Source organism: Salminus brasiliensis, chromosome 1 (assembly GCF_030463535.1).
Source record: "Salminus brasiliensis chromosome 1, fSalBra1.hap2, whole genome shotgun sequence".
NCBI classification, from domain to species: domain Eukaryota; kingdom Metazoa; phylum Chordata; class Actinopteri; order Characiformes; family Bryconidae; genus Salminus; species Salminus brasiliensis.
In genome coordinates this window covers 32323652-32395740 of record NC_132878.1, presented here as the reverse complement: position 1 = coordinate 32395740, position 72089 = coordinate 32323652, and the positions used below count along the sequence as shown (strand labels likewise).

The 72089-nt window shown below is 37.9% G+C and overlaps 3 protein-coding genes and 2 pseudogenes across 4 annotated transcripts; 3 read left to right on the top strand and 2 right to left on the bottom strand.

Annotated features, from left to right (window-relative positions):
* The first annotated feature begins 10215 nt into the window (after positions 1–10215).
* LOC140554680 (tripartite motif-containing protein 16-like protein) lies at positions 10216–16522 on the top strand (annotated as a pseudogene).
* A 3688-nt stretch (positions 16523–20210) lies between these two features.
* Positions 20211–27461, bottom strand: LOC140575171 (polyunsaturated fatty acid lipoxygenase ALOX15B-like; annotated as a pseudogene).
* Positions 27462–38254: 10793 nt separating this feature from the next.
* On the top strand, positions 38255–41946 carry LOC140567836 (tripartite motif-containing protein 16-like protein). Its single transcript, XM_072692453.1, has 5 exons — positions 38255–38845; positions 39458–39676; positions 40058–40217; positions 41206–41265; positions 41414–41946. The coding sequence occupies exons 1-5, from the start codon at positions 38255–38257 to the stop codon at positions 41944–41946; spliced, it is 1563 nt and encodes a 520-aa protein (XP_072548554.1).
* Positions 41947–44618: 2672 nt separating this feature from the next.
* LOC140554672 (E3 ubiquitin-protein ligase TRIM47-like) lies at positions 44619–53430 on the top strand. 2 transcript variants are annotated; one of them, XM_072677918.1, is made up of 6 exons: positions 44619–45276; positions 46158–46253; positions 46399–46632; positions 47014–47173; positions 48160–48219; positions 49743–51187. In XM_072677918.1, exons 1-6 carry the CDS (start codon positions 44686–44688, stop codon positions 50336–50338), a joined length of 1737 nt encoding a protein of 578 aa, XP_072534019.1. In that variant the 5' UTR covers positions 44619–44685; the 3' UTR covers positions 50339–51187. The 2 variants fall into 2 exon arrangements, with proteins under 2 accessions (XP_072534019.1, XP_072534028.1); XM_072677927.1 differs by lacking the exons at positions 48160–48219; positions 49743–51187 and adding an exon at positions 51393–53430.
* Positions 53431–54179: 749 nt separating this feature from the next.
* On the bottom strand, positions 54180–63503 carry LOC140575163 (polyunsaturated fatty acid lipoxygenase ALOX15B-like). Its single transcript, XM_072695359.1, has 14 exons — positions 63360–63503; positions 62288–62498; positions 62011–62092; positions 58181–58303; positions 58003–58097; positions 57747–57919; positions 57376–57519; positions 57007–57210; positions 56556–56642; positions 56243–56412; positions 55328–55446; positions 55134–55234; positions 54880–55050; positions 54180–54359 (listed from the first exon to the last, which is right to left on the bottom strand). The coding sequence occupies exons 1-14, from the start codon at positions 63501–63503 to the stop codon at positions 54180–54182; spliced, it is 2004 nt and encodes a 667-aa protein (XP_072551460.1).
* Positions 63504–72089: the final 8586 nt, after the last annotated feature.

Sequence of the window (72089 nt, the reverse complement as noted above, 5' to 3'; positions counted from 1 at the left end):
ACAGGGGCACTTTGACACAGATTCTGAGTGACGCTCCCTGTGCCAGAGAGGAACAAGTTAAAGAGAGTGTGACTGACTCTCCTGCTAATTTGCTCCACCAGCATGAGGAGGATAAAAGTCAGTCTGAGATCCAGATTCCTAAAGAACTGGATGTCTTCACCACAACTCTCGTGCCTTGTGTAAGAGTAGGCTCTTCACAGCTTCAGGTGGCCCCCTTTTCCCAGCCCGAGGCAGTACTGAATGTACTGGAGGACACTGTTAGTGTGAAAGCTAAGAACCTAAAGTCATCCAGCAGTGATGCTGTAGAGCTCACAGAGCCAGCTTTCATAGATGAGCATCCTGCTGAAGCAACAGGTGAGCTAACTTATGAACTGTAAACACTGTAAACACACCACAGATGAATAAAACACAACAGATCAAAGCTGGAAGGAAACAACGCTCAGAAACTGACCCATTCCACCACAACTGATGCAGCTAATGAGTGTCAGAAGTCTTTGATTAGCTGGATCAGGTGTGTGAGATTTGGGTTGGAACCTGCTTGGTAGATCTTCAGGAGGCGGGTTGGGGTTCTGGAACAGCGGTTCTCAAAGTGATCCTCAGGGACCAGATCTTTGCATTCTATTAATTGAGAGTTTGGTAATCTGTGTTTTTCATAATAGAAAATCAGTCTGGTGGAAGATAAGTGTATTAAATAATTCACATATTAGTCTTGAGTCAGGACTTAAATTATATTAATATCCAGAATTCATCAGATTCAACAGTGACAGTCACACCTTAAGGCAGAAAACAAAAAAAGTCACAATGTCAAAGTAGTCTGCACAGATACCTTTCTACTGTGTTCTAGATTGTTCTGTACATTTTACTGATTTGTCTTATTCTGTTCTCCAACACACAGGCTCCAAACCCAAGAAGAAGAATCAGGTGGGAGCCTTTTTCAGGCGGACGTGGAAGGTGCTTAAAAAGACCTTCAGCTGTTGCAGCCGCAACAAGAAGATCTACCCTGAGGACTAATTTCCTCCTTATTATCAAAACCCTGGAGGAGAGGCGGGATGCGCGAGAGTAGGAATATAGTAGGTCTATACAATGAGGTGCAGAAGTATTTGGACAGTGACTGAAGTGAAGACTTTTGTCTGTAATTCAAGAGGTTTAACAAAAATACTGCATTACTGTTTAGGAATTACAGCCAACAACAAAGTCGCTCCACAGAAGACAACTAAAGTTTTCTGTAGAGCTATCCGGTGTCGACCAGAGGAGGACTGGTTCCCCTTTTGAGTCTTGGTTCCTCTCAAGGTTTCTTCCTCTCACTCTAAGGGAGTTTTTCCTTGCCACTGTTGCCACTGGCTTGCTCAAAAGAGGCTCCGATCCGGATCTTTGTAAAGCTGCTTTCTAACAACAGTTGTTTGTTAAACCCCTAGAATTGAAGGCGTTGAAATGCTGTCACTGTTTAAATACTAATGAACCTCACTGTGTATGATAACTAGGCCTAGAACAAACCGGAGAAAGTCAAACAGAAACTCTAACTGGCCCAGCTACAAAATCTAGAACTAGAAACACTTAACAAGAAAATCAAACTCAAAATTAATCCAGTCTTAAAAAGGCATTAACACAAAGTCAGTATACAGCATCAAGACACCACACAGAACACTCCGAGAGCTCCATCTTCCTCAGGTGAGGGGTGGAGCTTTGACTGGGCAGGCACATGGCTATTCCACATGTACACATAATGCACATGATCTGAAGCTTTGTTCAGTGCCTGACAGAGCCAGCAGAGGGAGCAATCATCAAAGAACCCCCCAACTCACCCCAAGGTGCCTATTGGGGGACAAGGGCTGCCCCATCCATGTTTTGCTTCAGGGGCCGCGCCTTGAGTTCTGCTATGATGAATCGCTCTGCTGGTCCTGTCAGGCTTTGGGTCATGTGCGTATCGGTTACATGTGGACTGGCCATGTGTCTGCCAAGCCTCTTCAAGGTCCGCTCTTCACCTTAGTGAGATTGTGAGACTCATATGAGCTCCTCAACTCCTGCATGAAGATAGAGCTCTCTGGGTGTTCTGTATGGTGTCCCGTTGTCAAATGAGACACCACACAAGGCAGCTGGGCCAAAAACTATGCGGATCGGAACGAGACATTTTGGAAATAGAATGGCCTTGGAAACGGGATCATGGAGAACACAGGAATGGACATGGGGACAGCGACACAAACAATTAGAGGAACTGGATCAACTCTGGACACAAAAACAGAACTTCTCTAAGACCCTGGAATGAAGCTTTTTCAAGTCCAGAAGTAGAGTTGAGAGCAATTCTGGCCACGCGAACTTATTATCAATATCAGGGAACAGAAACCAGACACCTCCTGGGAGTTGGGAATGGATTGGACCAGACAGACACAATTGGAGCCACCTTGAAGACCGGGAGTGAATTCTAAGACCGGTCAGCATGCGGCAACAAGAGACCCCAAAGAAAGCTCAGAGAGCTCCGTCTTCAGGTAAATCACGGAGCTTGGATGGGGTTGGCAAAGATGTAATGTAAACATAATGCAAATGGCTGGAAGCTTTGTCCAGTAAAAAAAGCCATCTCTGTTTTTCTACTTTTTCATCTATTCTTTACACGATTTCATAATTTGGTCAGAGTAATCCATATTACAGCAACATCCATTCAGTGAGAATAGGAGCATGTTACTGAACAGTATACAGGAAGTTCTACCATGTTCTAAACCACATCCATGTGAAACACAGGTTGAGTGGTGTTGTTGGGTTAGTGTTTATAAAAAGAGGAGATTGGCGAAAGTCTGAGTCCAGTGTTTGTTAGCAACATTAGCTTAGCATCTCCTAACTTTATGTTCATTTGTTGGGCCTTTATATGAGCTGAGCTCCATCTTTCTAGATGTGGAGCTCCTCTTATAACGGAACTGTAACAGAGCTGAATGTGCAGACATTCAGACACAGCTGCAGAGTGTCCACTGCTCTGGTGTCTCTATTTGGTATCATTTGTCTTGTGGTGGAGCTGCTCATGATGTTTTTGTAGAAGAGCAGATGATTAGTAATCACTCCATCTGACATGACATTAGTAATGTCCATAATAACATGTACCCCAGGAGTAATGTCCTATTTAACACTTCTGAGAATCACAGCAGCACATTTAGCTTCTGACCAAATTATGGAATTGTCTGAACCTCCTGCTGAATTTCCATTTTCTTTCTCTCTCAGAAGCCTTATTTAATTTCTACCCCTTTACTTTTACTGTAAATAAACTTCCTTCAAAATATTTTTAGTTTGATTCTGTTTTTTCTTCAAGCTACAGTTCAGAGATCAGATAATCCAGTTAAAAGGGGATTGGTCAGGTTTACAGGTGTTTAATGAATAATATGTAGTAAGTCTACAGACTGTTTTTAGTTGTTTTTGAGATGTGTCAACTGCAATTTCAGTTGATTTAACACTTAAGAAAAGCACACAGCTGAGTCTATAAGGGCCCTCAATTTACACCACTTTCAATTTCTAGCATGTTTAAACGAGTACAGTGGAGTACAAAATAATCACCTCAATTATCAGCATTTTTGATCCGCAGAAATGAGTCAATATTAACTGAAAACAATATAAAAAACTATAAAAGAAACAAATTAATAAATGTGTATTACTCAGAGTGACAAAAGTGCTTCACTGAGATTTGATCATGTTCAGTCATGTTATTGTTGGTCTTACTCTGAAGATCTTAGCTTTCTAGACTGAAAAAGGTTAAATTCTGATTAATGTTTATTAATAACTAATAAATAAAACTATATCAATGTCTAAAACAATCTACAATAAGAGTGTTTGGTGGGCTGCCTTCAGTAATCCCTTCACTCCTCCAGACCAAATGGCCGTCTACATGACATCTATGAAGCCCCGGGAGTAATGACAAGTGCCCCTATACAAAGTATGAGAGCAAGTGTTTCTTCATCTCGGCTATGGACAAGCTGGGGCCTACTGCACACCAGTCCCCACGCCGGACTCTCCCCGCCTCTCGTCATGCCCACCACGGATCACTGAAGACCTGTGAACTAAATGTTGATCATATTTCTTTTTCTCTGTTTGTTCAGAATTACAACTTCACTCATCAAAACAGAAATGTCCCTAAAATGATGAGTAAGGTGTTACATCCATATTAAAGATCATACACAACTACTGACATTATTTATGTGCAGACCACTCAACATCTCAGCATGAACTTCCCAAATACTGTTCACTCTATTCACCTCCTGTCATGAACCACCTCTTACTTCCTCATGTTCTTCAGCTACACAACATCCTCAGACCTCCAACAGAACATACTTTATCTACCGGGATCATTTCTTTACTAGGAGAAGAGAAACTCCATCAGGTGCTGGATGACGAGCAGTGGTCACCTACAGCAGCTCCAACCAATGTTGACTGAGAAAATACCTAAAAAAAATTAAATGATGAAATGATCATGATGTAGATGACTGAGGAGAAGATGCAGCTGCTGATGATGATCACAAAGATGATGCAGAAGATTACGATCATGAAGATGAAGTCCTATCAGTCTGCTGAGAGTCACTTTTGCTCTGAACAGATCCTGATATGGAGGACATGGGTGTTCTTGATACTTATTTCTTGTTGTTATTTACCTCAGCGGCGCTAATCTTAAATTAACCTCAGCAGTGCTAATCTTAAATTAACCTCAGCAGCGCTAATCTTAAATTTACCTCAGCAGTGCTAATATTAAATTAACCTCAGCAGTGCTAATCTTAAATTTACCTCAGCAGTGCTAATATAAAATTTACCACAGCAGTGCTAATGTTAAATTTACCTCAGCAGTGCTAATGTTAAATTTACCTCAGCAGTGCTAATATTAAATTAACCTTAGCAGTGCTAATCTTAAATTTACCTCAGCAGTGCTAATATAAAATTTACCACAGCAGTGCTAATGTTAAATTTACCTCAGCAGTGCTAATGTTAAATTTACCTCAGCAGTGCTAATATTAAATTTACCTCAGCAGTGCTAATGTTAAATTTACCTCAGCAGTGCTAATATTAAATGTACCTCAGCAGTGCTAATATTAAATTTACCTCAGCAGTGCTAATATTAAATTAACCTCAGCAGTGCTAATATTAAATTTTCCACAGCAGTGCTAATATTAAATTTACCTCAGCAGTGCTAATATTAAATGTACCTCAGCAGTGCTAATATTAAATGTACCTCAGCAGTGCTAATGTTAAATTTACCTCAGCAGTGCTAATATTAAATGTACCTCAGCAGTGCTAATATTAAATTAACCTCAGCAGTGCTAATATTAAATTTTCCACAGCAGTGCTAATATTAAATTAACCTCAGCAGTGCTAATATTAAATGTACCTCAGCAGTGCTAATATTAAATTAACCTCAGCAGTGCTAATATTAAATTTTCCACAGCAGTGCTAATATTAAATTTACCTCAGCAGTGCTAATATTAAATTTACCTCAGCAGTGCTAATATTAAATGTACCTCAGCAGTGCTAATATTAAATTAACCTCAGCAGTGCTAATGTTAAATTTACCTCAGCAGTGCTGTTAAATTTACCTCAGCAGTGCTAATGTTAAATTTACCTCAGCAGTGCTAATGTTAAATTAACCTCAGCAGTGCTAATATTAAATTTACCTCAGCAGTGCTAATGTTAAATTAACCTCAGCAGTGCTAATATTAAATTAACCTCAGCAGTGCTAATGTTAAATTTACCTCAGCAGTGCTGTTAAATTTACCTCAGCAGTGCTAATGTTAAATTTACCTCAGCAGTGCTAATGTTAAATTAACCTCAGCAGTGCTAATATTAAATTAACCTCAGCAGTGCTAATGTTAAATGTACCTTAGCAGTGCTAATATTAAATTAACCTCAGCAGTGCTAATCTTAAATTAACCTCAGCAGTGCTAATGTTAAATTAACCTCAGCAGCGCTAATGTTAAATTTACCTCAGCAGTGCTAATATTAAATTTACCTCAGCAGTGCTAATATTAAATTAACCTCAGCAGTGCTAATCTTAAATTTACCTCAGCAGTGCTAATGTTAAATTTACCTCAGCAGTGCTAATATTAAATTTACCTCAGCAGTGCTAATGTTAAATGTACCTCAGCAGTGCTAATATTAAATTAACCTCAGCAGTGCTAATGTTAAATTTACCTCAGCAGTGCTAATATTAAATTTACCTCAGCAGTGCTAATGTTAAATTAACCTCAGCAGTGCTAATATTAAATTTATCTCAGCAGTGCTAATGTTAAATTTACCTCAGCAGTGCTAATATTAAATTTACCTCAGCAGTGCTAATATTAAATTTACCTCAGCAGTGCTAATATTAAATTTACCTCAGCAGTGCTAATGTTAAATTTACCTCAGCAGTGCTAATCTTAAATGTACCTCAGCAGTGCTATTATTAAATTAACCTCAGCAGTGCTAATGTTAAATTTACCTCAGCAGTGCTAATGTTAAATTTACCTCAGCAGTGCTAATATTAAATTTACCTCAGCAGTGCTAATATTAAATTTACCTCAGCAGTGCTAATATTAAATTTACCTCAGCAGTGCTAATATTAAATTTACCTCAGCAGTGCTAATCTTAAATGTACCTCAGCAGTGCTAATGTTAAATTTACCTCAGCAGTGCTAATATTAAATTCATCTCAGCAGTGCTAATATTAAATTTACCTCAGCAGTGCTAATATTAAATTTACCTCAGCAGTGCTAATATTAAATTTACCTCAGCAGTGCTAATCTTAAATGTACCTCAGCAGTGCTAATGTTAAATTTACCTCAGCAGTGCTAATGTTAAATTTACCTCAGCAGTGCTAATATTAAATTTACCTCAGCAGTGCTAATCTTAAATTTACCTCAGCAGTGCTAATATTAAATTCATCTCAGCAGTGCTAATATTAAATTTACCTCAGCAGTGCTAATATTAAATTTACCTCAGCAGTGCTAATCTTAAATGTACCTCAGCAGTGCTAATGTTAAATTTACCTCAGCAGTGCTAATGTTAAATTTACCTCAGCAGTGCTAATCTTAAATGTACCTCAGCAGTGCTAATGTTAAATTTACCTCAGCAGTGCTAATGTTAAATTTACCTCAGCAGTGCTAATGTTAAATTTACCTCAGCAGTGCTAATGTTAAATTTACCTCAGCAGTGCTAATGTTAAATTTACCTCAGCAGTGCTAATATTAAATTTACCTCAGCAGTGCTAATGTTAAATTTACCTCAGCAGTGCTAATGTTAAATGTACCTCAGCAGTGCTAATATTAAATTTACCTCAGCAGTGCTAATGTTAAATTTACCTCAGCAGTGCTAATGTTAAATGTACCTCAGCAGTGCTAATGTTAAATTTACCTCAGCAGTGCTAATGTTAAATTTACCTCAGCAGTGCTAATATTAAATTTACCTCAGCAGTGCTAATATTAAATTTACCTCAGCAGTGCTAATCTTAAATGTACCTCAGCAGTGCTAATGTTAAATTTACCTCAGCAGTGCTAATGTTAAATTTACCTCAGCAGTGCTAATCTTAAATGTACCTCAGCAGTGCTAATGTTAAATTTACCTCAGCAGTGCTAATGTTAAATTTACCTCAGCAGTGCTAATGTTAAATTTACCTCAGCAGTGCTAATGTTAAATTTACCTCAGCAGTGCTAATGTTAAATTTACCTCAGCAGTGCTAATATTAAATTTACCTCAGCAGTGCTAATATTAAATTTACCTCAGCAGTGCTAATATTAAATTTACCTCAGCAGTGCTAATATTAAATTTACCTCAGCAGTGCTAATATTAAATTTACCTCAGCAGTGCTAATATTAAATTTACCTCAGCAGTGCTAATCTTAAATGTACCTCAGCAGTGCTAATGTTAAATTTACCTCAGCAGTGCTAATGTTAAATTTACCTCAGCAGTGCTAATCTTAAATGTACCTCAGCAGTGCTAATGTTAAATTTACCTCAGCAGTGCTAATGTTAAATTTACCTCAGCAGTGCTAATGTTAAATTTACCTCAGCAGTGCTAATGTTAAATTTACCTCAGCAGTGCTAATATTAAATTTACCTCAGCAGTGCTAATGTTAAATTTACCTCAGCAGTGCTAATGTTAAATGTACCTCAGCAGTGCTAATATTAAATTTACCTCAGCAGTGCTAATGTTAAATTTACCTCAGCAGTGCTAATGTTAAATTTACCTCAGCAGTGCTAATGTTAAATTTACCTCAGCAGTGCTAATATTAAATTTACCTCAGCAGTGCTAATATTAAATTTACCTCAGCAGTGCTAATCTTAAATGTACCTCAGCAGTGCTAATGTTAAATTTACCTCAGCAGTGCTAATGTTAAATTTACCTCAGCAGTGCTAATCTTAAATGTACCTCAGCAGTGCTAATGTTAAATTTACCTCAGCAGTGCTAATGTTAAATTTACCTCAGCAGTGCTAATGTTAAATTTACCTCAGCAGTGCTAATGTTAAATTTACCTCAGCAGTGCTAATGTTAAATTTACCTCAGCAGTGCTAATATTAAATTTACCTCAGCAGTGCTAATATTAAATTTACCTCAGCAGTGCTAATATTAAATTTACCTCAGCAGTGCTAATATTAAATTTACCTCAGCAGTGCTAATGTTAAATTTACCTCAGCAGTGCTAATATTAAATTTACCTCAGCAGTGCTAATGTTAAATTTACCTCAGCAGTGCTAATCTTAAATGTACCTCAGCAGTGCTAATGTTAAATTTACCTCAGCAGTGCTAATGTTAAATTTACCTCAGCAGTGCTAATGTTAAATTTACCTCAGCAGTGCTAATATTAAATTTACCTCAGCAGTGCTAATATTAAATTTACCTCAGCAGTGCTAATATTAAATTTACCTCAGCAGTGCTAATCTTAAATGTACCTCAGCAGTGCTAATGTTAAATTTACCTCAGCAGTGCTAATGTTAAATTTACCTCAGCAGTGCTAATGTTAAATTTACCTCAGCAGTGCTAATGTTAAATTTACCTCAGCAGTGCTAATATTAAATTTACCTCAGCAGTGCTAATATTAAATTTACCTCAGCAGTGCTAATATTAAATTTACCTCAGCAGTGCTAATATTAAATTTACCTCAGCAGTGCTAATGTTAAATTTACCTCAGCAGTGCTAATATTAAATGTACCTCAGCAGTGCTAATGTTAAATGTACCTCAGTATCTGAACACACATGCTCTTCAGTCACTGTCCTCAACACTCACAGTGCTCAGTCTCACAGTCAGAGCAGACCCACACCGCTCCACGTCCACACTGCTAATGAACTGCGCATGCCCAAAGCTGCCGCTGACTCCGCCCCCTATGTTCAGAGCGGGATGTAAATATAAATGCTTCTTCAGAGAGACACGAAAATAAACCTCTGCGTTTACCTTACACAGTCTCACTCTCTCACCTCTAAATAAATAAATAAATAAATAAATAAATAAATAATAATAATTTAAGTAACTCTGCCAAAGGGTCTGTTTTAAGGTGACGGTCACTAGCCCGGATAAAGGAGGAGGGTTGAGCGTGGAGCAGCAGGTCCACCCCACTTAAGTCTTTGGATTAAATTTGATATGCTGACATTTAACAACACAGGACAAAACTGATTTATGTAATTTATGTAAAAATGATTTATGTAATGTGGGTCTAGACAAAGCATTAAAGTCATGAAGTTATTTTGAGAAGTGACGGCCAACTTCAAAGACCATGAAAAGAGAATCAGCAGAAGTAGTTCATTTATTCATATTCAGTTCATTTGTAGTTCTAACAGATTTATGGTGTTTTTACTCACTTTTTCCTCTCCCAAAACTTTAATCCTTTATTCTACAACTTCAAATACAGGAAAATTAACAATTATGCAAATTAGGCAAATTCAGCCACTTCTTGCAGCTTTTAGTACAGCCAATAGCCACTTTCTATACTGAGGTACACTGGTAACACTTAGCCCAACGTCCATCGCTCAACACCTGGGCGAAAGGCTATATAAACCCAAGATTCAGTGGCTCACTGCTGGATCTTTTGACTCATTCTGGGCATTGGTGACAGCCAGGATCTCGAGCTACGCAGCGGCCGGGTTTGTTTGACCTTTATGAGTTTTGTCTTCTCTGCACTTGGAGCAGGTGGTCACGTGATTGAGATCGCTCCCAACCCCCCCATCAAACGCAAACCAGGAAGTTGGTCCTGCTCTGTTCAGTGGAAACGAAAGTAATCTCGGAATGCTGCTCTCTCTCTCTCTCTCTCTCTCTCTCTCTCTCTCTCTCTCTCTTTCTCTCTCTCTCTCTCTCTCTCTCTCTCTCTCTCTCTCTCAGTCTGTTAGAGCAGGAAAATGGCAGAGGCCAGCATTTCAGTAGACCAGGACCAGTTCAGCTGTCCAGTCTGTCTGGATCTGCTGAAAGATCCAGTAACGACTCCCTGTGGACACTGCTTCTGTATGGTGTGTATTAATGGCTGCTGGGATCAGGAGGATCACACTGGGCTCTACAGCTGCCCCAGTGCAGAGAGACGTTCACTCCGAGGCCTGTTCTACGCAGAAACAACATGCTGGCTGAAGTGGTGGAGAAACTGAAGAAGACTAATCTCCAGTCTGCTTCTGCTGCTCAGTGTTACGCTGGACCTGGAGATGTGGAGTGTGATTCCTGCACTGGGAGAAAACTCAAAGCCTCAAAGTCCTGTTTGGTGTGTCTGGCTTCTTACTGTGAGACTCATCTACAACCTCACTATCAGTCTCCTGCCTTCAAGAAGCACAAGCTGGTCAAAGCCTACAAACAGCTACAAGAGAAGATCTGCTCTGATCATGATGAAGTGATAAAGGTCTACTGTCGCACTGACCAAACTTGTATCTGCTACTTGTGTATGATGGAGGAACACAAAGGCCATGACACAGTATCAGCTGCAACAGAAAGAATCCAGAAACAGGTAAGAACTTTATTCTGATTGATTTCTTTTAAATTAATGTTTTCATTTTTAAATTGAGTTTAGAGAAATATTGTTTTGGTTTTTAAGATTTTATATGACCTCAACCAGCCAGATTTATTAGTCTATGTATTGCCCTCCTCCTGGTCTTTCTTAAACTTCAGAGCACAGAACCAATAAGCTTCAGTTTTGTTAATACACATTTATCTCCTATCTCACACTTTCTAAAGAGTTGAATTTTTTTCTCCAGAGTGAAGTGAAAGATCTGCAGAAGAAATTACAGCAGAAAATCCAGGAGAAACTAATGAAGCTGCAAATGGTGAAACAAGCTGTGAAAACATTTAAGGTGAGTAGTGAAAAGAGATCTTTCAGTCAGACTCTCATTTAGTCAGACAATGGGAAGATCAGTGTTTGAATAGTTTGTGGTCCTGTGTTTGTGTGTGTGTCTGCGAAGTGCACAAACCTGAACTCCTCCACATGTCTGCATTACACTTAACCTGCAGCACTGTGTGTAGTCAGCGGCACGGGCCCGGCGTCAACCTGTCCTGGAATCCTTCAACCTGCTAAACGTTATTTTTTATCTTATGTTTTTTATCTTACCTAAATGGAAAATGAATGTGTGCAATAGTGTTATTTGTTTGCAGCAACCTGAGCATTTGCTTAAGCCTATAACCTTTAACCTTTAATTTAAGTGGTTTAATTTGGTTATCTTGGTTTATTTTGCATGTAAAATACGTTGTTGTTGGCCTATTTCAGTTTAAAGATGCAATGCATGACATATTATTGCTGTTTTCTACTATTTTGCACTTAGGCTATACGCTTAATATAAAAATGTTTTTTTGTTCACAAAGTATTTTATATTCTTAAACCATGTTAAATTGTTTTAGTGTAGAGGAAAGTCTCCTAGATGTCATTCCTGTATCCTATTTTGCTGTTGTTTCGCCCTGTGCATTATTGTTTCCATGTTTTAATAATTTGAAGTTGCATTCTCAATAAACAGTTTTAATAATATGCCAATGCTCCTTTTGTATTGCACTGTTTATTAACATCATTCTGCACAGACTTGGGTCATTAAAACAACAAGTGTAAGTATAAAAGTCAATTTTAACGGTCTACTTCTTAAAAAATGTTAGGTTTAAATTGGGCTCATAATAACAGTTTATGGGGCGGGCCATGAAGGGCTCGGACAGAACGTGCACGGGCTGGATTTTTTGGGCCCAATCTAAGCTCTAGTGTGTGTATCCTAACAGAGCTCTGCGCAGGCAGCAGTGGAGGACAGTGAGAGGATCTTTAATGAGCTGATCCGCTACTTTAAGAAAAAGCGCTCTAAGGTAACAGAGCTGATCAGAGCTCAGGAGAAGACTCAACTGAGTGAAGCTGAGGAACTCCTGGAGCAGCTGGAGCAGGAGATCACTGATCTAAAGGGGAGACACACTGAGCTGGAGCAGCTTTCACACAAAGAGGATCACATCCAGTTCCTCCAGGTAACACTCATCTGTCTGATCTACAGATAGACCTGCTCCTCAGAAACACTGTGATTATATATATATATATATATATATATATATTGTTTGTCTTTTTTTGTCTATATGTGTCTAAGATATCTTAAAAGCTTTTGTACATTTGAATTTAATTAAATAATAATAAATAAATAATAAAGTTGTTAGCACTTAACAGACCAGTAATTACAGTAGTTATAGTTATCTATCAGTTAAAGTAAATTCATAGGTGTTACTACACAATAAGTATTTATTTAATTATTGAAGTAATTTGATTAAATAGAAGGGTTAAATGATAATTAATATGTAAAATAATTGCAATTAAATCCTCAGTTATTGGTAATTACATTTGAAATACATATATCTAAATGTTGTTTGCACTGTGTCTATTTTAAACACGTGCAGGCCTACGAACAGGCAAGTACACTCTAAAAATGAATGGTTCTACAAAAGGTTATTCAAGCAGTGCCATAGTAGAACCATATTTTTCTCACACATCTCTATGACAAACATGGTTCTTTATGGGACCAAGTCTAAGGCATCATTCGCAGAACCATTTGTAGCATGTACCGTGAGAGTGTACTGTTACTTAGAAACAGATATCCAGTACATAAGTATTAATTTATTAAAGGATACAATCATAATAACTAACTAATAAAACAATGGTAACTGAATCATAAAATGGTGGTAATTAAATCATATTTTTTCAAAAAGTATGTGTTGTACTTTTCTGTACAAACAGACTACCCTTACTTAGAAACAGATATCCAGTAAATACACTGATTTTACAGGCGTTACTTGTTAACTTTTGTTACTCTATTACGAAGGCAATCTAAGGGTTCCTTCTTCAACAGAACGTCTTTAAAGACAAGTTGTCAAAGGGGTTTAGAGCTTTACTACCTTTCAGTTTCACTGTCATGTGACCTGTTACTGTGTCTGTAAGTCATCATGCACCTGACCATTGAAGAAAGGTTAGAAGAGGTAAAAACAGAGCAGATACAGATAAACTAGTAATTTACAGCTGAAATTCCACAACGCTACAATGACTGACTTATTCTCTAGTGCTACTTATTACATATGCAGACTGTTTTTTTAACAACTGGAAAGTAAATAATTTATTTAACTACAATATGTTACCATACCATTTGATTTCTGACTGAAAAAAATACAAAAAAGTTCTTAAAAAGTACATCTATTGTTTAGTAACACAGTAATTGCCATTTATAGATGACTACAGTTTGTTACTGTTGCATTACCTAGTGCTAGCTCTTGCTACATTTCATTTAAAGCTAGTGAGGCACATAGTTTATGTTGACTAAAAGACTGTCTAAATGCTACCAGGGACTGCACAGCAAATACATTTCTTACAGCTCAATGCTAATAAAACAAAAAAAAACATTTTCATTTTTGCTTCTGAAAATGTGTCCCCTATGATTATAGTCTTCTTTCCTCTGCTGCCTACTCCAGCTTATGTAATTTGGGTGTTCTTCACTCATATTCCTGATCATGCTCTCTTAGGTTCAGTCAAATAAGCGAAGTTTACTGTTTGCTTCACATTAACGCTTAAAATGTTTTTTTCTTTTTGTGAAGTGTGTATTATTGTTGTATTACTACTTACTATCTTACTTATCTTGTTCCCTCTGTAGAGTTTCCTGTCAGCATGTGTCTCTCCTGGATGTGAGGACTTAGCCAGTGTCACTGTCCACCAACATCTCTCATTTGATAGAGTGAGGAAATCTCTCTCTGGTCTGAAAGAACAGCTGGATGAATTCTGCAAGAAGGAATTCAGTCAAATCCCTACACAGGGTAAAGTGTTTTCCAACACAGTTTTATAAAATAGAACACTTTTATTCACTTTTAACATGTAAAATACCACAAGAAACACCAGAACAGTCCAGGGTTTATCTCCAGCTCAGATCCCAACTCAACTGCAGCAGGTTTTAATGTTATTAATGACAGTGTTAATAAATTGCAGGTGTGTTGGAAGCTGGGAGCCATGAGACACATTCACAGAAGTGCCACAGACATGTAGACTTTCTACATGACTATATCTGCTAAAGTGCTTTTTATTCATTCATACTGTTTGATCAATTATTTTCTATGTCTTCACAGTTTCAGCAGTTCAGATGATTTTACCTTTAGAGCCAAAGACCAGAGAAGACTTTCTGCACTGTATGTGGAAATAAACACCTCACTAATCTTTAAACACCTTTTCCCTTAATACTCATTTGGCATTTACCAATTTAAGAACTTGGCAAAAAGAAAATGGCAAGGTCGATTTCTAGGAGGTACAATCTGTCGGTTTTAAAAAAGTATTTTTTTTTTCTGTTGTGTTTCAGATGTCTGTGAGCTGACTCTGGATCCCAACACTGTAAATCAGTTCCTCGACCTCTCTGAGAAGAACAGAGTGGTTACACACAAAGGGACATTCCAGCAGTACTCTGATCATCCAGAGAGATTTGACTACTGGTGCCAGGTGTTAAGTAAAGAGAGTGTAAGAGGACGCTGTTACTGGGAGGTTGAGCGGAGGGGGTTTGTGTCTATATCAGTCTCATATAAAGGGATCGACAGGAAAGAAGGTGATGAGTGCAGGTTTGGAAGCAATGATCATTCCTGGAGTCTGGATAGTTCTCCCTCGTTGTCTTTGTGGCACAACAACACTGAGACTAAGCTCTCAGCTCCTCTATCCTCCAGAATAGGAGTGTATGTGGATCACAGTGCAGGAACTCTGTCCTTCTACAGCGTCTCTGATACAATGACTCTCCTACACACCATCCACACCACCTTCACTCAGCCTCTCTATGCTGGATTCTGGGTTCAGTGTTATGGATCAGCTGTGAGGTTGTGTGATCCACAATAAGGAATTATGGAAGTAGTTGCAGGTAATATTTTGATTATTTATTGTTGCTTTATACTTAACTGATCATAAAAAGGAGTAACAAGATTAAGATCTAGGATTTTCAGTCATTTAACCGTTATTAAACTTGAAGCACATGGAGGGTGACTGCATGATCATTTCCTGTGCAACTGCGAATATACAGCAAATAGGGATTGACGAAATTGTAGCAGTGGAAGAAAATAAAATAATATAATAAAAGAATGGAAAAATGTAAAGCAATAAAAACAATAGCTAAAACATATCTAAACATAAAAGCTGATAATATAAAAAAGCATGTAAAATGTACATCTATGCATCCCAAAATCAAAAGAAAGGTTAATTTAAACCAAATAAAACAGATACAGGCTGACTGATTGTGGTTGAGGCCTAGGGTTAGGTGATGATCCAATCACTGGAACAAGTTTGATAAATTGTGATATGCGATGGCACATGACCAGTAAGCACTTTATAGATAAAGAAACCAACACAAGGCCAGAGATAACCAGCAAACTTTTCCATACAACGTACAGGGATGGGTATCAAGTAATCAAGGAGTTGCAAGTAATGAAGCTATGTAAGAAAGCAAAGTGGTATACAGTCTAAAAGGTTCAGAGTATGTGCAGACACATATCTGTGTATCATATCACCATAATTCAGAATAGTAATACACACAATTCAGAATGTTCTAGTAGTTTGGGACATTGGATAAAAAAAGTACATTGGATAAATGGAGTATATACAAAATACTTCTTAATAAAGTAACACAAATAAAAACAGTAATAAATGAACAGCAACAATCAGAAATGAAATACTGAGTAGTTCAAGTAGTATTTGATTATATGTGCATGTATATAATCACATCAGAAGAGAACTGCATGCAACGTTTTAAATTAAGCAGAAATCTTTGACAAGCCTGTTATGCTGTAGGGGGTAAAGATCTGTTTATGGGGGTTAGTGTTAGTATTTGTTTATAGGAAGGAAATAAGGGAGGTGTTGTATTTTTTTGACTGGTGGATGGTTTGTTGCTGGTGGTCATTTTTGTTTGTTACAAAGCCTGGTAAGCTGGCATTTGTCTCTGTCTCGTATTTGGAGATGGAGGTTGAGGGAAACATCAACACTTAGGTGTTGGCGCAGCTATGAACACTTTCACAGTGTTCATTGCAACTTATGTTTTAATACATTGTGTTTTTTATTTATTTATTTTATTTGTAGCTAATAAACACGTTTCATGAACCAAAAACTTGTTTTTCTGAAAAGTATTAATTAGGTATTCATCTTCAAAAAAAGGGATGTTACAGAGAAGCAAACACATTCTTAGCTTTCTGGTGCTATGCTAGCCACTAGAGGACACTGTGACACCTTACTAGAGTTAAAAGGTACTAGAGTTGTGAGTAAGAAATAGCAAGAAGTGTAAAAAGGTTGATGTGTTGAGGACACTAGCTTATTCACTATCCACTACATGCAAAAATCTAGATCACTCAACAGAGCATTGTCTATTTTAGGGAACAGAATTCGACAAGGTACTGAACGATTTTGGACACCTTGTTATGTGTGCGAGCTTATTGTCTGAACATTGGTGAGAATCTGTGCATGAATCTTCAAGCCAGACAATGCAATGGATTATGGATATTTCATGCCCATTTTCAGAAATTATTGTTAGTAAAATAAAGTCTGCTTTAACCAGCTAGCTAAATAACTCATAAGCTAACAACCAAATTGCTACAGGTCTCACTGGAGAAGACAAAAACAAAAATACACATTAGCTATCAAGTAAACCAGAGATGTGGTTCTTAAAAGGACAATTCATGTTTCATGAGTTAGGTGTTTGTACCATTGCTCTAAAGTATTTTTAATGACATTCAAACATTGGTTCAATCTGACTATATAAATTCAAAAACTGCTGAATCAAGTAGGTTAGATTTGCTAGCTAACAAAGAAGTTATTTACATCATGAACCTCTGTAGTAAATGTTTATTTATCACAAACATTACATGAATTGCTACTCTTCCATTAAATTTCAAACTTACGTTTGGTTGTTTTTTTCCCTTCCATTTCTGTGTAATCTTGAGAAACTGAATCAGTAAGTTAAATAGCTTAACAGCTAAAAACTATTCAAAAGACTATTCTTTTCCACTGTTTGAGGTATTATTTATTATCTATTACGAAAATTACCTGAATAAAGGTAATCTAAAACAACAAGTCAAGTCAAGTCAGATTTATTTGTATAGCGCTTTTTACAACTGTTGTCGTCACAAAGCAGCTTTACATAATTAGTAATTAATAAAAAACAGAGACAGAGAAGAAATAAGAAATAACGTAAGACATGAAGGATCAAAGACCTCCAGTGAGCAGCCAACGGCAACAGTGGCAAGGAACAACTCCCTCAGAGCTGGAGGAAGAAACCTTGGAAGGAACCAAGACTCACAAGGGGGACCCATCCTCCTCTGATCAGACCTATTTATACATTATTGATAAAAATTACCAAACCAAATACAACAGATAGTTAATAGTGGTGAATAGTGATTAATAGTGGCAGATAGGTATGAGTTTAAACTAAACATATAAGTTTTTAGCTTAGATTTAAAGATTGAGACTGTGTCTGAGTCCGGAACATTATCTGGAAGGTTATTCCACGAGTTGGGGGGCTTTATAAGGAAAGGCTCTTCCCCCTGCTGAGGTTTTCTGAATTTTGGGAACGAGTAAGAGGCCAGCACCCTGAGATCTAAGTAGTCTTGATGGTTCGTAATATACAATAAGATCCCGCAGGTACTCAGGAGCGAGGCCATGTAGGGCTTAATATGTTAATAGAAGAATTTTGTATTCGATACAGAATTTAACTGGGAGCCAATTAAGTGCTGATAGAACTGGACTGATATGGTCAAACTTTCTAGTTTTAGTAAGGACCCTGGCTGCAGCATTTTGCACTAGCTGAAGTTTATTAAGGTTCCTGTTGGAACAACCTGACAAAAGTGCATTACACTAATCTAGCCTTGAGGTAATAAAAGCATGTACTAGCTTTTCTGCATCCTGTAGAGATAAAGAGTTTCTTAGTTTGGAGATGTTCCTAAGCTGCATAAAGGCTGGTCTACTAATATTGGCTATATGCTGCCAAGATTTTTAGCTGCTAAACCAGGAATGATGGAAGCATCAGCCAAGTCTAACATTAAGTCGAATAGATTATTTCTAATGTCTTTTGAACCTAAAAAAAGAACCTCGGTTTTGTCATTGTTAAGGAGCAGGAAGTTATGTGACATCCAGAGTTTTATATCCTTTACACAGTCCTCCATTTTCTGTAATCTAAATTTATCGTCAGGTTTGGCTGATATATAGAGCTGTCTGTCATCTGCATAAAAATGGAAATCAATGCCATGTCTGCATTAAGTGTTATTGAAGCATATGCAAAAGTTTATGTACTAGAGTGACAAGAATCAAGAGAGAAACAGACAGCTTTTCAGAACACAGAACAGATCAAATTTATAGGAAAGTATAACAGATACATATAAAAATTTGCAGCATTGACTGTGAGCAGGCAGCATGTACCGCCAGCCGCCAGCAGGGGGCCCAGCCAGCAAAGTAGGAAAGCTGGTGGGGTTGGAGGAAAGAACTCCAAGCCCCAGAATTCCCAGCGATAATCAACGCTAACCAGACCCACCTGTGTGGCACAGTATAAATACACCTAGCCAAACACACTTCCCCCTCGCACCTTTGTAGAGGGGTGAACGGTAACAGTGGGTTTATGTTGTGAAGAGAAAAGTGAAAGGTGAAGAGTGAAAAGAGAAGTTTAAGCTGTGATCAGAAAAGAGAAAAGTGAACAGCTGTGAACAGAAAAGAGAAAAGTGAAAAGAGAAGTTCAAGTTGTCTTTAGTTTGAGTTAACATCACTCCTGGTTTTCCTTTGTTTGTTTTCCCGCCTTTTTGTGTTGCTTAAGATCAGTGCTTATACTACTACCCCTCACTGCCGTGGTGGCACAGTGGAAATACACTGGGCTCCCATTACCAGGGTTGGGAGTTCAAGTCCAACAATCACAAAGCACACACCACAAAAGGAGTTGTCTCATTTGATCATAATAAAACAAACTTTAACTGCGCTTGAGTCCAAACCCCACACCACACCGTAACATTGACAGCTGGAAAGGTAAGTGAATAAACTAGGATTTGACAGATTTAAGACATTCAGTCCAGAGTCCAAAATTGCTTTTGCCAGATTTATTCAAAAGAACAGTCAGACAAAACTTTTTTGATGCAAAGTGAAGGACAAATGACAAAAAGGAAAACATAGAGTAATCAGAAATCATTAACTGTAACAATATAACTAAAAATACAAAAAAGCCATTTTATCAGAGGTTCCGAGTCTGACCTTAAAAGAACAATGGGTTTTGTGATATCTGTCAACATGATGCATGCATGAAAGTTTAACTGTGTCAAACCAGCCTTTCAAGATCTGTCATGTGACTTATTGTTTACTTTTTAGACAGCTGAAGAAAACGCTGCATTAGGGCAGACTTTGATCTCTGCTGCATACATTGTGGAGTATAAAAATAAAAGGTGCTACAAATGGTTATTTTAACATTTAAAATAGTTGATTAGACATTTAAAATGTTCTTCCAACACATCTATGTATGTTTAACATGGATATTTATGAAAACAAGAAGTGGTTATTCTATGAAATCACTCAAAGAATCCACCTTTTTTTTAAGAACAGAAAACAGAAATATGTACTTTCTGTGTGAAACATACAATAGTACACAAACTAAAACATATTCTGATTCTGCAGAATTGTTACTATGAATGAACAAATGAAAGAAACAGCCCATCACCCTTCAAAAAGATTTTTCAGATTATATTCTCTCTCTTTCTCTTGTTATTTCAGCCTCTTTAGGCCTTGCACATTCTAGAAAACAAATGCACAACCCTGTCAAGACAATCCCTCTAAATGGCAATACTCTTATCCATGTTTTTTGGATTCAAGTATGTGTATGGAAGATCAAGCTTCTTGTTCCTGGTTTCAATTTTCTTCTCAAGAATGCGTAGAGCCTTTTGAAACTGTGCCATCAGTTGCTGGGGTGTCTCCTCACTGAATAACACCTCGGGGTAATATCCAAGTGGATACTGAAGAGTACAGCAGAGCTTTTATTTCACTGGGTGCTGATTGATATGTGTTCATTTTACATTAAAAATTAGTACATTTTGATGCCTTAATCCATGTTTTAACTAAAATCTGTCACTTAAATCACTGGTGTTGACAACCCAGCACATGGATTAAGTCATTCTTTAAAGCCGTGGTTCTTCATGTACACTATAAAAAGTGATACTATTAAATAACCATGTTTACATTCCCAAAGATTTTTTAAATACAGATTTATAATTTTGAAGGTATACCATCTCAGGACTCTTCCTAGAACCTTTACCTGTAGGCTCTATATATCTATGGCAGTATTTTGTATAGGGAACTAAACTGGCTATTCTGTTGCATTATGTAAAGAACCTATTTTGACACCTGTTACTATAAGAGTGTAAGCAAGAATACATTTAAAAGCTTTATAACTAATTGGTTCATCAAACTTTTTCATTTTTATATTTTTTCATTAATTCATTCAGAGTATTGTGGTGGACTACATGTGTATGGACTCACCCGATCAGAGGACTCTTGACTCAGCAAATATACAGCTGCCATTATGTTAAGTGTGGTTTTGACATCAGGTAAGGTCGCAAGAATTGTTTCATTTGTAGTCTCTCCTTTATGGCTTGGGCCACCCCCAGCGAAGAGCGCTTGGAAAGTTGGGCATCCAACCCCCAAAATCAAACTGACAAGGCAGAGACAGTAACAGATCAGTCATACTTGTTATGAACACATTAAAAGTTCATTTACGAAAAAAAACAAAAACAAAACCTGGCCATTGTTGACTGCAGCATGTTGGGCAGACACTGTGAAGATCACCATGGTGACAAACTTAGACAGCTCATCAACGGTGCCAAAAGATTTTGGAAATCCTGTCAGTGAGGTGAATGGAAAGGTTTTAAATGGGATTTGAAACTCAGAGTACAAAAAACAACAAAAAAACAAAAAACTAAACAAAAAAAAACAAAACATACCAGCCTCATTGTTTTCCAGGAAGCCATTTTCTAATATCTCGATGAGCCATGCCTGCAGCTCCTTGTCATTCTGAACAGCTTCATCAGTGTAGTAAAATGACACGATTCCATGCACAAAACTAGTTGAAATAGAATTTTGAACAAAAAGCTATAAAATATTTAACTTTTGATTTTTGAAAAAATAATACAATAGACCTTAAAAGGCATAAGCTAGTAATCGAATGTGTGTGTGGTGACTAGACACATAAACATAAAGGTCCTAGAGCTATGCAATGACATATATGAGCTTTATTAGTTTTTGTTGGATGCGCTGTATTCTTGAGCATGCTAGCTGATTCTTTTTTTCATTTTCAGAAATTATAAGACTAAAGTGTAATATTCTTATTGATGGGAATTCTTGTGAGAGATGGTGACACAGAGATGGTAAATGTTTGGCTTTGTTAGATCACTTTCATTACTTGTCAGGTACCTGCAGCAACATTAGGAAGGTGTCAATTTGTTAATAGTAAAAATTATATTAAACAGTAGAATTGGTGGCCCCTTAGAGTCCTGTAAAAACATTTTAAAATGCTTTGGTGCCACAATTGGTTTTTTTTTTTTTGTGATGCTACAGAACCACCTTTGATTCCCTAAATAATAATATCTAAAAGATTTGTGAATGTGAAGAACCTTTTATTTAAGCTCTAAAATGTTTACTACACTACAAAACACTACAAACTTTGCCTGTGACTGTCAGAAAAAAACTTTTATGGAAAGGAATCATCAATAAGTCCACTATCAGAATATTTTGCATTACAAACCTGCTCTCCAAAAAAACAATGAAGATCTAAATATTTTTTTAGCTAGCGTACTTGAAAATGATTTCCCACAGAGCCAGACCATCGTCTCTGTAGTAGTAATTGGGAATCTTCTCCACACCCCTCTCCTTGATGTTGTCTGGCAGACAGAGGGAGCTGTACGTCAGAGAAGATGCTGCTCTTTTCAGGAATTTGGTCATAGATTCATTGCCTATGGCAGTAAACTACATGGCAGAGAAAAGCAAGTCATCACTTACAGAAGCAATAGACTTTTTGGCACCATGTAATGTCATTGATAGTACATCTATCAAATATCAAAAAAGTTAAGTTGTGCACCTGAGAGAAAACGCCATCCAGTGAAATCAGCTGAACTCTAGCCATGATGTTGATTTGGAGATTGTAGCGAGTATGGGGTACAAAGAGCTTAAAAATAGAGTGATAAAGTGATTTACTTTTCTGAATTCTTTGTATCATGTTTATAGAACCACATGTCACTGCCAACCTAAGAGATTTCTTTAATTTGTGTTATGTCAGATAGCAACACTGATGTTAAAAGCCTCCATGTGCAAAAACAGAGCACTCACCTGTGTTGACTGTCACTGCCAAGATAGCAATGAACATCTTACTGTTACATTTTGTTGTTTTCAGGCAGTGATGCACCTGTATTTTCCATTGTCAAGATAGCAGTACGCCAGAAATGTACCTGAACACACCTCATTTCAAGACCATTGCCACAGTAGATATATTTGCAATCACCTAATAAAAAAGCACCTTAAAAAGAGGATGACATGAAGGCAGGTTGCGCATCATTGCCACAGTGAAGACTTCCCCCAGCAGGTGAGTTTGCATCAGATGAAAGTTCAGCTCATGTTCGTTAAACTCTGCATTTCTTACAAACATCTTTGCCAACAACCAATCAGTCTGAGAGTCGGTGGGCAGAAAGATGGGATTCCATTCTCCAGGATCCTGGTTCAACTAAAAACATGGATCAGAAATAATTTCTCAGGTCTAATTAAACACTACAAATACATAGAAAATACTGTACCATTAAATGAATAAACAAAAAAAAATTATTGAATGTTTATTGCCATTACCTGGATGGCAATTGGTATCAGTTTGCCCTGAGGAGTGCTGAAAAGCAGGCAGAGTGGAGCAGCCAGATACTGCTTTTTCTTGTGGATCTCATTTCCCTGAAGGCCGCTCAATCTCTTGTAGTCACACAGGAAGATATTTCCTTTCTGATTAAAATAAATAAAAAAGATCATCATATTGTTTATTCTCTCATTTTTGGTTTAAATAACAACAAAAACAACAACAACAATAATAATAAGAAGAAGAATATAATACTATTACAAACTATTTAAAGCAATAGTCTGAAAATGTTGATAATTTAGAGACCTCTTTGGTGAGAATATGTAATGACAGGGAGCACAGTAGATGAATCTGATCCTTGCAAGTTTACCTTCATTCAGTCAGTGTAGAAGTTCAGAGTAGAGTACTAAGAGAACTCAGTCAATAATTGTCATTCTTATAACATAATAATTATATCTAGGTTTTAAACATACTGTACATACTGTCACTGTCTTCAGACAAAAAAAAACATGTATATCCACAATAGTGACTTTTTAGTTGAAGGTAAAGCAGTTCTAAATTTTAATGCAGGTTAATGTAAACAGATTGCCATGTGAAACTGTATTTTGTTGTTTTGAGCATATTGTTTTGTTCCTTTATGATTAAATACTGTTACAATGTAGAAAGTGATTAAGTCCAACAAAACAGATAAAACACTGGCAATAAGAGTACTGCTGGTTAGCATGTGTTCAGTAGCTATATATAGCATCTATTCTAATTAGGTGGTCGTATAGGTTGTGTTCAGCGAGGCAAGCAATAGAAATTGTGTGAGAGTAGTTAATAGCTGTGTTCTTTCTAACAAATGGTTCTGTACCCTCTTTTAGAGTGCATACGACATAAGCACATCCTGTAAAAAAAAACCCCAAAACTACCAGACCACACAGAATAAATATATACGACCTTGCTGGGATGTTCACACTAGCACACTAATACATTTGTTAGAATATTTTGTCCCCTCACTCAGGAATACTACTGCTTTCATAAAAAAAAATCTCAAAGATTGCCACTTTAATTAGGCTGTTACTTACATACTTGTACATGAATTTAAATGTAATATTTAAAAAGGTAAAAAAACATTATGAGAACTTTTTGTCAAACGCTGTCCTACTCTTAATAATATTAAAATAACAACCTCAATTTCCTTTTCTAATGTGCTCGTCTTTGGTAAAGAACATTTGACCATGTCATTTGTGACAGGGAAATTCTCAGGTATCTCTGAGCAGCGCTTGATCATCATGGGGTTCAGGCCATTCAGAAACTGGTACCCAAAGAAGTCATCCTTCTTCCAGTTCTTATGCACATATTCTGCATGGACAGACATGGACAGATACATTAAATAAAGCAAGAAAATAGCTATTAACACAGATTCGTTGGTCATGTTAGAAGAGGAAAATACCATAAGTCTCTGTCTTATGTGAGAGGGGTATACAGATGTCTTCAATGCTATTCCATGTGTCATTGATAGGGCTTTCAAGTTTCAGCTTCATGAAACTGAGACACAACAGATTATGATTCATGAAATTATTAGAATGTCAATTTGGCAGTGTAATTCTATATTATTCAAATACAAAGAACTTACGCTGCTCCCAAGGTGAACAGAAATTCTTTCTCTTTGGTGAAAGAGAATCTGACCTCAAGGGGCAACTCAGTGGGGCTCTCAGCAAGCACAGTGTGAGGTACTCCTGGGGCATATATACTCCACCTATAAGATAGATTAGTGCTCAGGACTGAATTCATGGAATTGCATCACGCTGTTGTATTGTCATATTTTGAGCAAAGACTATTCATAATTACTCAAAGTGAAAGTGCATAAGTGAAGTGTACTCTGTTCAGCTTCAGTCCTGGAAGGCACACCTTTTACAGATACCAGCACAGTTTGGTGATTACCCTGCTCAAAAACACCAAATTCAACTCTCAACAGTTAATTATCATGGTTAGTTGGTGCGTTAGGTCAAAGAGTTCAACAAATTGTGCTGGACATCAGCCCACCAGAACCTGTCTTCTCCTGAGAGAGAGGACGCAGAAAGGACAACACCATTATCTGGCAAAATAAAAATACTTACAATTTGTGTTACAAGCTATGTCAAGCTAGGCTATGTCATCCTATGCAGCTGTAGGCTGTCTTAGTGACAACAGAAACAGCAAGTAAAGCAGAGCTCATAATTTCCTTTAAATACTTGTACGTAATTTGTACATAAGTATTTTTAAGATGTACTACTCACTGTAAAAAAAACATGGAAAAGGGGTTGATTTTACATGCTTTTGAGGTTCATATTGACATCAGATATTGTCTTTGTTTATTTACCCTATTTTTAATAGGCTAATAATCTATTTTTAATATATTCAACAATTCAAAATAGTTTAATCTTTTATTTATTTAATCTTTTATCATTAAATTGTTTAAACAGCTCATTAGTGTTTTTTTCTTATAGTGAAATAATAATTAAATAATAAGATTGAAATCCAGACGTAACATATATGTCACTAACAATTTATTGACTTTTTATTATTATTATTTTGTTACTATTATTTATATTATTATAAAAATGTTATTATTTCCTTCTAGAAATGGGGTCAGAACTGAATAAATGTAATAAAACATTTTAATTAAGCGTTTAAATGGTTAAATGTGTTGAAAACTACACTTAAAATGAGCTGGGTTTGTCTTAAGCACTAATCAAGAACACTGCCATTTTGTAAATGAGGTCACACATACATACGTTCACAAACTGTCACTGAGCTGTAATGTCAACATGTGCAATTTTACTGTAAGTAAGATAAATAGTGTGTCAAGATGTTTGCTTACTTGAAATCTTGAAGCCGTCTCTTCAAATTCTCCTGCCTATGTGCAAGGAGTACAGGAGCTGTATCTTATCTAATTTGTGTGGCAACAAGTTGAACTTGAACAAAAGAATATTTTTCATGAATTTTTTTAGATTTTTGTTTTGCATATTTGATGTCACCTTTAAATATATATATATATATATATATATATATATATATATATATATATATATATATATATATATATATATATATATCAGCAAAAATATTCTGTTACTTCATGTGTCGGTAATGAATTAATGCATTTTTGATTTCTCAGATGATATAAGCAGTTCTACAGACCTACAGCATCCCGGAGAAACAGTTTCTTATTGCAGCTCATCCAGCAATGACATGGGAAAAGCACACTGACTCCTTGAAGCATTGTTACAATAATTTTGGAGCAGAACCATTCATCATCAATTAATTCCATACCCCACAACGGTGGCTTAGCTTCCAATTCAACCAGTAAGAGATCACCTATATCTGATTTGCAGTGCACTGTGAAGGTTTGCTCCTGATGGGACAAAACAGTTTATTTAGCAGTTTAGATCTTAAATACAACTAAACCATTTGTAGATGCCACTATATAAATACAAAAATTGGGACACTTGCTGATTTATTGTTTCCTCTGAAATAAAGGGTATTAAAAAGAGTGTATCCTTCTTGTGTTAAAGTAGCTGGGTATTACATTTTGGAGCATTGCTGCGAGAATATCATTGCATTCAGTCACAAGAGGTTGTGAGTGTTAGTGAGGTCAGGATGTTTAATGATCACCACCCCACCTCCACAATTCATCCCAGCTCAATGCCAGCCAGGTTTTTAAACTCCTCTAGCCCTGCTCACCTGGCATTGGGCATGGTGTCAATAGGTTCATGTTTACCTGCTCCAGAGAATATTCTCTACAGGGACAAGCTGTGTGTGTGCATTTGCAGAACAGTATAAGCAATTAATTAAAGTAGCTGAATGCATTCAGTAGAAGAATTGCAGGAGGTTCTACACTTGGAGATAAAGTGTTAGTGCCTAACGGTGAAGATAAATAAAATAATAGCATAAGATAGTTTTAAGTTTTTCAGATTTTTGTCACACCACAGGACACATTAACATTGCAGTTCTGTCAAAAGGTAAACATGCCAATATTTATAAACTGTAACACTGGAAGCAAAGAGGAACTGAAAACTGAATAACTTACCGATCCAGCCCAAAATCCTGTCAGAGTTTTAAGCTGATGGTGTCCACTGTTACTGATTGTGCCAATTAAATTGATGTAGATTCTGTTAGAGGTGCCAGAACCAAAAACCTCACCAGTGAAGACCTGAATTGTGTATTTGCTCATGTTTATCCTGGATTTAAAAATAAATCAAGGACAATGTGTGTTATATGGCATGTGTAGTCATATTTGTTTAGAACTAAACGCACTACCTAAAACAATAATTGTAACACTGCATTTGAATGGTCCTATAAATGATCAGTAAACTCTTAGCTGGGTACCAGTAACTTAACAAAATATATTTAAAGTAACAGAAGTGCAGCAGCTAAACAAATGTAAGTATCACAAAGATGTACTGGTGATACATTACTTTAATTAAGTAGATGTGTTGCCATGTTACTTAAAAGACTAAATATGGCACTCCCATTAAGCAGATACTAATCCTAACCCTGACGTTAACCAAAACCTAATTCAGTCAAAGTCCAGTTGCAGATTGGTGTCAGCAGCATGTCTTTTACAGTTTGTTAAGGATGTGTATTGTTATGTATTACACTATTTACACAGAACTTTCTCAGGTTAACAGATAGAAACTTAGACACGCTGAATTAAGAAAAACAACTGAATTAAGCAGATTGTAAACTTATTTACACAGTTCATTAAAGTCTCTTGATAATCTAATGAATGAGTTCAAATGCTTCACTACTGCAGCATAATTGATATGTTTTTGACATTTTGAATGGCTATCCAAATCATACCTGTAATGGCTAATGAGTAATGATTAAAGGATGGATTTATATTTTTCATACCATTGCAGTTCCAATGTACAGTGCAAAATGCAAATAAAATAAATACCTCAAAAACTGGATTAAACTAACCCACTAATCAAATTACTCACCTGATGTAGGGCAGAAAATGTTCAGATTAGATTTTAAACGTGCAGCTGTTCCTTGTTTTGTAGATTTGAATCAAGTGTGCAGTAAACTCACCATGTGACACAGCCTTTATAGCTTTGACCTTTTATGTAGTCACAGACACACGATACCAAGATCCTATCAAGACAGGGGTATCTGTGTTATGGAATTTCTTTGGAATTGTAACTGAAAAGGTGGCTTTGATGTGAGGGTAAATGTACTATTTAAAATGTTTTTTTTTTTTGAGAATTTATTCCCTGGACAGGGTGGAACACACTACCATTTACTCACACTCACAACCTGGGGCAAATTTGGCATGAATAGATAGATTTGTGTACCCGGAGGAAATCTGCGAGCACAAGGGGGGGAACACACTAAACTCCTCAGACAGAGACTAAAAATCAAACCCACAAACTACAGTTTGAGCTGTAGGGAACACTTTCATTTTATTTGTTATTAGTTAGATTTCATTTAAAACTCTTATGCAACATATTTGAACAATCTTTTCAGATCTCTTCTCATTGTTCTTCATTTTATATTATTGCATTTATTTTTATTGTCAGTGCTTTTGAGCTGATACAAATGCCCTTTTTCTTCCTCTTCTTTCTTTTCTTCATCTTCTTTTGCTTTACTATGTGTAGGCAGTACTGTCCATAATGCTAACCTTTCTGCTTGCTGTAATAAATCACAACCTTTCTATATATAAGAAAAGTACCTTTTGTATTAATCATGGATAGTTCTCGGTTCTGCACAATTTTGCACCATTCTGCACAAGTAAAAAAAAAGGCACTGCACACCACCATGAAAATATCATCCCAACCGTAAAGTATGGTGGAGTGAACCTCATGATTTGGGCCTGCTTGGCTGCATCAGGGCCAGTTTACAATCACTGAGGAGAAGATGAATTATTAAATGTATCAAATAATTTACCATATGACTTTACCATATGAATAAACAATCTTTGATCGTAGACCTCTTTTTGGCAAGGCATGGCTCACATACACATATCCTTTTTGCGTAAAGCCTCCAGGTTTTTATGGTTGTTCTCAATGAAGACATGAAAACGCATGAAAGCCAAGGTGCTGGAATAGTACTGTTTGTATGTGTATTAGCTAATTAATGTTACAGAATGATAAGATATGAAGAGATGAAACTATAATGTAACTCTATGTGTTTGTGTGTGTGTGTGTGGTCAGCCATTCAGGATGGATATTTGTTTTTGTTTTGTTTTTTTATTGAAAACAGAGGCAGGTTCAGGTGAGAGAGTAAGGCTGACATGATCTTGATCATATGCTCAGAATCTGGTAATAATTGTAATGAAATTGACAACTGATTATTAGAATTGGTGTGTCTGATCTAAATTATTAAAATGACTCTGTCATGACACACTCACACCTAGTCTCATGCACTGAATTTATCTCATTCTCATCTGATCAACCCAAGCTCAATATTCAATGAGAAACATATGTTAAATTGATATGGATCTATTTATTTTTGTCTTAGATTAAATACTCATTGTTTGTTTGTTGCATTTGATAATTTGTCAGCAGCTAAACGAGTGAGGATTGAGAATAGAGAGAGAGGGGGAGAGAAAGAGCAGGATAGAGAGCAAGAATTAGGAGAGTAAGCTGAAAGTTAACGTTATTCAGGAATACATAGTTTACATGCCAGGCAGCGCTTGTTTTCTACTGCACGGACTGCAGTAGAGTGCACAATGATTTGACCTCCTCAAATGTGGATTCTCATCAAGATTTTATGATATACTGATGTGGTGGTGGTGTGTTAGTGTGTGTTGCATCGGTATGAGTAGATCGGAGCTGCTGATGTTTTTAAACACCTCTGTGTCACTACTGGACTGAAAACAGTGGTCCAACCAAAACTATCCAGCCAACAGTGTCCCATGCTGTGCTGAGAATGATCCACCACCCAAATAATAGCTGCTCTGTGGTGGTCCTGTTGTGGTCCTGACCATTGAAGATCAGGTAAAAGGAGGATAATAAAGTATACAGAGTAACAGATGAACTACAGTCTGCAATTGTAGAATATATATATATTGTGGTGGGTATGATCCTATATGGTCGCTTGCTTGCATTAACTGATCTATTGAGAGCCAAGGCTGGGACTAGAACCTGGATTGTTTAAATGTAAATATATTTAATTTAGATTTTTAATAATACCTATTAAATGTGTATTGAAATATATTTGGGTATTTAAAAATAATTCAAGAAATTGTATATTTCTGGTCATATCCTTCTAGAACTATCTGAAACAATAAGGGTAACACCTTGTAGGTAGCACCTACACCTAATGTATCAAACATACATTAACTACTTTACATTGAGTTACCAACTCATCTGGTATGTTTGAAGCCTACATAAATCCTGCATAAAATATTAAGGCAAATAATTTAAACACTACACATGCAACAGTCTTCAGACTACCCCTTGAAAACCCCTTGATAACATTTCAACAGTATTCACCAAGTTGGATAAAAATGCCAAAAAAAAAAGCTGAAAACCTGCAATTTGAGCTTAAGTTGTCCATGTCCAAATATGTTTGGGCCTGACTGTAATTTTCATTGAGAAGCTTGAAACATTCACATCTGTCTGTTTGTTTTCATCTGTTGTTCTGTCTGTTCATGTTTTCATGTTTTCATGTTTTCATGGCCTCCAATTCACATGATTCAAATGTGTCAGGTAAATAAAAAAAGGTTTTTACATTCACATAATTCTGGCCAAATTCTGGCCATGAATACATTAATGGTCATGTATGTCCTCCCAATAGTTTATAAAGGAGGCTTAAATGTGTTGTTGTGAATTTTGTGTTCCATGGAATGTGAGTGTTTCAAGAGATTTGTTCATGTTGTAACAAAATATAAACATGGTTTTGGATCAGTTGTTCAGTACGCCCACAGATACACAGGTATGAGGTGACTGTTTCAGCAGTGTTTGGGAAAAAGACTGTGAAATTCCTCTGAAAACAAGAATTATGCAATATGCCCACAGATACACTTGTCTCGCCCGCGCCGCCGCGCCCGCCCCAGAGCCGGTCCCGGGCCGCGGCTCACAGGAAATAATGAACTATTTGTTAATGTACCATGTCATGTTTATTCATGGAAGGACATTTATGTTGAAATGGACTTTCGGGTTGACGCCCCTCGTCGCCATTTTGGTTTCGGGGTTTGTTTGTCAGGTGACTATTCTTTGTTTGGTTAATGTGTTACACCTGTGGGCTGGTGTATTTAAGTAGGGCTAGTGCCAGCTGCTGGTTGCTGAGGATTACCCTTAGTGCACCACATGCACCCAGGTTATTCAGTTAACGGTAGAGACTCAGTATTCACCGGTCTGGTCTGTAGAGTGCTTCCTTGTACAAGAGGACTCTCTTTCTACCTAGCTAGCTTAGCAGGGGAAGCTAACTAGCTAGGCATCTCTCATCTCAGGGTCCATTAGGGAGCTACTGCAGGTCTGCGGTGATCTCTCGCCAGGCTTCTTCGGTTCTGCAAGCTGGGGTCCTGGAGCTCCAGGAGTGAGCGACTCTCCAGCTTGCTTCAGCAGTTAGCTCTCCTCACTGTCGGACCGGAACAGTCGTCTAGGTTTGGTGGCTGACTCCTCACGCTCTCAAGTCTAGTAAGTTCAATGCGCCTGACTAGCGCTACTCTGTATGTCCTAGTTCATAGCTTTCCCAGGCTCGGCTTGGAGGTTTATGTTTCTGAGTAATGGTATTGGCTCAGCCCTGGCAGCTAGCACTGCCCTAGTGCCTCACCAGCCCCAGGTGTGTTCCTTTTGTTTGCCCAGTATTGTTTGTCACAGTTTTGTTTAGTTCTTCCTTATCCCTTGTAATTGGTGCTGCCTTTCTGTTTTGTCTACGGTTTATTGTTATCAATAAACTCCTTGCTTCGGTCCATCCCCTGTGAGTGTTCTCCCATCATTGTCAGACCGAGTGGATCATGACAACACTATGTACACTGAGCCTGAGCCGTATCATTCAAAGGTTCTTTATAAAAACAGCCCAGTCCTTTAGATGTAAAGAACCACCCTAGTCAAAAAGAAAATTACACTGAACTGTATTTTAAACAAATTGAGATTTGTCCAAGTATGTTATACTAGTATACTGTATATACTGTTAAACACTATACTAGTATTTTTTTATACTAGTATTTAAATACATACATATGGAGTAAACTCGCCAGCCAGTAGGTCACGCCAGCCAGAAATTGTGCCCAATTCACTACACCTGGGCAGTAGGCTATATAGGCACACAGATCCAGTTTCCCCACTGCTGGATCTTTTGTCTCTGGTCGAGTGTGTGTGCTAGTCAGTGTCTCAAACTGAAGGCTGAGTGGGTGTCACTCTCCTTTGTGTGTGTTTCTCCCAAGTTTGTTTCTCTCTGTGTGAACCCCAAGTTTCCCCTGAAGTTCCCTGTGTCTGTGTATGTGTGTGCGCATGTAAGCACACATACACTCGGTTAGCAGAGGAAAGCAGGAGTGTCTGCCTTCGCTGTAACTCAGTTCTCTTGTTTCTTTTGGGAGATCCTTTTTGCCCTTAGTTTCAGTTTTTCCTTGAGTTTAAAGAGGCAGCCAGAGTTCTCCTCTGGCGTCCTTTGTTTGTTTCCCGCCTTTCTTGCGTTAGACGCGACATCCTCTTTGTTTATTAAATCCACCCCTTTTATGTTTTATTTGTTGGCCACTTTCATGTTAGTTATCCCACATGTTAGAGCGTTAGTCTTGCGACACGACGGCCTGGGTTCGAGTCCTGGGTGAATTTTTCTCATTTCTGTTTTGCCTGCTCTAAGATTAAGGACTCGTTGGTCCTGTGATTGTGGTAGCTCACTCAGTAGCTGGGTTCAAACCCCGCTGTAGGTTTTACCCAAATAAATTAAATCACTGTATATAAAACTGGACATATCTTCACAAACCTTTTCAACAGATCATTGGAGCTGTGTGAAGTTCCTTCCTGCTTCAAATGCTCCACCATCATCCCAGTCCCCAATAAATCCTCCATCTCAGGACTGAGTGACTACAGGCCTGTCTCTCTAATATCTGTGGTCATGAAGTCTTTTGAATGTCTGGTGCTGTCCCACCTAAAGGACGTCACAGGACACCTGCTGGACCCCCTACAGTTTGTATATTAAGCAAACAGGTCAGTGGATGATGCGGTCAACATGGGTCTGCATTACGTCCTGCAACATCTCGACTGCCCAGGGACATATGCAAGAATTCTGTTTCTTGACTTCAGCTCGGCGTTCAACACCATTGTCCCACCACTGTCCTTCAAACTCTCCCAGCTCTTGACAGGCTTCTTGACAGGCAGGAAGCAGCAGATGCAGTTGGGGAAAGTCATGTCCTGCACACAGACTATCAACATTGGTGCTGAACGGATAGTACTCTGGTGCAGTCAGAACAACCTGGAGCTGAACATGCTCAAGACTGTAGAAATGAGGGTGGACTTTAGGGAACACCCCCCAGTCCTTCTGCTCTTCACTATCCTTCATCCTCATCGAATTCATCCTGTGTACATCCATCTCTGTCTGGTTTGGAGCAGCCACAAAGCAGGACAGGAACAGACTGCAGCAAACACTGAGGACAGCTGAGAGAGTCATTGGTGATTCTCTGCCCTCCATTCAGGACTTGTACTGCTCAAGAACCAGAAAATGGGCAGAGAAAATCCTTAGACTCCTAGCACCCTGGTCACAACCTCTTTCAGCTGCTCCCGTCTGGCAGACGTTACATAACTATGTCCATGAAGACTGTCAGACACAAGAACAGTTTTTACCCTCAGGCCATCACCTTCATCAACAGTTGATCACCATCAGCTACAGGCCATAGATACTACTGATGAACTACTGAGAATTTCCCCACTGTGGGACTAATAAAGGAATATCTTATCTTACACAAGATAAACTCTTATCACTCTTATCCTACAGTCACTGCATCACTGCACCATTACTCATTTTATGTTTACACTGCTGCATTTCCACAATATTTAATCTGTATAGTGTTGCTTACTGCTATTCTGTGAATAACACTGTAAAGCACACTGTATATAAATGTCCTCGTAAAGTCTGTGTATATTGTGTATACTATTGTTCTGTATATTGTGTATTGTCTGTAATTTATGTGTATCTGTGGCCAATAAATCTGATTCTGATTACAACTTGCAGATCAGGCCTGGAGTCTGACATGTTTGGCCTCTCTCTCTCTTTCTGGTACAACAACATGGAGACCTATCTCTCAGCTCCTCCATCCTCCCGAATAGGAGTGTACGGGGATCACAGTGCAGGAACTCTGTCCTTCTACAGCGTCTCTGATACAACGCTCTCCTACACATGGTCCACAACACCTTTACTCAGCCTCTCTATGCTGGATTCTGGGTTCAGTATTCTGGACTGTGACGTTGAGTGATCCATAATAATGAGAAAGTAGTTCAGCTGATACACATCAGAATAGAATGGTCTTAGTTTAAATAAGGGATGTATGAAGTTCTTTTGATGGATTGTTTTTTTTTTTTTGCTGGTGGTCTTTCTGTTTGTTATTTTGTTGGGCTGTGATTGAGTTCTTTTACTTCCTTAGACAATAAAACCTGACAGGCTGGTGTTTGTTTCTGTCTCATACTTAGAGATAGTACTTGATCTGGATTTGGATTAGATTTAGGATTTGATTTAGTTAGACTGTTAATCTTTATCTTAACACTTTGCTCTTATGTGTTGGGAGGTGGGTGTATCGTAATAATGGGAAAAAAATTTACCAGTGGGTGTGTGTGTGTGTTTTCATGAGTGCGTGAGAGTTCAGGATTGTTGGGGTTTACACTTTTGTTATCGATCTTATGCTTAATATAGTTTGATTTTCTTTATTGATTGTCTTTAACCAAAATGTTTCTCTTTATTATTATTTATAAGGGAATTGTCACTTTCAGAACAAACAAATGTATTTCCAATGAACCTATGTTCATTGAGAAAATGTATTTTGTATGAACCTAAAAAAATGTATTTTGTATGAACCTAAATACATATATTTTTTCCTTTGCTTTTCCTAAAACCTGAATGTAAAACCAGAGAGGTGACACAGAATCTGTGCAGCCTGCTTGCAGATTCGGTGTTGACGGAGAGTGATGTCTTTAGAGAAGAGTGTTGTGACTAAATGGAGGGAGTGAGGGTAAGTAGGAAGGGAGAGAGTATGAATGTTGTAGAGCAGTGAAGGAGCAGGGGCCTCTGATTGGTGAGTGGCTTCACGGGTAGGGTTTCTAGTGAGACTTTTCGTGAAGTTATTTGGTTGTGAAGTGCAGTAAAGTGTGTAGTGGTAACTGGCTCCAAGGCAGGTGATTCCAGCAACAGGGTTTCTCTGGCTGATGATTGTAGAACTTGTCCTTTTACCCGCTCTACCAGTGTTTATGCCTGAAACATTCTCTGGGGTAGGACGTCAGTGGTCAAATTGGGCAGAGCAGTTTGAGTTGGCAGCAGAGGTTAATGGCTGGGATGAGTCCCTAAAGTTTAAATTTATATTCTTGTTGCTGGTAGGCCTTGCCCAAGAGATCTTCAGTGGTCTCTCAGGGAATGGAGTACCTGCGTAGTTAAAGGCTGCTGTGTTGCATTGTTTAGAGCACTGTGATAGTGAGGATTGGAGTAGGGCCACATTTGCATCAATTGGTGATACAAGCTTACCTTACCACTGATGCGCACACTCAAGATTTGTTAGCCTGTAATCATTTCATAACTCTTTTTGCTGCTGGTGACTTTTGGGTTGGTCTTCGTAGTTTTAAAGCTTTGACCCTTGAGTCTGCTATTACTTTAGCAGCAGAAATGAAACTTCTTAAAAATTTAGAAAGGGCCCAAGTTACCCCAGGGGAAGTTAAGGTTAGGGTAAGGGAGTATATGATCTACTAAGATCATCTAGTAGAAGATCTTAGTGGGGGTAGTAGGTGATCCACACCAGAAAGTGAAGATCTTGATGGGCGTAGTGCAGAGGTTGCAGGCTTTACCTGTTTGCTCCAGACTTGTGTGGTACCGGGGGTCGGGAAGAGGTGACTGAAGTATGGGTGGCTCCTTCCCTTTTCTGTAGCTCTGTGAGATATGGATCCCGCAGTGATGGGAATGGTTGTTGGGAGTGTGGGTGCAGGAAAACTAGTGGGGGTGGACCGAATGCCTACCCCCTTAACATCAGTTGTGGCCTCTGTGGGTATTTGTTTTTAGCTGCTAAAGTAGGAGGGGTGGATTCTGTGTTATTATAACACTAAAAGGAAAAATGAAACCACATGGTATTATTGTTAATACCAAAAGTCAAAGAAAGAAAGAAAAAATATATTTTTTTGGGGAGCGGGGGGTGTAGTCAAGACTATTCAATTAAAACACTGCAGGAATGCTGGGAATATTAAGAAGAATTTTAACTGACTGTTTGGAGTGTGCCATTTAGTTTTCTTTTACCGGTATGAGTGGGGCAATCAGCATTTTCCTCCTTTTCTTTTAGGTGTCACAAGTAGGCATCTGATGTTCTCATTCAGGTTCTGTTAGATATATAGAGTTAGGCAGTTCTATAGGCAGAGTTTTGTTACTTTATTAAGTTTGCTTATAAGAAAGAAGGTATGTTGTCCCCATTTGGAGGTGGTGAAGAGTATTTATTCAGTTTTATTATTTTTTATGGCTGTTACATCACTTATCCACTTTTATATTACTTCAAAGCACTTTGTGCTCCATAAACCTCCAAACACACTGCTCTATACATTTAAATTAATATTACTGATGCTGTTTCTTCTGCTGCTGCACTGGGAACAAAACACAAAGCCACCAAGTCCCGTCTGACGTGTCAGCCCTCCTTATGTGAATAGTAAGGTCACTATTGAAGCTCCTGCTTTAAAAAATAACATATTAACACCTAACATCTACTGCTGCTTTGGCTAGAGCTATGTTTGCTCTTTATGCGCATTGGAGAAAGACAAAGGCCAAATATTACTGCAGTTACAGTAGAGTAAATTCCAACACCTCCTGCTCCGTACTCAGTTTAATTAATCAGCCTTTTTTCTAGCCTGTATCTGGGTGCTAAGGAAACTCCTTTCTTTGGTAAGGTGTAATTACAAATATGCTGTTCATCATACACAATGAGTAAAACCACTGTAAACATTTTACTACCAACATCTATCATCTGGCCTTTTTATAGCTATAACACTTTAACCCTTTAGCTGTTCACTTCAGCCCGAGAGTACATTAAAATGCATCAATAAAGTACATTAACAACACTACATTCATTGTCAGATTTTGTCACACATTTTGTTAGCCAGGTTATGATCCAGGATGTAAAGATCTGCACTGTAGAACAAATCATGGTGAGTTCAAATTCATTTCTGAAGGTGAACAGTTTATTACAGAACTATTTAATCACTAAGTGTCAATCTTGCAACCAATGTAATGCCCCATTTGATTCCAAATGTTAATTTTGGTTTCCATTATGTTGTAATGGCAAACTGTGTGATTTCATGGGTAGGGCAAGATGTCAAATATGTGTAACATCATGTACAATGAGTAACATTAGATATGAACATGTGGCTGCCAACACATAATCTGACCTATGTATAGCTTTATGGTAATCACATGAACAATTTTACAACTTTTCAATGCAGTGTGCTAAACATATTTTGTTATAAATTGACACCCACATTATGATCCAAGATGTGCAGTAAAGATCTGCACTGTGGAACAAAACATGGTGAGTTCAAATGATCAAAGTACACTGATTTCAGAGTGTAAGTGTGTATGCTTTCTACCACAGATTGGAAATAAAAAGTTTGATTCTGTTATTAGTATTAAGGCTGAATACTGTACTTCTTGCTGTAAGCAGTCCTGCTTCAAAAACTCTTTATCTGTGTTGGTCAGTGTTCTTCATTTATTTTTCTCTCCACCTTCTTCTCTTAATGACACTTCAGCAAACAGAGAACCAGGAAGCCACCACTAATCAGTTCAGTGGGAACGAAACTGATCTCGGAATACTACTCTCTCTCTCTCTTAGTCTGAAAGTGCAGGAAAATGGCAGAGGCCAGTATTTCAGTAGATCAGGACCAGTTCAGCTGTCCAGTCTGTCTGGATCTGCTGAAGGATCCAGTGACCATCAACTGTGGACACAGTTTCTGTATGGTGTGTATTAATTGTCACTGGGATCAGGAGGATCAGAGGAGGGTCTACTGCTGCCCCCAGTGCAGAGAGACGTTCACTCCGAGGCCTGTTCTACGCAGAAACAACATGCTGGCTGAAGTGGTGGAGAAACTGAAGACAGGAGTGCAAACTACTGCTTCTTCTGCTCAGTGTTATGCTGGACCTGGGGATGTGGCGTGTGATTTCTGCACTGGAAGAAAGCGCAAAACTACGTGGTCATGCCTGACGTGTCAGGCTTCTTATTGTGAGACTCATCTTAAACCCCACTATGAAGTTCCTGCATTAAAAAGGCACAAGCTGATTAAAGCCTCCACACAGCTACAGGAGAAGATCTGCTTGCAACATGATAAACTGCTTGAGATCTACTGTCGCACTGACCAAACCTGCATCTGTTATTTGTGTACAATGGACAAACACATAGGCCATGATTCAGTTGCAGCTTCAGCAGAAAGAGCAGAAAAACAGGTAAGAACAATTTTTTTCAGAATCAAATTATACTACACATTACAAAGAGAAATCTTCAAGGATTATTTTAGTGAATTCTGAGACTGCAGTGGTAATTAAAAGTAGCATTTTGTGTTGATACTGGAGAAACCACCTGCTTTATATGTTGTGCAGAAAATTTCTAATAATTGTGACTGCAGAAATATGTTTATGTGTCATGGCTGGTTAGGCCAGATAGAGAGGGACGAACACTAGCAGAGATGGATCCAATGCAAGTACTTTTAATAACAAAAATGGGTACAACACAGTGGGGAAATGAAAGCAAACAATGCAGTAACTAAAGGGACTAAATAGTAAAACAACATAAACACGACAACTAAAACGGACAAACACAAAAGCACACCTGAGACCGGGGGGCGCTCTGGGAGCTGAGCTGGATGAGCTTGTGAGGGAGAACTGGGAACAACACAAAACAACCTGCAGTGCCTGGGGAGATTACAGGGAAAACTAAGGACAAGCGTGAACCATGCAGAGACTACTCAAAACTGAGGGGGGTAGGGGGGAGCAAGGTCCGCTAGAGGACCTGAACTATGAACCAAACTGGCCTTAACAAGCTGTGATCTGAGTCACAAGCCTCTTGAGCTACCTCGAGGCTCTGAACCTACAATTGTGGAGAGGAGCTCTGTACTCTGCACTGAGGTAACAGAGCTGATCAGAGCTCAGGAGAAGGCTGAACTGAGTGGAGCTGAGGAACTCCTGGAAGAGCTGGAGAAGGAGATCACTGATCTAAAGAGGAGACACACTGAGCTGGAGCAGCTTTCACACACAGAGGATCACGTCCAGTTCCTCCAGGTAACAGTTGTTGATCTGCAGATGACCTCGCCCCTCTGAAAGTTTCCAGCATGCTCCTCTGATGGTGGCTAATGCTGTTCGTCAGCCAGTCCGAGATAATATGCTAGATATTAAGATGACCAATCCAGAGTTTTATAGAGGGTGAAAGCTTTACGAGCTTTTATGAAAGTGAAGGTAAAATGAACATTCCTCATCAGGGGTACAAGCATACAGTCAGGACCATGCAATGGAGAAAACTATAATTGAGGTCACCTTGTACAGTATGCACTGCCATGTGTACAAAAGATGAGGGCTGAAAGTAAACTGTAGTCAGATGTCATTGTTTTGATCTGCTATAAATGCTTAATTTTGCTCCAGTTCATTGTTTTATTTTCTGGGTAGAGTTTCCAGTCCGTGTGCGTCTCTTCTGGATGTGAGGATGCACCCAGCATCACTGTCCATCAACATCTCTCATTTGATGGCGTGAGGGAATCTCTCTTTGACCTAAAAGATCTACTGGAGGAATTCTGCAAGAAGAAATTAGGTACAATCTCTTCACATGGTAAGTTAGATCGAGTTATGAAGGTGACTACAGGATGTCAGACTCAGAAAGACTGTGATTGTCTTTGGCTATGCAGTTACTGTCGCGTATCCATGTTTAATAACACAACAGATGTCGAGTTATGACTGTGCTTATTTGCTGACTGTAACAAAAACAGCAACTTTCAGTATCTGCCATTTTAACACCTGTTACACAGCAGAAAACACATTGGTTAGCAGATAGAAGCCGACTGGCTTGCAACGTTGGCTTTATTATACAACCAGCACACTAAGTGAGGAGCCCTCAAAAGACATCAATATTAGTATGTACTATGGACCACTAAAATAAGAAAGCTATCACTTACATTAATTCCTATCTAACTCTTGCAGCATTAGCTTGAGCATGCAACATGGACCTGCTTTTATACATAATTGTGAGAAACCCAATCACCATTATCTGTTCTTTGAACGATGTGGTGATTTCAGTTCGGGGTCCTTTCCAGACCAGTGTCTGAAGTAGTAACAAGTAGTCACCTGACCTGACACCTCATTCTTTTTGGAACATTAAATGTAAGTATGTCAGTCATCAATGTCTTACCCCATTGTGGTGCATGAATGTCTGATATTCCCTTGAAGTAAATTGGGGCCTGTTATCAAATACTTCTTCAAGAAGACCCCAGGTATCAAAAGTACCCTCTTAGCACCTCTTGTCTTATTGTCTTATCTGCATTGGTACTAGAAATTAACTAACTCCCCTGTTTTTGGTCTTAGGATTTTTACCAAGGGTGACAAGGGTCAATATGAACTTACACCTGTACAAGTATTCACTGAATTTAGTTACACCAAACATGATACGGAGTGGCTCTAGATCTCAATAGACAGGTTTGGTTTAAATGTAACAAAATAATAAAGAATTTCTAAAGAGACCTTAAAGATTGGAAATTGGGATTGCATGTTTGCAAAATATGTTTTTTGCCTTTATCGTCAATTGGTTACTGTTTTGACACCAGTTGCAGCACTTCAGATGATTGTACCTTCAGAGCCAAAGACCAGAGAAGACTTTCTGCAGTGTATGTGAAAATAAACACCTCACTAATCTTTAAACACCTTTTCCCTTAATGCTTATTCAATATGTACCAATATAACCGTATTGACGTACAAGGAAGAAAAAGTCAATTTGTAAGTACAATAAATAAAATGTTTTGGGTTTTTTTGTAGATTTCTGTCAGCTGACTCTGGATCCCAACACAGTAAATCACTACCTCAGTCTGTCTGAGAACAACAGAGTGGTTACACACAAAGAGAGAGTCCAGCAGTACACTGACCATCCAGAGAGATTTGACTACTGGTATCAGGTGTTGAGTAAGGAGAGTGTGAGAGGACGCTGTTACTGGGAGGTTGAGTGGAGCAGTATTAAAGGATATCTGGTGTACATATCAGTCTCATATAAAGGGATCATCAGGAAAGGGCAGAATGATGTGTGTTGGTTTGGACACAACAGCCAGTCCTGGAGTCTGCGGTGTTCTCCCTCGTTCTCTTTTTGGAACAACAACACTGAGACTAAGATCTCAGCTCCTCCATCCTCCAGAATAGGAGTGTATGTGGATCACAGTGCAGGAATTCTGTCCTTCAACAATGTCTCTGATACACTGACCCTCATACACACAGTCCACACCACCTTTACTCAGCCTCTCTACGCTGGATTCTGGGTTCCGTATTCTGGATTGACCGTGCAGTTGAGTGATCCATAATAACGAAAAAGTGGTTCAGCTGATACACATCAGAATAGAATATGTGAAGTTCTTTTGATGGATTGTTTTTTTGTTTTTTTTTGATGGATTGTTTTTTTTGTTTGTTTGTTTTTTTTGATGGATTGTTTTTCTTTTCTTTCTGTTTGTTATTTTGTTGGGCTGTGATTGAGTTATTTTACTTCCTTAGTCAATAAAACCTGACAGGCTGGTGTTTGTTTCTGTCTCATACTTAGAGATAGTACTTGATCTGGATTTGGATTAGATTTAGGATTTGATTTAGTTAGACTGTGTTAATCTTTATCTTAGCACTTTGCTCTCATGTGTTGGGAGGTGGGTGTGCTGTAATAATGGGAAAAGCTTTAACCAGTGTGTGTGTGTGTGTGTGTGTGTGTGTTTTCATGAGTGCGTAAGAGTTCAGGATTGTTGGGGGTTTACACTCTTGTCATCGATCCTATGCTTAATGTATTTTGATTTTCTTTATTGATTGTCTTTAACCATGTGTCTTTAACCATGTGTAATGTTTCTCTTCAATATTATTTATAAGGGAATTATTGTCACTTTCAGAACAAAAAAAATGTATTTCCAATGAACCTATGTTCATTGAGAAAATGTATTTTGTATGAACCTAAAAAAATGTATTTTGTATGAACCTAAATACATATATTTTTTCCTTTGCTTTTCCTAAAACCTGAATGTAAAACCAGAGAGGTGACTTCTACAGCCACAAAAACACATGGAATCTGTGCAGCCTGCTTGCAGATGAACCCACGAGAGATTCAGTCAGATTCAGTGTTGACGGAGAGTGATGTCTTTAGAGAAGAGTGTTGTTGTGACTAAATGGAGGGTGTGAGGGTAAGTGGGAAGTATGAATGTCATAGAGCATTGAAGGGGCCGGGGCCTCTGATTGGTGAGTGGCTGCACTGGTGGGAGATGGTGAGATGATGAAAAGGAGAGTGAGGAAGAGAAACAGTAGTTCTTTGTTTGGTTTGAGGAGAGGAACTTGAGAGTCATGCGGCTGTAATCAGGATGGGAGGGGTTGTTTGTGGTTGTTTAGGGCCTCCGTCGAGAAAGATAGAGAGATGTAGTTAGATGTCTCTGGGATTAAGAGAGCAGCGGCGTGACTCACGTAACTGACTTCAGCGCAGCCGAAGCATATGGAGTATTGAGCAGTGGCCGGTGGTGGTGCAGAGTTAAGGTGACGCATCTGCGTCTTATACGTGTTTTTTTATATAGTGTATGGCATTTAGAGAATGAGAGAGCAAGGGGGACAGGGCTGCAGGGTTGCTAGTGAGTCTTTTCGTGAAGTTATTTGGTTGTGAAGTGCAGTAAAGTGTGTAGTGGTAACTGGCTCCAAGGCAGGTGATTCCAGTAACAGGGTTTCTCTGGCTGATGATTGTAGAACTTGTCCTTTTACCCGCTTTACCAGTGTTTATGCCTGAAACATTCTCTGGGGTAGGATGTCAGTGGTCAGATTGGGCAGAGCAGTTTGAGTTGGCAGCAGAGGTTAATGGCTGGGATGAGTCCCTAAAGTTTAAATTTATATTCTTGTTGCTGGTAGGCCTTGCCCAAGAGATCAACTGCCGTTCTGTAGGAAGTTCTGTAGGCAGTTCTGTAGGCAGAGTTCTGTAGGCAGAGTTTTGTTACTTTATTAAGTTTGCTTATAAGAAAGAAGGTATGTTGTCCCCATTTGGAGGTGGTGAAGAGTATTTATTCAGTTTTATTATTTTTTATGGCTGTTACATCACTTATCCACTTTTATATTACTTCAAAGCACTTTGTGCTCCATAAACCTCCAAACACACAGCGCTATACATTTAAATTAATATTACTGATGCTGTTTCTTCTGCTGCTGCACTGGGAGAAAACACAAAGCCACCAAGTCCCGTCTGACGTGTCAGCCCTCCTTATGTGAATAGTAAGGTCACTATTGAAGCTCCTGCTTTAAAAAATAACCTATTGACACCTAACATCTACTGCTGCTTTGGCTAGAGCTATGTTTGCTCTTTATGCGCATTGGAGAAAGACAAAGGCCAAATATTACTACAGTTACAGTAGAGTAAATTCCAACACCTCCTCCTTGTACTCAGTTTAATTAATCAGCCTTTTTTTCTAGCCTGTATCTGGGTGCTTATTGTGAACTAAGGAAACTCCTTTCATGGGTAAGGTGTAATTACAAATATGCTGTTCATCATACACAATGAGTAAAATTACTGTAAACATTTTACTACCAACATCTATCATCTGGCCTTTTTATAGCTATAACACTTTAACCCTTTAGCTGTTCACTTCAGCCAGAGAGTACATTAAAATGCATCAATAAAGTACATTAACAACACTACATTCATTGTCAGATTTTGTCACACATTTTGTTAGCCAGGTTATGATCCAGGATGTAAAGATCTGCACTGTGGAACAAAACATGGTGAGTTCAAATGATCAAAGTACACTGATTTCAGAGTGTAAGTGTGTGTGCTTTCTACCACAGATTGGAAAAAAAGTTTGATTCTGTTGTTAGTATTAAGGCTGAATACTGTACTTCTTGCTGTAAGCAGTCCTGCTTCAAAAACTCTTTATCTGTGTTGGTCAGTGTTCTTCATTTATTTTTCTCTCCACCTTCTTCTCTTAATGACACTTCAGCAAACAGAGAACCAGGAAGCCACCACTAATCAGTTCAGTGGGAACAAAACTGATCTCAGAATACTGCTCTCTCTCTCTCTCTTAGTCTGAAAGTGCAGGAAAATGGCAGAGGCCAGTATTTCAGTTGACCAGGACCAGTTCAGCTGTCCAGTCTGTCTGGATCTGCTGAAGGATCCAGTGACCACTCCTTGTGGACACTGCTTCTGTATGGTGTGTATTAATGGTCACTGGGATCAGGAGGATCAGAGGAGGGTCTACAGCTGCCCCCAGTGCAGAGAGACGTTCACTCCGAGGCCTGTTCTACGCAGAAACAACATGCTGGCTGAAGTGGTGGAGAAACTGAAGACAGGAGTGCAAACTACTGCTTCTTCTGCTCAGTATTATGCTGGACCTGGGGATGTGGCGTGTGATTTCTGCACTGGAAGAAAGCGCAAAACTACGTGGTCATGCCTGACGTGTCTGGCTTCTTATTGTGAGACTCATCTTAAACCCCACTATGAAGTTCCTGCATTAAAAAGGCACAAGCTGGTTAAAGCCTCCACACAGCTACAGGAGAAGATCTGCTTGCAACATGATAAACTGCTTGAGATCTACTGTCGCACTGACCAAATCTGCATATGTTATTTGTGTACAATGGACAAACACAAAGGCCATGATTCAGTTGCAGCTTCAGCAGAAAGAGCAGAAAAACAGGTAAGAACTATTTTTTTCAGAATCAAATTATACTACACATTACAAAGAGAAATCTTCAAGGGGTATTTTAGTGAATTCTGAGACTGCAGTGGTAATTAAAAGTAGCATTTTGTGTTGATACTGGAGAAACCACCTGCTTTATAAGTTGTGCGGAAAGTTTCTAATAATTGTGACTGCAGAAATATGTTTATTATGTGTCATTGCTGGTTAGGCCAGATAGAGAGGGACGAATACCAGCAAAGATAGATCCAATGCAAGTACTTTTATTAACAAAAATGGGTACAACACAGTGGGAAATGAAAGCAAACAATGCAGCAACTAAAGGGAGGAGGGAGCAAGGTCCGCTAGAGGACCTGAACTGTGAACCAAACTGGCCTTAACAAGCTGTGATCTGAGTCACGAGCCTCTTGAGCTACCTCGAGGCTCTGAACCTACAATTCTTGGTGAGGAGCTCTGTAGCCGAGCTCCTCAAGTCCCCCCCCCCCCCCCCCCCAGTTGAAACACATTACTAAACAAGACATGACATGAGTCAAAACCAGGAACATGTGAGACGGCAAACGAACTGAACCAAACATATAAACATGAACAGAACACTGAACCGAGACAATGAATCAAACTTCAACTGAAAAGTCTTTAAGGGAGCCTGCGGGCCGCGGCTTGAGTCCTCCCCAGATGCGGGCGTGACGACGCGGACCTGACATTATGTAGAACAATTTTGTGTACAAATCTGCAGTCATGTATGAAGAATAGACATTTTATGGTTAAATCATAATAACAGTCATGCTGTTTATTGTGCACAGTCCTAAGAATGTCAGGGAACACAATAAACACAGTAAACACCCATCACCCATCCATAAACACTTACATGGTTTTACTTTCAGCCGCAACTGAAGAAAATGCAAACAGATTTGCAGCAAAGAATCCAGAAGAAAGAGAAGAAGCTGCAAGAGGTGAAACAGGCAGTGAACACTCTTAAAGTAAGTAGTGAGCAAAAATCTACTGGAGCAGCAATGTATTTCATACCTCAGTCTGACTCTCCTCCTGTTGCAAAGAGAGAGAGAATGATAAATGAGCTTTAAATGGACCTCAGTCTTGTCTGTGTGTCTGTGTGTATGCTAACAGAGCTCTGCACAGGCAGCAGTGGAGGACAGTGAGAGGATCTTTACTGAGCTGATCCGCTCAATTGAGAAAAAGCACTCTGAGGTAACAGAGCTGATCAGAGCTCAGGAGAAGGCTGAACTGAGTGGAGCTGAGGAACTCCTGGAAGAGCTGGAGAAGGAGATCACTGATCTAAAGAGGAGACACACTGAGCTGGAGCAGCTTTCACACACAGAGGATCACGTCCAGTTCCTCCAGGTAACAGTTGTTGATCTGCAGATGACCTCGCCCCTCTGAAAGTTTCCAGCATGCTCCTCTGATGGTGGCTAATGCTGTTCGTCAGCCAGTCCGAGATAATATGCTAGATATTAAGATGACCAATCCAGAGTTTTATAGAGGGTGAAAGCTTTACGAGCTTTTATGAAAGTGAAGGTAAAATGAACATTCCTCATCAGGGGTACAAGCATACAGTCAGGACCATGCAATGGAGAAAACTATAATTGAGGTCACCTTGTACAGTATGCACTGCCATGTGTACAAAAGATGAGGGCTGAAAGTAAACTGTAGTCAGATGTCATTGTTTTGATCTGCTATAAATGCTTAATTTTGCTCCAGTTCATTGTTTTATTTTCTGGGTAGAGTTTCCAGTCCGTGTGCGTCTCTTCTGGATGTGAGGATGCACCCAGCATCACTGTCCATCAACATCTCTCATTTGATGGCATGAGGGAATCTCTCTTTGACCTAAAAGATCTACTGGAGGAATTCTGCAAGAAGAAATTAGGTACAATCTCTTCACATGGTAAGTTAGATCGAGTTATGAAGGTGACTACAGGATGTCAGACTCAGAAAGACTGTGATTGTCTTTGGCTATGCAGTTACTGTCGCGTATCCATGTTTAATAACACAACAGATGTCGAGTTATGACTGTGCTTATTTGCTGACTGTAACAAAAACGGCAACTTTCAGTATCTGCCTTTTTAACACCTGTTACACAGCAGAAAACACATTGGTTAGCAGATAGAAGCCGACTGGCTTGCAACGTTGGCTTTATTATACAACCAGCACACTAAGTGAGGAGCCCTCAAAAGACATCAATATTAGTATGTACTATGGACCACTAAAATAAGAAAGCTATCACTTACATTAATTCCTATCTAACTCTTGCAGCATTAGCTTGAGCATGCAACATGGACCTGCTTTTATACATAATTGTGAGAAACCCAATCACCATTATCTGTTCTTTGAACGATGTGGTGATTTCAGTTCGGGGTCCTTTCCAGACCAGTGTCTGAAGTAGTAACAAGTAGTCACCTGACCTGACACCTCATTCTTTTTGGAACATTAAATGTAAGTATGTCAGTCATCAATGTCTTACCCCATTGTGGTGCATGAATGTCTGATATTCCCTTGAAGTAAATTGGGGCCTGTTATCAAATACTTCTTCAAGAAGACCCCAGGTATCAAAAGTACCCTCTTAGCACCTCTTGTCTTATTGTCTTATCTGCATTGGTACTAGAAATTAACTAACTCCCCTGTTTTTGGTCTTAGGATTTTTATCAAGGATGAATGGGTCAATGTGAACTTACACCTGTACAAGTATTTACTGAATTTAGTTACACCAAAAATGATACAGGGTGGCTCTAGATCTCAATAGACAGGTTTGGTTTAAATGTAACAAAATAATACAAAATTTCTAAAGAGACCTTAAAGATTGGAAATTGTGATTGCATGTTTGCAAAATATGTTTTTTGCCTTTATCGTCAATTGGTTACTGTTTTGACACAGTTGCAGCACTTCAGATGATTTTACCCTCAGAGCCAAAGACCAGAGAAGACTTTCTGCAGTGTATGTATACAACAGAAACAAATGCAAATCCTAGAGTTACTATCATGGTATTACATAATACAAACCGGATTCCAAAAAAGTTGGGACACTAAACAAATTGTGAATAAAAACTGAATGCAATGATGTGGAGATGGCAAATGTCAATATTTTATTCATAATAGAACATAGATGACAGATCAAAAGTTTAATCTGAGTAAATGGAACATTTTAAAGGAGAAATATGTTGATTCAAAATTTCATGGCATCAGCAAATTCCAAAAAAGTTGGGACAAGGCCATTTTTACCACTGTGTGGCATCCCCCCCTTCTTCTTACAACACTCAACAGACGTCTGGGGACAGAGGAGACCAGTTTCTCAAGTTTAGAAATAGGAATGCTCTCCCATTCATGTCTAATACAGGCCTCTAACTGTTCAATCGTCTTGGGCCTTCGCACCTTCCTCTTTATGATGCGCCAAATGTTCTCTATAGGTGAAAGTTCTGGACTGCAGGCTGACCATTTTAGTACCCGGATCCTTCTCCTACGTAGCCATGATGTTGTGATTGCTGCAGAATGTGGTCTGGCATTATCTTGTTGAAAAATGCAGGGTCTTCCCTGAAAGAGATGACGTCTAGATGGGAGCATATGTTGTTCTAGAACCTGAACATAGGTCTCTGCATTAATGGTGCCTTTCCAGACATGCAAGCTGCCCATGCCACAAGCATTCATGCAACCCCATACCATCAGTGATGCAGGCTTCTGAACGGAGCGTTGATAACAACTTGGGTTATCCTTGTTCTCTCTCAGATGACATGGCGTCCCAGTGTTCCATAAAGAACTTCAAATCGCGACTCATCTGACCACAGAACAGTCTTCCATTTTGCCACACTCCATTTTAAAATGGTCTTAATGTTTTACCCACATCTGCTAGCAATATCCCAACTTGTATGAGGATGAATAAATTCTTTGCGTCTGTGCGAATGCACACTGTGCACAGTGACCACACCTGTAATTACCAGTTGCAATGTTAAACGGCCAATTCTGTGCACACTGTGCATATCAGATTTAACCAAAATGTCTCAAAGGTTTGTTGATCGTTTAAAAACATCGTTCTCTAAAACCATGTTGCAGTTTAGAGTTGGTAGATACACTATATTGCTAAAAGTCTTCGCTTGCCTGCCTTCGCACACATCTGAACTTAATTCTTAATCCATAGGGTTTAATATGACGTCGGGACACCCTTTGCAGCTATGACAGCTTCAACTCTTCTAGGAAGGCTTTCCACAAGGTTTAGGAGTTTAGTGTTTATGGGATTTTTTGACCATTCATCCAGAAGCACAATTGTGAGGTCAGACACTGATGTTGGACGAGAAGGCCTGGCTCGCAGTCTCCGCTCTAATTCATACACGTCGTTGCATTCAGTTTTCATTCACAATTTGTTTAGTGTCCCAACTTTTTTGGAATCCGGTTTGTAGATCTTGAATTTGATCTTAAATTAGTTTAATTTTTTGGACATATAGCAATGCTTTTTAATTTGTTTTTCAGATTCCTGTCGGCTGACTCTGGATCCCAATACAGTAAATCAGTTTCTCATTCTGTTGGACAAAAACAGACTAGTACAGAACAGCAGGAAAAGCCAAGCATACTCCGATCATCCAGAGAGATTTGACTACTGGAAACAGGTGTTGTGTAAGGAGAGTGTGAGAGGATGCTGTTACTGGGAGGCTCAGTGGAGCAGTAAGGGACATGAAGTGTCCATATCAGTCTCATATAAAGGGATCGGCAGGAAAGGACGGGATAAAGAGTGTTTATTTGGACACAACAGCCAGTCCTGGAGTCTGCAGTGTTTTCCCTCTCTCTCTTTCTGGCACAACAACACTGAGAAGAAGCTCTCAGCTCCTCCATCCTCCAGAATAGGAGTGTATGTAGATCCCAGTGCAGGAACTCTGTCTTTCTACAGCATCTCTGATACAATGACCCTCCTACACACAGTCCACACCACCTTCACTCAGCCTCTCCATGCTGGATTCGGGGTAGATTCAGGATCTTCTGTGAAGTTGTGTGACAATAATGACAATATAGATTGTGACATTAAGAGTCATCAGTGTTTGCTCATTCATAAACAAGGACTATTGGAATAGTTTACTGTTTGTGTGCATTACTGCACATTTCACTCAACTGCATGAATTATAGTGTTATGAATTATAACATAACATTGCACCATTGTACAAAAATGTCAGTGTGAATTATTCTGATGATTAATTTCCAGCTAAGGGTGGTGGTGCGGTGCAACAACTTTAAACATGGAAGGTAGTGTTTGACATTTTTATGTTAAATTGTAAGGAGCAAGGGCTCTAGGCATTAAGGCTCCTCCACCTTAAAATAAATGTGCACCCTGATTTCCAACACGTCAGCTATCGACGTGTTATAATGGTTGCCCATTCTGACCTCAGCAGGAGGTTGCACATGGGCAGGCCATTTGCTCAAATGAACTTTGACCATGCTCTGCCTTATACCTGGGGTTTATAACCAGCTTCATTTGAGGCTCATCTCAAGACTTATAAGGACTGGTTTTCAGCATGAGTTTTTAGTGCTGGTGGGCTAGAAAGATTTGGCTTTGGTAACTCATTGTGGGCAAGGATTTTGCTCCAACATCTTTGCTTTCTGAAGTTAGGGTGCCAGTATGACTGCAGTGAAGATTCACCTCAGTGTCCAATCATTTTAATTTTTTATTTTAATTTAAATTTTAATTACAGCCATAATTTTCCATTAAATCCATCCTCAGTGCAGATTACTTTTTCATTTTTCAGCTTGTATGGGTGAATCACTGTCCATTGGCCAATGTAACTAAATACACTTAATTATGGGTTTATTGAACTTAAAGGTCTGTAAAATGATCACAACGGTTTACCTACAGTTGAATAATATGTTGGATATTTCCAGTTTTCTGAAAAACAGAGTTCATTTATTTGGGTAGAAACAACTTTTGGGATTATAGTACAAGTGCATAATATTATATGATATTTCAAATATGCTTTACTTTAGTAGTTGAGTGTGTGAATTACTATAGTAGATGTTTTAATGTACTTTGCAAAAATGTACAAAGGCCTATTTAAAAACAAGTATTTACTTTTTTCATGGATTTATGTGTATTTAAGGATTACCTGTTGTCCAGTTGTGTTTTTCTTCTTGCAGGACTAGACCCCCAGCATTGAGGGTTTTGGCTCACCTTTTTGATCCCGCTGCAAATGTGCCTTTGGGGATGCCCTTTTTTTCAGATCATACACTTTCACATAGAAGCAGCTGCAGGCAGTATGTCCAGTGAGCCAGTGCATCCCTCACCGTGTGCCTCATCAGGGTAATGGACTGCACTTCCAAGAGCAGATGATGATGACTTTCATGTCCTCAGGAAGTCAACTCAGGCAGTCTGTGTGCTCCTTGTGCGGAGTGCAGAAAGGTTTGCAGTGCTGTTAGGTTTGTCTGGCCAATACATGGACTGCCCCCCTGAGTGCAACTCACTACACTGAAATGTGCAGGTTTTCAAAGTTTCTGTTAGTACATATTCCTGTACAGGAAGATGCAACCCTCTATCAAACAGGGGGCATATTGCACGTCTCTAGAGAAATAGGCTGAAATTGAAGGTCAGGTAGCTGATCTGCTGGCGGATGTCATCAGCGATGAGAGGTGCATCCCCTGGGCCTCCTGAGTGGTCCGGGTTAAAAAGAAAGGTGGGCAGTGGAGGGTCTGTGTTGATTACAGGTGACTTAATTCAGTTATTTAAGAATTAGCATCCTCTGCCCTGCACACGGGACTTATCTAATGGCTATTTCTGGGTGAAAATGGCTGAATTATTTCAGGATAGGATCACCACGGGTTGGGCCTATACCATTGAAGGACCATGCATGATGGAACTCACCCATAGGGGGCTGCTGTGGCATATTTGCATGGTCTATTTGAATGACAATCATAATTTCGAGGATCACCTTGTCCACCTGGAAGTTGTCTCCAGAATTCAGTCTGCTGGGCTAAAACTCAGTGCTAGTCACTTGGCCAGAGATCATGTGGTGTGCTTCGGTCATGTCATCTCCAGGCACAGCCTCCAACCTTACCCAAAGAACACAGGACTGATGGAATGGACTGATGAGTGTGTAACTACTTTTGAGCACGTCAAGGGGGTGCTCACCTCTACCCCTCTTGTGACACTACCTAATTTTGCAGTTCTATTCAAGATTTACACAGATGCCTTCAAAGAGTCAGAGGGGTTCATGCTGGCACAGGACAGTGATGAACAAATGTTGTGGCTTATGCCAGTGAGATTTTAACCCAAGCTTAAAAGTGTGGTCTACATTTGATAGAAAACTCTGAGCCATTTTACAGGTCGTGCGAGAATTCAAACATTAAGTTGGTCTGTCTACACTCACAATTATAACCAATCATTGCTCTCCGCTGGGCCTTCAGTGCATGGACATTGATAATAACCCGTTTTCCAGGTTATTTTTTCTAAAGGAACCAGATGTTGTGTAAGAGAGTAAGTGGAGGCTGTTACTGGAAGTAATATTTTCTTTTTTGTGTTTTCATTTTTTATGGTAATAAAGACAATAAATGGCCTCTATGAGAGGTCCTACTTTGATTATAGGCAAATACATTTACTTATTATATTTAAACAATTTAAAACATTGTTTGCTTTATTAATTAGGAGAGGATGAGTGAAGCCTCAAGTACCAGCACTTAAACATTAAAAGGGATGCAAATGTGAGAGTTCTTTGTTAAAATCTACAGTGACAGAAGTAATATTATTATGGAAGGAAATTGACAAACAAGAAACTAGTAACTAAGATATCTAATAAAATATATTTAAAAGGCAGTTACAACAGGATAGCCTAGAGAGCTGGAAAAGAACAGAACAAGAAATTAGAAAAGCTGTTTCTGTTTCACTTATCAGGTCCTGTCACTCTAGTTCATGGACTCGTGTTTATGCTTCATTAACACTGCATAGGAAACCCTAATTTACTCTTCTCTAAAAAAATGTACAACCATGTTTACAATATGACTCTTTTTGCACAGGTACTACAGCTTGTTTTACTCCAAGGTTTGACCCTTACTGTATTTATATGTGTTATATATATGTGGTTATATATTATGTGGTTATAAACCTTAAGCTTCTAATTTCAAATTTCAAATAGTCTGAGAAAGGGTGTTTTTAAGTAGGCGCTTCTCCCTGATCATGCTTTTCTTTTCCCATAATTCTTTTCAATTTATTTTAATCACTGTAAAATAAACCACATTCGTGAATGAAGACATGTGTATATCAATCAAAGCAAATCAAAGATAAATGAGAAACCTTTCAACATTGGACAGAATTGGACAGAATAAATCTCACATAATCTTATAAAAAGATAAAAATATGTAAATAAATGTTGATGTCTTTATATAGTGAGAATAATGTGTCAACAATATGAACTGCACATATGTTTAATTACTAAAGCAAATAACTTACTTGACAGTTAAATAACTTTAGTTATCAAAATTATGTTGCATGCTCATGTTTTACTGTATCAAACAAGCCTTTCAAAATCTGTCATGTGACCTATTGTTTGGTGTTTAGCTGAAGAAAATGCTTCCTTAGAGCAGACTTTGATCTCTGCAGCATACATAATAATAAAGGTGCCACAAATAGTTCTTTAAGCATTTAAAAACGTTTTTCAAATGTTTAAAAGGTTCGTCACACATACATCTATATTTCCAACATGGATCTCTACGGAACCAAAAGTGGTTCTTCTATGAAAGCGCACAAAGATCCAATTGTTGCACCTTTATTTTTAAGAACAGAAGACAGAAATATGTACTTTCTGTGTGAAACGTACAATAGTACACAAACTGAAACATATTCTGATTCTGCAGAATTGTTACTATGAATGAACTCTTGTTAATTCAGCCTCTTTAGGCCTTGCACATTCTAGATGATTAATCAAGATGATCCCTCTAAATGGCGATACTATTATCCACGTTTTTTGGATTCAAGTATGTGTATGGAAGATCAAGCTTCTTGTTCCTGGTTTCAATTTTCTTCTCAAGAATGCGCAGAGCCTTCTCAAACTGTGCCATCAGTTGCTGGGGTGTCTCCTCACTGAATAACACCTCAGGGTAATATCCAAGTGGATACTGAAAAGTACAGCAGAACTTTTATTTCACTGGGTGATTATGGACAGGTGCTCATTTTAAATGTGCAAATTTTCCTCAGGCTTCATGAAGGAAGTACATTTTTACAATGCATACAATCCATGTTTTAACCAAAATATGTCACTTAAATCACTGGTGTTGACATTCCCAAGCCAAGGTTCTTCATGTACACTATAAAAAACTGAATTACTGAAGAACCACTTTTACTTCCCTAAAGATTATTGAAATACAATAATAAAAATAAACCAAATTATATAAATAATATACTTGTGAAGGTATACCAATCTCAGGGCTTAGAACCTTTACATTACTAGTAGGTTCTCATTTACAGAAATGGTTACCTTAAGTGCTCTCCTCTTAAAGTTTTTATAGGGAATTAAAACTGTCTTTTATGGCATTATGTAAAGTAATACTTTTGACACCTTTTATTTTAAGAGCGTAAGCAAGCATTCAATAAACTTCATAATGGACTGCTTTTTCAAACTTAGAGTGCTGGACTTACCTGATCAGAGGACTCTCGACTCAGCAAATATAAAGTTGCCATTTCTTTAAGCGTGGTTTTGACATCAGGTAGGGTCGCGAGAATGCAGTCATTTGTAGTGTCTCCTTTACAGCTCGGGGGTGGACAGCGAAGAGCGCTTGGATAGTTGGGCATCCAACCCCCAAAATCAAACTTCCAGGGCAGAGACAGTAACAAATCAGTCATACTTGTTATGAACACATTAAAAGTTAATTTAGGAAAAAATAAAATAAAACCTGGCCATTGTTGACTGCAGCATGTTGGACAGACACTGTGAAGATCACCATGGTGACAAACTTAGACAGCTCTTCAACATTACCAAAAGATTTTGGAAATCCTGTCAGTGAGGTAAATGGAAAGGGATTAAATGGGATTTGAAACTCAGAGTACAAAAAACAACAAAAAAACTAATTTACAACAAAAAACATACCAGCCTCATTGTTGTCCGGCAAGCCATTTTCTAATATCTCGGTGAGCCATGCCTGTAGCTCCTTGTCATTCTGAACAGCTTCATCAGTGTAGTAAAATGACATGATTCCATGCACAAAACTAGTTGGAATAAAATGTAAGAAAAAAAGCTTTAACCGACAATGCAATTTCTACAGTAAAACAGTAGTGTAGTGTAGTGACTATTTAAAAATAAAGATATACTTTTGATTTTGTTGGATGTGCTGTTTTTTTTTCTTCTAGCCAGCATGCTTGAATCAGTAATGAGTTCAGTAAGCCTGATTGTTTTCATTCTTAGAAATAATAATGTTCTTATTGGTGAGAAATTATGTCACTTTCATTTAGATTTGTTAGATCTTGTTAATGACTTGTCATGTAGATGCAGTTACATCAGGTGTGAAGTTATTAATAGTGGAAATAAGATTAAACAGTAGAGTCGGTGGCCCCTTAACATGCATAGATGCCACAAAAGGTTGTTTTAGCAATGCCACAGACCCACTTTTGATTCCCTGAAGAATAATGTCTGAACGACTTATGTGGGAAAAACCTTTTGCTTAAACTTTGAAATGGTCTTGACACTCAAACAATAAAACCTTACAACACACACCAGCATGACACCATTAAAAACTAATGAAATCCACATGATTCCTTGGAATGACTTATTTATCACTGTAAACATTGCATAAATGTTTATGATTAACATTACCACTGAACAGGTGTGGAGGAATTAATTAAACACTGCTTTTATATGAAAACACTACAAACTTGCCTGTCACTCTCAGTAAAAGGTTTATGGAAAAGACTGAAAAATCCACTATCAGGAACACAATGACCAATAATATTAAGCATTAAACAAGCAATTAGGATGAAGATCTAAATATTTTTCTTGCTAGCGTACTTGAAAATGATATCCCACAGAGCCAGACCGTCATCTCTGTAGTAGTAATTGGGAATCTTCTCCACACCCCTCTCCTTGATGTTGTCTGGCAGACAGAGGGAGCTGTACGTCAGAGAAGAGGCTGCTCTTTTCATAAATGTGGTCATAGATTCGTTGCCTATGGCTGTAAACTACATGGCAGAAAAAAGCTAAATGAATCATCATATAAAGAAGTAATCTTTCAAAAACATTTTTTTGTCACTTTAAATTGATAGTACACGACTTCTGCATTTTACTGATATCATTAAAAATCTATTAAAATAAAGTTGATCACCTGAGAAAAAATGCCATTTACAGAAACCAGCCGCATTCTGGCCATGATGTTGATTTGGAGATTGTAGCGAGTATGGGGTACCAGGAGCTTAAAAATAAAGAGAGGTTATAATAAAGTGATTTACTCTATCGTATTCTTTGTGTCATTTCATAGAACCAACTGTCACTGCCCACTGCAGGTTTACCCACTTCCCTCAACCAAAGAGATTTTATATCTATGCTGAAAATTAGTTTTTTTGGTCAAACCACTCTAATAAGTTGTTTGACCAAAACCATGTAACAAAGACAGAAATGCACTCCATTTTAGATCTGAGATTCATGCTTCTACACAAACAGGAAAGCACAGAGAAACTGTTTTATGGTGACATAAGGGCCTTCAGCATGTTTTTTAGCATGTTTCCAAAAAGAATATATATATTTTTATAAGGACAAACATGGAGAAAATTAGTTACCTTAAAAAGAGGATGACATGAAGGCAGGTTGCGCATCATTGCCACAGTGAAGACTTCCCCCAGCAGGTGAGTTTGCAACAGATGAAAGTTCAGCTCATGTTCATTAAACTCAGCATTTCTCACAAAGATCTTTGCCAACAACCAATCAGTCTGAGAGTCGGAGGGCAGAAAGATGGGATTCCTTGCTCCAGGCTCCTGGTTTAACTGTATGAGCAACAAAAACACATTATGGGTCAAAAATAAATTCTCAGGCCTAATTAAACACTACAAAAAAATGGAACAATACTGTACCATTAGACAAGTAAACTACAAATTTAAAACTGGAATATTGATTCTTTGAAATAATGATTGAATGTTTACTGCCATTACCTGGATGGCAATTGGTATCAGTTTGCCCTGAGGAGTGCTGAAAAGCAGGCAGAGTGGAGCAGCCAGATACTGCTTTTTCTTGTTGATCTCATTTCCCTGAAGACCGCTCAATCTCTTGTAGTCACACAAGAAGATGTTTCCCTTCTGATTGAATAAAGAAATGAGATTTAATACTTAAATAATAATAATAATAATAATAATAATAATATTATTAATAATAATAATAATAATAATAATAATAAATAGTGAATACATTTAAATGTAATATTAAAAAAAGAAAAATAATATTTGAGTATGAGTCATGACAATTAAATGACAAACACTTGTTTGTGAAAGGCCATCTTAATATTAATAATATTACTAATAATTACCTCAATTTCCTTTTCTAATGTGCCCGTCTTTGGTAAAGAACTTTTGACCATGTCATTTGTGACAGGGAAATTCTCAGGTATCTCTGAGCAGCGCTTGATCATCATTGGATTCACACCATTCAGAAACTGGTATCCAAAGAAGTCATCCTTCTTCCAGTTCTTCTGCACATATTCTGCAAGAACATGGACAGATAAATATAATACAAAAAGAAGATATCTATTAACATGTCACTGGTGAAGTTAGAAGAGGAAATACCATAAGTCTTTGTCTTTTCAAAGGAGATCCCACCAACATCTTCAATGCTATCCCATGTGTCCTTGGCCGGGCTTTCGAGTTTCAGCTTCATGAACCTGGGAATCAACATATTATGATTAATGAAGTCATCAGTATGAAAATCTCACAATTATGTAATATTTAAATACAGAAGACTTACACTGCCCCCAAGCTAAACCGGTATTCCTTGTCTTTGGTAAAAGAGAATCTGACCTCAGGTGGCAGCTCAGTGGGACTCTCAGCAAGCACAATGTGAGGTAATCCTGGGGCATATATACTCCACCTATAATACATACATAAGTGCATAGGTCTGTTGTAAGTTACATGGAAGTGAAATACTGTGAACATCAGACACTGTTCAGTTCTCAAGACAAACCCATGTATGTAAAAGTTTAAAACAGTTTTCTTGACTCTTACTGTATGGATGCCACTAAACTTTGCATACACCCAACCCACTACCAAAAAATGCAACAGTTTTTTTAAACCAGTCAAAAGCTTATTCTTTGTGTCATAAGCTCACCATAGAAGCAAGATCAGCCTGCTTCATGTTAGAGGCAAAATAACAGGGTTGCAAGTAGGCTTGTAAAATCTCATATGAGGTTATTTTGGTCCAAACAATATCACATACATATTTAAATGACAATTTATATTTCTATAATTTATATAATTTATAATAATTCTATAATTTATCATTTATATAATTTATATAATATAATCTTTCTGGTACATGTACACTCTCTCTCTCTTTCCAACCATTTACCCCAGATAACATGGGAAGCATTTTTTGCACAAGCATTTGCACTAATAACTTTACTACCTCACTGGACTCTATTTATTGCACATTGCACAACTTGCACACTACCGTCATTATTTATTATCCTCTGTCTGTACTGTGTTGTGTTGTCTGTCCACACTTGTTTGTTTGTGTTGCACTTGTGTCTTGTATGCACTGTCTATGTTGCACCATGGTCCTGGAGGAACGTTGTTTCGTTTCACTGTGTACTCTGTATGTAGTTGAAATGACAATAAACCCACTTGACTTGACTTGACTTGATATTTAAAAAGTGTAACAAGAGTTGATTTGATTTTTGACTGGCAATTATTTTAAAAGTGTACATTTACTCGATTATATTTCCATGACTAAATAAATTTCTTCATTTTTATTTATAACTTTATTTCAAATCTCAAAGGCTGCAGATTTCCCTCCATTAGTTATGTTCTGTTTTATATTGTTTTTTACCAAATTCAAATAGCTGTAAATTAAAATTGCCCCTGCGTTAAGACCAAGCAGATTGCTGTTGTGAGCTCTTAGTAGCCTTAGTAGTTTTTCATTAATTGTATCTACAGTGGGGAAAAAAAGTATTTAGTCAGTCACCAATTGTGCAAGTTCTCCCACCTAAAAAGATGAGAGAGGCCTGTAATTGACATCATAGGTAGACCTCAACTATGAGAGACAAAATGATAAAATAAATCTGAAAATCACATTGTCTGATTTTTAAAGAATTTATTTGCAAATAATGGTGGAAAATAAGTATTTGGTCACCTACAAACAAACAAGATTTCTGACTGTCACAGACCTGTAACTTCTTCTTTAAGAGGCTTCTCTCTCCTCCACTCATTACCTGTATTAATGGCACCTGTTTGAACTCGTTAACAGTATAAAAGACACCTGCCCACAACCTCAAACAGTCACACTCCAAACTCCACTATAGTGAAGACCAAAGAGCTGTCGAAGGACACCAGAAACAAAACTGTAGACCTGCACCAGGCTGGGAAGACTGAATCTGCAATAGGCAAGCAGCTTGGTGTGAAGAAATCTACTGTGGGAGCAATAATCAGAAAATGGGAGACCTACAAGACCACTGCTAATCTCCCTCGATCAGGGGCTCCACGCAAGATCTCAGCCCATGGGGTCAAAATGATCACAAGAACGGTGAGCAAAATAACCAGAACCACACGGGGGGACCTAGTGAATGACCTGCAGAAAGCTGGGACCAACGTTACAAAGGCTACCGTCTGTAACACACTACGCCGCCAGTGACTCAGATCTTGCAGTGCCAGATGTTTTCCCCTGCTTAAGCCAGTACATATCCGGGCGCGTCTGAAGTTTGCTAGACAGCATTTGGATGTTCCGGAAGAGTATTGGGAGAATGTCTTATGGTCAGATGAACCCAAAGTAGAACTGTTTGGAGGAGAGTGAATGCTGAGTTGCATCCAAAGAACACCATACCAACTGTGAAGCATGGGGGTGGCAACATCATGCTTTGGGGCTGTTTCTCTGCAAAGGGACTAGGACGACTGGTCCGTGTACATGACATCAGCAAGGGCATTGAAGATGAAACGTGGCTGGGTCAGCATGACAATGATCCCAAGCACACTGCCAGGGCAACAAAGGAGTGGCTTCGTAAGAAACATTTCAAGGTCCTGCAGTGGCCTAGCCAGTCTCCAGATCTCAACCCCATAGAAAACCTTTGGAGGGAGTTAAAAGTCTGTGTTGCCCGCCAACAGCCCCAAAACATCACTGCTCTAGAGGAGATCTGCATGTAGGAATGGGCCAACATACCAGCAACGGTGTGTGCCAACCTTGTGAAGACTTACAGAAAACGTTTGACCTCTGTCATCGCCAACAAAGGATATATAACAAAATATTGAGATGAACTTTTGTTATTGACCAAATACTTATTTTCCACCATTATTTGCAAATAAATTCTTTAAAAATCAGACAATGTGATTTTCAGATTTTTTTTTCTCATTTTGTCTCTCATATTTGAGGTCTACCTATGATGTCAATTACAGGCCTCTCTCATTTTTTTAAGTGGGAGAACTTGCACAATTGGTGACTGACTAAATACCTTTTTTCCCCACTGTACATGTCACTTTTCTCTTGCTGAATGTTGCTTACACCTCCATTTACAGCTGACAAACACTTCTGGGAAACAGACCTAACACAAACCGGAGTTTCACAACAACAAACTGAGTGAACTTCAGGCACAGATCTCCTTCCAGCAAGAGACAAGGGACTGCTGTATGGTCTGCCTCAAAGAGACGTGGATGTCAGTGCACTGCACATCTCCCAGAACAGCAAAGGACGTGATGTATGATTGGTGTGATTGGAGGAATATACACTTAATTAAATCAGTGTCATTACCGAGAAAGATTTCTGGCCTCGTTTTTGCCACCATGAGTATCCCTCACAGATTGACCTAGCCTAATAAGCAGGAAACTGCGCACCTGGAGGCAGTGTTAATTGTTGTTGGGGACTTAAACAAAACAAACCTGAGGAAAGGTGCTCTCAAGTACTTTCAGCACATCACGTGGAACACACACCCTGGACAACTGCTAAACCCCACTGCACCCGCTTATGTTCTTGCAAGGACATACTTCTTTTTCAAGAAAACGCTGACTCTTGGCAGGCTGTTTGTGCTGACTCTTGAATTTTGTTTTTTTTTCCAATCATTGTTTTTTTTCCAATCAGATTACCTCTGATTCACCCCAACCAAGCCCCGCCTCATTTGGCAAGGGCTTCTATACCAGTTTGGTCCAGTTTGGGTCTGAAGCAATCTGGCTGTATCATGCTAAGGACATTGTGGCACAATACATACGTAGAATATACAGATAACATATTTTTAAATGTACATAACCATCAGAAGCTGGTGAGTTTTCTATGGATCATTGAACATTTTGGTTTATCCATTCACTATGATTTTTCAGAATTGCTAGAGACAGCTGGGGTGAAGGAGCTCCATTTCTTGGCCGTGGGTGAAAAGTAAAGTGGGGAAAAAAAGCTTAACATAGACCTGCTATTCATTTTCACCCGGCCATGCTTCCAATGATGATGAGAAAAGGTTTGTTTAGTAGTGAGGTTTGTGGGTGTTAAGGTGTCTATCACCATCCTTTGGCTATGTAAATTGTCTGAAAAAGCAGTGTTACGATCACAGCATTGTTACTGCAAGTAAGTAAGAACAACAACAGTATAATGTGTTTGCTTACTTGAAATTTTGACACCGCCTCTTCAGGTTCTCGTGCCTATGTGCAAGGAGTTCAGGAGCTGTGTCTTTGGCTTTTAGCATGGCTAGGCACAAAATGTTAAGTTTATAATTATATGTATGACAACAATGGCAATAGAATATGTGTTGTTTATCATAAGTATTGTCATTTTTGTAAAATTTAGTTGCTCAGCCAAAATACGTGTTGGTGCTTTGTAATGAATCAGTGCATTGTTAACCTCTCAGATAATTTGGCTGTAATAGTCAGCAGTTCTACAAACCCACAGCATCCCGGAGAAACAGCTTCTCATTGCAGCTTATCCAGCGATGGCATGGGAAAAGCATACTGACGTCTTGAGGCGTTGTTACAATGATTTTGGAGCAGAACCACTCATCATCAATGAATTCCATATATGATGGTGACTTAGCTTCCAATTCGACCAGTAAGAGATCACCTATATCTGATTTGCAGTGTACTGTGAAGATTTGCTCCTGATGGGTCAAAACAATCATAGAAATTTTAACGAGGAATTCATATTAGTTTAGTCTTTACAGACATCTATTTCATCTTGGTTTTAGGCCCACTTTCAAGCATTACAATGGCCATTAAACATACCACACAAAATAAATACTGTTATTAGAATAGAACGGAACAATGGAACTGTGTTCTTTTGGAATGATCCATCCAATGCTTTTGGGATGAGTTTGGAATGCTAGGTTTTAGGTGAACCTTCAAGCATTACAATGACCATCAAACATACCACACAAAATTAACAAAAATGTGTTTTATTCTACCCAGTGTCCTTCTAACATTCTAAAACGTACTAGCTGCTTTACCCACTACTTTGAATGCAGTAGACAGAAAGTCCATCAGAGGGAGACAGACAGACAGAGGAAAGCATGCAAGTACGTACTAGAGGTACAGGACAGGGAGGAGGGGGTCTATAGAGAGAGGGGGCGGGGGGGTTCAGTATCAATTAAGAATCTTTTTTCTCATGAATAAAAACAGTTAATTCTAATATTCTGCCTCTGTGTAACTACTTAATTACTATAATTACAAAAACATTTTAAGATGTATGGTCATAATATTTAATAAAAATATATATGTCAAAAAATAATAATAGAATATGAATATATATATGAGATGTTACTGAATACTTACATAACATGAAATAATAACAATGTCAGTGTGTTTTGAGTTTTTTAACAGTTGTTTTTAAGAGTTTCATTTTAAAAGTATTCTGTGTATTTATATAAACACTACAAACGAATGCAAAAAAAATAATCAAACATACAAATACTATTGAAATGCAACACTGAAAGCAATGAGGAGCAGAAAGCTGAATAACTTACCGATCCAGCCCAAAATCCTGTCAGAGTTTTAAGCTGCTGGTGTCCACTGTTACTAATTGTGCCAATTAAATTGATGTAGATTCTGTTAGAGGTGCCAGAACCAAAAACCTCACCAGTGAAGACGCGAATTGTGTATTTGCTCATGTTTATCCTGTATTTAAAGATAATTCAAGGGAAATATGTTATATGTGTTATATGGTGTGTCTGGTCATCCTGCTCACATCCTTTTAGAACTAAAAGCTTTACCTAAAACAATGAAAATAAACCTTATTTAAAAGGCCCCTGTAATAATGAATTAATTAATAATAAATAAATTCATAACATAGTAACATTAGTAACTTTTTCAACATCAGTGACACTGCAGTAGTGAAGTATCTGAAACATTGAACATTTAAAAGGTGTACTGTTGATACATTTTGTACGTTAAGCAGAAATTGTATGTTGTTGATATCATCACTGTCCAATAAAAAACATGTACCTAAAAATGGTGACTTTACAGGAGAAAAACTTTAATAAACATTAATGTAAAAACTGAGTTTGTTCAGAGAAATGTGAGAGCATTTCTATTGGCATATTCATTCATCATTTGCACAGTGTATGGAGCATCAACAGTCTTCAAACCATGGAGAACTATATATATGGAGATACATGATACAGAGCAATATGATACATTAAGTAGACTTAATATGTTACTTCCATTAAGCAGATTCACGTTCACTTTAATTCTCAAAAACCATAATCCTAATCCTTACCCTTGCCCTGAACATTTATCCAAAACCTAAAAGGAATGTTGATATGGTATGTGTTATACCTGTGACTGCTCAGATGAACATCAACAAATATCAACTTGATATCAACTTGGATATATCTTGCTGAATATGTCACCTTTAAAAAAAAAATCAATGTAAAGAAATGCCAAATCTCACTCATTACAATTACTCACCTGGTGCAGGGCTGAAAATGCTTGAATTAGAGTGTTAATTCTAGCAACTGTTCCTTGTTTCGTAGACTCACAGCAAGAGTGCAGTAAACTCACCAAATGTGGCACAGCCTCCTCATTATATACTCACAGACACATGACTCTGGAGACTCTAGTGAAAAAATGCACTTACTTGTTTTTTGTCTCTTGTAAATATACTAGCAAATGTTTGTACTTTAAAACATTTACATATAATACAATTACAGTAATACTATACTTTAATCAAATGCTTGCAAAAGTAATAAAAACAGCTACTACAGTAATTTACCTAAAGCACACCTTAATCCTAAAAGTTGTTTCTACCCAAATAAATGAAGTTTGGTGTTTGTAAAACTGGATCTATCATTTCAGCAGTTAAAACGTCGTTTTACACATTTCTACTGAATTATTACAATAAATCACAATAAAGTGATAATTTACTACCTCCCAAACTGTGACAGTTATTCTGAAGTAGTGAAGTAGTAGCAAATATTAGCAAACACTCACATTTAGCAACACAGAAAAACTGGCAAGTGTTCTCACAGCTTACAACACAGAGGCCAGACAGTCAATCAAATGTAGAAAAGCCCACCTGAAAGATGGTATCCCCAGTGAAATGACAACACACTGATGATGTCAATAACTGGAGAACACATCCAGTATGCAAATAGATGGTGCCAGGTGTCAACAGGAAAGACCCCCACAGGTCAGTGTGCATTATTAAAACAGCTGGCTCAGTTGCATAGAACCTATTCAGAAATAATTAAATCCAACTGCAGTACAGTTTCTGTTTTTGAGTAAAACACCTTTCCTTTTGGCTCCCATACTGAAAAGTGTAATGACTATGTCAATTATTTAAAGTTTATTTTTTCCATTGGTCTAATTAAAAAACAAGATTTCCAGTTCAAACCTGTTTTATTTACTGTTTAGTCACATGACCTCATGACATTACATCAGATCACTTGTTGTAGAGTTTTGATGTTTACCATTAAATGTAGAAAAATGAAGTTTGTCTGTTGTTGTTGTAAACAAGAACTCTTTTAGACACAGGATTCAGGATAGTTAGCTGCTAGCTAAATAGCTCCTTTACAGTCAATCATTTTGTTTTATTTATGAGTTAGTTTGCTAACTCATGCAGCTAAGGCTACATTGTAATCCCACAATGAAGTCTGCTGTATGTAAAACTGAACATATCTCATGGACATATTATTAAACTATTCTTAGTCTGGTGAATATTTGTTAACATTTGCCAGAATAGAATATTGCCCTGCTTCCTCCGTCACCATCAGTGTGTAGTCTGCCATCCAGACTACCTTTTTCTAAATAATCAAATATGATTTCATATATATGTGTGTGTGTGTATATATATATAGTGTATGTGCACTGGCTAGTTGAAGACAGAAACATTTCAGGGGCAACATCTTCTAGTAGTTTTGACGCTGGTAACTACAAACCAATGTTTTTCACAAGTACAGAGGGCCTGCTTCCATCCAAACCTTTTATAAAAAGTCACAATAGGTTTGTAGACTGGAATTGTACAACTTGTCTTTATTAACAGTTAAAACTAGCTGTTCCTCCATGTTGGGGAGAACTACCAAACACACCACTGCTCTCCAATTGGCAAAGTTGAAAACATCTTAACTTGAATTTCCCCACTGTGGAACTAATAAATGATTATCTTATCTTATCTAACCATATCTTAACCTAATATTAGCCCTCTGTACTTGTGAAAAACAGCTTCAGGGTGTCTCAATGTAAAAAACGTAAAAAAAAAAAAAAAGGCAAAATGCCAAGAGCAATGCACAAAAATCTTACATTTGCGCGAGAAAGAATAAAGCAAGCAGTGTTTAGGAAAATATTGCACAATATTTAAAAAAACAGTTACCCAATAAGCCCTCAGGTACAATTTAAAATCTACATGATTCAAATGTGACAAATGATTCAAAATGAATTACATGTTTTGTCAGTCTTCTACTGATACTAGTACCCTTAATAGAATGTCATATACTTCCTCACAAAAATTCCTCACTACCAGATCACATCTTTGAGAATTACCTATATATTTACTTATTTAAAAAACAATATTTCTGAAATACAACAACATACGCAAATAGGAGCAGACATCTGATTAACTTACCAATCCAGCCAAGAAACCTTTGATACATTACTTATCTTAAGTAGATGTTGTGTATTGTTGATACGCTACATCAAGTCCATGTAATATGTTACTGTAATGTCACATTCACCTTAATTCTCAAAACCCTTGATGTAAAAGGTGACATTTTTAGTGAAAAATGTTTTACTACTAAGTTTAAGGAAACTTTAACTAGCGTTTCTGTTCATTTGTCCATAGACAGGGGTTTACATGCATTTTTGCGAATTCATGTTCTAAGACACTTGTTCATAGTGTGGTAAAATATATCAAATTTATGCACGTTTTGGAACATAATTGTCAGATATGCCCTCAGGTGTGAGTTAACCGTTTCAGCAGTATTTGGAAACTGATGGATTGTGAAATGTAGTATTCAATCTGAAAACAATAACTACTTATTCACTATGAATATGTTATTGCTTCTCTAAAGAATCCACCGGCCCATCACATTCCCATTAATCAGTGGGTCCAGTCAGTGTCACTCCCAGGACTCCAGCAGCTGTTTGTACCTGTAATTGAACCTGTTTCTATCTACTACTGTTTGTATTGTCATTATTTACTGCATACTTCAGTTTTTGGGCTCTATGGCCCAATGTTGCCTCTTGTTTATGTCATTTGGATATTTGCTCTACTGTTTTGATTGTCTCTTTGCTCTGTGCTTTTCACCCTTACTTGTTTGCTGATCAGGGGGTCCACAACGTGAGATGACTCAGTAAATGAGTTTTCTGAGACAAGCCTGGTTCATTTTGTTACATTTCTGATATATTAAAGAGGCTAATCGTAAGCCTTGTTTAGTTACTAAAGCAACATTTGCATTTGAACAAAGCTGCTCCATGCTAGGCTAAAGGTAATTTTAGCTAAACAGACGGGGGTTTACATGTGTTTCAATGTTTCAAGACACTTGTTCATGGTGTGCTAAAATATATAAAATGATTGTCAGATATGCACACAGATACACTGATATGAGTTAACCATTTCAGCAGGATTTGGATTTTATTTTGTATATCTGAACAGATATAACAGCTGCTTTTTTTAGACATAGCCAATCTTCTGCCATGAAACTGTCCACTATACTGCTCCGAACAGTGAGTTTTCAGTTTATAGTTGATCAATATTCTGTTTAGACTAAAAAGATCTGAAAGTCATTTTTAAAATCAGCTGATTATTAAAAAGCCAAAGATCACAGCCAGGTAAAACTATGATGTTTAATCTACTGTTTCATCCACTGTTATACTGGAGTTCACTGCAAGTCAACAGTGTTCAATATGAATTAATATTTGTTTTTATTTTTTGCTGCCAATCTGTTTGACCAGCACAATAGGTTTAAATTAAACAGTTCTGTCAGGTAGGAATACATTTTTTTCTGTGGTCTAAGAAACGAGGTGCAGGAATGGAGGTGATGTTGATTTCAGATGGGTGGTGTCATAGTTATTTCAGATTTCAGATGGGTGGTGTTTAATATTGCTTGTTTAAGAAAAAATACTTACTGTGATTTTGCTGCAGTTCTATCACAAACCTTCATTTACACTTAGTGTCATGGTTGTGTTCATCTTGTAAGATAATGAAAAAGGTAAATATGTCCATTGTGGTGTGGAAACAACCACACCAAAAGGTAATTTTTCCAGCTTATTGGATGAAACATGCTAAATATAAGAAAATAAAAAAAAGGCAGAAGAGAATAACTAAAATTAAAGATTCATTAAAAAGCCCCTCATCCCAGTAAAAACTAAGTGTGTTTCCAGCTTTGTTCTCTACCCTCCCCAGGCCAAGACAAATGAGTTAAGACTTCATCTCAATCTCTCATAGTCTCAACAAAACCTTCCTCCCGTCCCAAATAATCTATGTTTTTTCCAACCTAGGAATTTATAACACCCTAACATATCTGAAATGGCCCCTGGCCCAGTCAGCATTCAGCTTTTACATCCTATATGAAAACATACATTGTAAGTTGGATGGGCAAGATCCTCAGATCTCTTACAATCTGTAACCCAATAAAATAAAGTTAACTAATTAGAAGCTCTTTTATATACTTTTAATTTACTTTTACTGTAATTTAACTTTCCATGATAAGAATAAAGCAAAACAATCTAGGTCTCTAAGTCAAGTAAATCAAGTCATACAAAATTATGATGCTTATACATGCTAATGATTTAAAATACAGTGGTCATTAATAGCTCTTTGAGGCCTTCAGAAAAAAGGCTGTAGATGCAGATGAGTCTGGCAAGGGATTAAAAAAATGATTTCAGGACAATTTGAAATTAGCCATCCGAGCCAAATGGGACAACTGGCAAAATGGCCAACAATGATCTCCAATAATCCTAAACTGTCATTACGGAACCTACAGGTAACTCTTGACACAGTACAGTGTCCATCAGAAAAAGATTGATTTTCATGAAAGGTATACAAGAAGGAAACCCTTGCTGCAAAGAAAACAAACAAACAAATATCAGAGCAAGACTACAGTTTGGCAGACAACATCAAGACAAAAACCAGGACATATGGAACAATGTTCTTTGGACAGTCCTTTAGTCTTGTCCTGATTTCTGGAATTCTAGGTTGATTTCAAGGCTCCACAATATCCCCCAATAAACTCAGAAATCTGATATCTAGTGAACATTGTAGGACACATCAGTTGACTGTGGACCAGAATATACTGTGAGACATAGTATTAAACAGACATTACTTCACCTGCAAAAGTTAATAACAAAATTCTCTCTGCTGGTTGAGCAGCTGCAGCAGCTCCATACAGTTAAATATGTGGAGACCCTAAAGCTAGACAAATGATATGGCACTAACCACGCATACTGAGCTTCATTCAAAATGGATGAATTTGAATGAGCTTTTGCAAAACTCTTACAAATCTACATGTTATTGTGCGATCCCTCTATGAGATACCACAGAAGTAGTCAAATGGCTCAAAACTCTTGGATGGAGGTTACGTTAAGTATAACACACTTTCTGCACAGTTTCTGATGCAAAAATATAAAGCCTGGTTTATACTTGATACATTGTGCAAGCCTCAAGGGTCCACACAGCTAAAATAACATCACGCATCTAGCTCCACATGCCTGTGAACTTGTTGTGTCTTGTCGATCACAGTGGTACCGTCATGGACGCCAAGCAAGACAATGGAGTTTTAAACATTTTTACATACCTCAAGTGAGCATAATTGCACCTCCTTTTTTGCTTGGTCCTCCCTGTTTATTTAAGTAAAAAAAATAAATAAATAAACATACAAAATATGGCATTTATATACATATTTTCTAGAATAGTTTTTTTTTACTTTTACTTTTACTTTTAAAGGTTTCTTTTCCAATAAATAGTAATTGTGTATTAAAATGTACAGAAGTGGGTCTATGTTAAGGTCTATATAATTGTGAAGGTATATCAACCTCAGGATTCTTCTTAGAACCTTTACTTCATGTGTAGGTTCTCATTTACGGAAATGGTTATCTAAAGTGCTCTTCTCTAAAGGTTTAAAGTAAATCAAAACTTTAATTTTATTGCATTATGTAAAGAACTATTTTTAACACTGATTATTTTAAGAGTGTAAGCAGGCATAAATTTAATAATCTTCATAATGAACATAATGAACTTGGAAAGTTGGGCATCCAACCCCCAAAATCAAATTGACAGGGCAGAGATAGTAACAGGTCAGTCGTAATTGTTATGAACACATTAAATGTTGATGAAATGTTGAAGAAAAATATTTCAAAACCTGACCATTGTTGACTGCCGCATGTTGAGCAGACACTGTGAAGATCACCATGGTGATCTTTAAATTTGATGGTGCTGGAAAGACTGGAAATCCTATCAGTGAGGTGAATTTAAAGGATTTAACTGTGATTTGAAAAAAAACAACAACAACATACCAGCTACTTGTCATTCTGGACAGTTTGATCAGTGTAGTAAAATTACACGACTCCATGCACAAAACTAGTTAAAATAAAATTTAGGAAAAAAATCTAAACCAAATTTATTAAAAGATACTACTGTAGAACCTATCTACTGTAGAACTGGCTACACATTTAAATATAAAGGTCCTTGAGGAATACACAATGGCATGTAGGCACTTTTTTTGTGAAGTTTGGTGAGAAAGCATGTTTTTTCATTATGAGAAATGATAATATAAGACTGATGTGACATTTGTTTATTGATGTGATTTCTTGTTCAAAGTGAGAGATTGTTACACTAACAAAATACAAATCTATGATTTTTTGGCTTTGTTAGTTCATGTTAATTACATGACAAGTACATGCAGCAACATAAGGGAGGTGTCAAGTTACAAACATATGTTTGGTGTCAACAAACATATAAAACCAAAACACTAGCCTGTCACAGTCAGATAAAAGTTTATGGAGAGGAATCAAATAAATCAACTATCAGGAACACGTACGTCAGAGAAGAGGCTCCTCTTTTCAGGAATTTGGTCATAGTTCTTGCATATGTGCAAAAATTAATTTTTAATTAATTATTAAGACATATTTGTATTAAACATATTTAGGTCTTCCAAAACTGCCCAGATACCCAGTTCAGTATCCAATTAGGTAAAAAAGTTAATGGTGGGTTAAAAATACCTAACCAACAAAAAACAGAAGAATGAAGGAGTAAATGTTCTGCTGAACATGTTGACAAATGTGTGTGGACGTGTATTTATTAAAAATGATTTGGATGACAGCTATGGATGACAGCTTGGTATCAGTTTGCCCTGAGGAGTGCTGAAAAGCAGGCACAGTGGAGCAGCCAGATACTGCTTTTTCTTGTCAACCTCATTTTCCTGAAGGCCGCTCAATTTCTTGTAGTCACACAGAATGATATTTCCCTTCTAAATTAAAAACAAAATCTACAAGATTCCTAGGACATTCTCAGGTAGTTTTGAGCAGCACAAAAAACATTGCAAATGATCCGAGGGTGCGCATATTTTGGGGTCATGCAGTCTTCGAACTTCCTACTAACCACACATACAAAGCTTTATTCAAAATAGACACATTTGAATGAGCTTTTGCAGAGCAGGTACAACTCTACAGGCATCCAGATACCCCCACGTGAAAGCTCCACATGTCTGTCAACTCATTGTGTCTTGTCGATCGCAGAAGGTTTCAAGCAAAGGTTTTTAAAAGAAAGAGGTTCCTTGAAGATTCCTTCTTAAGAGGTTCCTCCACAGTTTCAAACTAATGACCTCCAAAGGTTCCTCAACAGTGTAGGAAGCTAAAAAATAACAGAACAAGAAACTATCAAACGATCAAAATTCTAGTTAAGTATTGTAGATACATACAATTTTTTGCAGCATTGACAGCTGGAATAGCAAAGGACTGTGATTTGAAACATTTAAAACATTCACTCCAGAGTTTAAAATTGCTTTTGCAAGATTTATTCAAATAAGCATCAAACAACCAGTTTCCCTGATGCAAAATGAAGGACAAATGGCAGAAAGGAAAAACAGCATGATCAAAAAAATACAAATTTACAAAATGTAACATAATAACTAAAAATTATATAACTAGAGAAGATCTCTTAGTCTAGCATTATTAAAAACCCATCCATTTATAGGTTCTGAGTTTGCCCATAAAAACAACTGGTTTTATTTGCCAACATGATGTATTCTTAAATAACATGTTAA

Bases quoted from the DNA above. Each gene is read 5' to 3' on its own strand.
- LOC140567836 (XM_072692453.1), top strand. From the start codon at position 38,255: ATGGCAGAGGCCAGTATTTCAGTAGATCAGGACCAGTTCAGCTGTCCA. The intron at 40,218-41,205 runs GTAAGTTAGATC...TTTTGACACCAG, and splicing joins AGGTACAATCTCTTCACATG to TTGCAGCACTTCAGATGATT. The intron at 41,266-41,413 runs GTATGTGAAAAT...GTTTTTTTGTAG, and splicing joins CAGAGAAGACTTTCTGCAGT to ATTTCTGTCAGCTGACTCTG.
- LOC140554672 (XM_072677918.1), top strand. From the start codon at position 44,686: ATGGCAGAGGCCAGTATTTCAGTTGACCAGGACCAGTTCAGCTGTCCA. The intron at 47,174-48,159 runs GTAAGTTAGATC...GTTTTGACACAG, and splicing joins AGGTACAATCTCTTCACATG to TTGCAGCACTTCAGATGATT. The intron at 48,220-49,742 runs GTATGTATACAA...TTTGTTTTTCAG, and splicing joins CAGAGAAGACTTTCTGCAGT to ATTCCTGTCGGCTGACTCTG.
- LOC140575163 (XM_072695359.1), bottom strand. From the start codon at position 63,503: ATGAGCAAATACACAATTCGCGTCTTCACTGGTGAGGTTTTTGGTTCT. The intron at 62,499-63,359 runs GTAAGTTATTCA...TTGACCCATCAG, and splicing joins CAGGATTTTGGGCTGGATCG to GAGCAAATCTTCACAGTACA. The intron at 54,360-54,879 runs GTAAGTCCAGCA...TGTACTTTTCAG, and splicing joins GTCGAGAGTCCTCTGATCAG to TATCCACTTGGATATTACCC.